Source organism: Megalobrama amblycephala, unplaced genomic scaffold (assembly GCF_018812025.1).
Source record: "Megalobrama amblycephala isolate DHTTF-2021 unplaced genomic scaffold, ASM1881202v1 scaffold489, whole genome shotgun sequence".
Lineage (NCBI taxonomy): Eukaryota > Metazoa > Chordata > Actinopteri > Cypriniformes > Xenocyprididae > Megalobrama > Megalobrama amblycephala.
Genome location: NW_025953407.1, coordinates 1 through 72,089, shown reverse-complemented (window position 1 = coordinate 72,089; position 72,089 = coordinate 1). Strand labels below are relative to the sequence as shown.

At 37.3% G+C, this 72,089-nt stretch overlaps 1 protein-coding gene and 1 pseudogene across 1 annotated transcript; both read right to left on the bottom strand.

Moving 5' to 3' along the window:
* The window catches only part of LOC125261799, a 27,362-nt pseudogene extending 4,170 nt beyond the window's left edge, over positions 1-23,192 (bottom strand).
* Positions 23,193-39,750: 16,558 nt separating this feature from the next.
* Positions 39,751-72,083, bottom strand: LOC125261800 (DNA repair protein RAD50-like; the record flags this gene model as incomplete). Its single annotated transcript, XM_048180348.1, has 22 exons — positions 39,751-40,302; positions 40,453-40,586; positions 40,925-41,067; positions 41,937-42,022; positions 45,992-46,216; positions 46,461-46,588; positions 47,337-47,450; positions 47,544-47,636; positions 48,350-48,460; positions 53,264-53,457; positions 55,257-55,383; positions 56,388-56,577; positions 58,662-58,899; positions 59,353-59,528; positions 60,478-60,635; positions 62,921-63,103; positions 64,929-65,135; positions 65,231-65,424; positions 68,652-68,817; positions 69,553-69,681; positions 70,032-70,236; positions 72,004-72,083. Coding segments are annotated over 22 exons (3,468 nt in total), but the record flags the coding sequence as incomplete, so codon positions are not given.
* Positions 72,084-72,089: the final 6 nt, after the last annotated feature.

Here is a 72,089-nt window from a genome sequence, read left to right as displayed (position 1 = left end):
TCATCAGGCATTATAGAAGAAGACTCAGAGCTGTTATCTTGGGAAAAGGACATTGCAATAATTGGGTGCCAATAATTGTGGCCAACATGAACTAGAGAAAAACATTTATTTCATAATGAGCTTTTCCACCCATTTTCAATTGTTTTACTTAAATGAAAGGTTAGAATTTTGTGAATTTTTTTAATGAAAGATCAAAAAGATAAACAATGCAGATTTATTTTCACAGCCGCCTTTGCTCATATTTACTAAGGGTGCCAATATTTGTGGCGGACACTGTATTTCATATACTGTATTTAAAAGAAACCGCAAACTGCTAAAATATAAATAGTAGTATATTCTCTTTGCTTTTATGCTAAAATATATTTTTTATTGATTTATTTTTAGAAAGTTTCAAAATGTATAAACAAAATAGGACTGAAAATTGTAAACACTCTTTTTAAAAGTAGTATGAACATTTCTGAAGAAGCTATTTTATAGATCGCCTAAAGAAATAATTATTTTAAAGAAATCTATTAAATTTGTTTGTAATGGATTATGTGTTTGATTTTCAAATTCAGATTTCCAATCATTTCTTTCTTTAGGCAGCATGGAGTGTTATAAATTACTTTGATGCCTCAAGCAAACATTTTAAAATAAAACTTGAATTAGTTTTCATTTTAAAAAGCTTTAGTTTTTGTTTAAACTTAACACAAAGCACATATTGTTATAAATAGTAATTTTTTTGTGATGTAAAAATGAAAGTGTTAATAAAAGACTGGAGAATATTAGGTGGACAGGAAATTGTAAAAAAAGACTGTGCTGACATCTAGGTGTAACAGTTATATACTGCAAGCATTGTGCTGGCATACTAATACACATCTATTACTTTTAACAAATTTTGCAGGATATATTATGGTATTTGAGATTATTAACTGAATCCTGGATGTTTCTTGTGCAGTTTACACTGTAGAAAAAAAAGTGTCAAAATATTGTCAAGTTATGTTTACCACAGGCTTTATTTTACTCATAAGTTGAAAAACCCCATTATAAAACCCCATATGGAACCAGCAGCGAAGTTTTCTTGGATCTGATGTCATCCCTGCATTGCTCTCTATTGTCCGAAGGCATTTGTTTTGTTTATGTTTGCTGCATTCGTTTCAGAATTAGGCATAAAACTGTTATCACAATGGATAGGGCGCACATGGACATATAAGTGATGATAAATTAATGAATGAAGCATTTATCCAGAGCTTTTTTTATGTACTACTATACACCCAAAGTGCTTTACAATCATATCAGAGGGTCTCCTCACCCACCATCAGTGTGCATCATCCTAAGAGAGAATGATGGAGCTAATTCAAAAGAATGGGGATCATTAGGAGGCCATGACTGATAATGGCCAATGTGGGAAATGTGGCCAGGAGATTTTTTTTTCTTTACGAGAAGAATTTTAATGAGTCAGCACCTTGGTTTAATGTCCCATCCGAAGGATGGTGCTTTTTCAGTATCGTGTCCCCATCACTATACTGGGACATTAGGACCCACACAGACCACAGGTACCACTTTTCCACCAGCATGAACTGGGTGCTAGTTCAGAGTTAGTGCTTTTGCCGTTTCGGAGTTGGTTCCACTGGCGAGCATTTTAAGAACCGGTTTGCCTTTCCACGGGCCACCACAGAGCCAGGTCTTACATCACTGCATACGTCTCATCTTTCCCAACAACACTAGCATCGCAGCGCCAAACACAAATACACCAGCAACAATGGCAAACGTTGCGTTACTATTGGTGCTCATGGCTTTGCAAACCTACATCAGCATCCAAACAACGGCGAATTCAACGTGTTCGTGCAGCTTCGCCGTAATTTGACGGAGATTACAATCAAGCTGCTATTAGCTCGATTAGCTGCTATTTTAACAATTGGGGTCACAACTTTCTGTTCATCTTGTTGGTCACGGTGACCCTGCCCCCAGCTCCTGACGCAAGTGTTTTACTTCTAGACCAGCAATGTTTTGGTGCTGCTTACGAACCACTTTTCCTGGTACAGAGCTGGTGCTTTGGGTGTTGAAAGATAAAGAACTGATTCGAAACAAAGCTCTGGCTCTGAACCAGCACTCAAACTGCCTTGGTGAAAAAGGGGTAAGGGTGAGCACCCCCTGCTGGCCTCTCTGACACCTCTTCCAGTTCCAGCAGCAACCTAGTTTTCCCAGGAGGTCTCCCATCCAGATAATGACCAGCTCAACCCTGATTAGCTTCAGTGGGTTACCACTCTTGGGCTACAGGGTGATATGGCTGCGGGCGAGAATGATGTGTGAGCTCACCTTGGTCTTCTTGAGCATGTCCATCTCTGCATGTGCCCTGGTGTGTGTGTTGAGCAGTTCCATCTCCTTGTCCAGTTTGCGCTGGGCCTGATCCAGTTCAGTTTTCTCCCTCTGTAGTTCAATTACTTCTGCCTTCAGACTGTCCACAGTACAGGCCTGAACGGCATTATCAAGCTCCCGCTCCTATGAACACAAACATATTAAGATAAACATATACAAAAATAATGCAGGGTTAGTTTTGTTAGTTGGATTTAGAATTGTTTTCCTTCTACAATTTATTTAGTAAACAACAGGGCAATTTAGTGTGATATAGTAATCCCATAAAAGTGCAGATGGGAGTGGGAGCCATGTCAAGGGCAAAATGGACAAGACATGCATTTTTGGGCATTAAAGCCCCTATTATGCTTTTTCAAACATTACCTTTCATGCAATGTGTAATGTAGCTGTCTGTGAATATAACCGATCTGCAAAGTTGTGAAGCCGAAAGTGCACCCTGCAGGATAAATAAAGTTATAGTCTCTCAAAAGAAAGACTCTGAACAGCCTAGCAAGTCATCAGGAATTCGAATCCCACTTCCGTGATGACTATATGTCACTGGGTAACACATTTGCCAAATGCTCGCCTATGGCCTTCATTGGCTGCCCGTGAATGTCTACTTTGACCCACTCTCAAACGCCGTTGCTGGTTTGTGTTGTGTACATGTCGAGAAGACACGGTTTTCTGCTCTGCAAAACCAAATTCTCTTGTAAACACTTCCAAAGGATGAGGATGTGAAGAGTCAGTGATTAAAATGACCACAGAGATACAACAGAAGTATAACCTGGCTTCTCAAATCTCTGTGAGGTCTAAATGGGATTTACAAAATGCCATTAAAGATGGGACAGTACCCACTTTATTTGGACCAACTTGCCTCTCAGAACCACAACCATTCTTACTATTTTGAGTAATGATAAAGGATGGAGCAAGATTTGTTTTACAAACATCAACGTTACATCAGTCATTCATGTTAGTGCTCGGCTAATGTATGCACTGTTATTGATACTGTTAATAATACAGTTCCCACATGTACACCACAATAAATTAGAAATATGAACATCGGTTTGATGGACATACACTTGTTAATGCTGATGGTGAGGAATTACAGTTGCAACATCTCTTATCGTATGTCAAACTGAGTAGGGCATCACTGAGAAGTGTCCTGCTCAAGTCGTTCTTGCGATGGAGGCTCAAGATGAATAACTAGTTCTTCCAATGTTTCATCATCAGACTCTCGATCAGATTGATATGGTCAAATCGATGCCATCATTACTGTATTTACAGTGTGTACAATTGCTGAGCTTTAGGAAGCGTCCGGAGATGAAGTTCTGTTATGGTAACGGCCGTTTTGCTTCCAAAAGCACTATAAGTGGTAGACCAATCACAACAGACCGGGCCATCTGGCCAATCGGAGCTGAGCAGGCTTGTGGAAAGGAGGCATTTAGAGAGACTGAAGCATCTGACGAGTCGTTTGAGAATCACTGAAAAATGTAGTGATGTGCAATGTATATAATGAGAAAATGAAAGTGTTTTTTGACCTTTGATGGATGTAAAACTGTTGTAGGAGACCTCTTAAAATTAGGCACCTTTAAAATAGCATAATAGGGGCACTTTAAATAATAGTGCAAATACCAATTAAACTGACAACCGCAAAAAATGGTAAATTACACTCCAACCATAAATTTTAAATCTGAGAGGGAAACTCCTACAAACACATATGCAATAAGGTCAGTAGCAAAAATTACAGCGTCCACGCCTTTTCATTACTATTTTTTCACTGCATGTCTTCAATAAATCCTTACAGTAGATTTTTAATGCCAAAAGAGGGATTGAGCTGTTAGTAAATCTGGCCCATGGTAATTTTAGTTAAGGATTCAGTTTAGGAAACCAACAGAACATTGACAGATGAAATATATCTAATGCTCAAAGCAAGTCGTCTGTGGTGTAGCGCAGTCTAACCATTTTCTGAAGCTCAGTGTCCAGCTCCTGCAGTCTGCTAGAGGAGCCCTCCAGTCTTTGGAGATCAGACTTGATGCTCTTCAGTTCCTGTTGTTTTTTGGCCTGTATGTCTCTCTTCAGCTCAATGGTTCTCTCTAGACCGGTCTTCTTATCACGGAGATCATCGATGCTTTGCTGCTTCTGTACCTCTTTCTCCTGCATATCATGCTGAAAACAAGAAATTATTATTAAAAAATGGCAACACGTTACAGTACTAAAATTTAAATTTTAAGAATTTATGAAGTTTTTTTATCTACCATAGTTTGGTTGAGGTCTTTAGAGTCCTGCTTCAGTCTCTCTTCGGCTTGTCTGTGGAAGCTATGGAGCTGTCGTTCGTTAAGCGGTGTCCGATCATAGCCCTCCAACTCCAGGGAAGACGCTAAACTTTTCACCTGGTTGTCCCTCTTTTTAATGTTCTCTGTGTGCCTATCTGCCTCCAACTGCAGACGGCCTTCAAATGAACAGAAACAATGATGATGAACAGCTCTGAGAAAGAATAAACTTTTTTTTCCTGCTAAAAATGCATTTTGAACAAAATCACTTGATTTGAAAGTATCAGTTTTTGGTGCATGTCTATAAGTATAGTATACTTTAGGACTGCAATAACTAATCTATGAAACAAAAATTTGCCAACATTAAAGTTTATTCTTTAATTAATGTGGATTTCATTACTGAAGAAACTTTGCAATAGTAATAATTTCTATGAAAAAAAAGCATTGATTACGGCAAAAATCATAATCACGATTATTTAACACAATTATTGTGGGGCGATATGATCAAAGTCTTATTTCATGACATGAGTCATTTTAGATATCAGCAAAACTTTCACAATTGTCAATAGGCTACAAAAACCAATACTAGGTTAACTAATGTAAAGTAAAGCCAAGTAAAAGGTCCTCAAAACAGTTACAGAAGACAAGTAAACAGTCAGCAATACAATAAGAACAAAAAAAAAAACAAATTAATTAATGGACAAATAAATACAACAGAACAAAAATACAAATTAAATAAACACTTCTTTATGTTTTTCAGGAAGATGGTATTCAGGTAAGTAATAGCCTACAACAGAAACTAATCAAATGTAAAATAACACTGTATAGTCTTCACTGTATTAAATAAAGATTAATCCTTTTTTAAGCTACAAAAGCTATTATTTCAAGAGCAGTGAGTGATTTTTATCTTTGTCTTTTGTTGTTTGATTAATTAACCCTTATATTGGGTCTTCCATTTATAAGGTCCAAATGCATAGATCCAATATACTGTTACACATGTGTTTTGTTTATCAACTGTTTACATTCACTTAAGACAAAACTGACTGTGTTTACAAGGATACTTACTAAAATGGCATTTTGACATTTTTGTGTGTAGGTATTTTACCGTTTAGGAGCGAATCCGAAGCCCACAGTATACTTTGTTTATGCGTGTTCCACTCCGTCTCCAGTGTCTCTTTCGTGGCTTAATGAGCTTTTATTTCCACTGTTTAATATCAAACAATGAATGAAAGCGCACCTATGAATGTAGCAGCGGCACAAAAATCATTGGAAACCAAATTCAAAATCGAAAATCAAATACGATTTATTGCACAGCCCTACATCTGATAAATGATGAAGGCCACAAAGTGAGATAAAAGCAAAAATAAATGTGTTCAACACAAGTTGTCCAAAGCACGAGACAAAAGCACTTTATATGAGCACTTCTAAAAAGGTCAGGATGTGAGCATGATTTCATATGGCCTGCAGGTTGCCACATTAAGTGCTTGCGTTATTTAATTGGGTTAAAAGATTTTTTCCCATTAATCAAAGAAGTAATGAACAGATAAATAGTTGCTGGTTGCAACCCTAGTGAATCTCCCCAACATCACCTTTGTGTGACATACAATATCAAGTGAGTAGTAAATCAGACTGTGACGTAAACTACAAAAGGACATTATCATTATTTACTCTTTTAAATACTACAATCCACTAAACAACCATTCAAGCATATATAGAGAACACATGTCCACACCACAGAAAATAAATGAAGAGCAAATGAGCAAAGGACTACCTTGCTCAACTAGCAGGACAGATCTGTCGCGGTTCATCCTCTGGCACTCTCGGCCGGCCCGTTCAAGCTCACGCTGACACTCTGTAAGTCTTCTTTCCTTCTCTTTGACAGTCCGCTGGTGGTTCTGATACATGTCCTGCAGCTGATCATCTGAGCCCTGAAACACCTAAAAACACAGCACAACACAGAGTCAAGGCTCCCCAAGGAATGAACGAACGGTGTGACACAAGGCTTTGTCTTAGGCCCTTCGTTTTTCTATCCGTACATGCTCCCTTTAGGCAATTTTTTAGGAAACATGGTATTACTGTTCATTGTTATGCAGACAACCTTATATTTCTCCAGACCAGAGGAAATTCTTTAGTATTGATGGTTTTGTCTCTATTTCATTACAATTTAAGAAATAATCTTTGGGGAGAGAAAAAGGGAAGGATGAAACAAAGACATGACTCAAGTTGACCAAAGCATCAACAGTAATGTTACTTCAATGAAAATACTGTTGAGAACTAACACATAAAACGTTTATTTTGATCCCCAGTAGTCTAGAAGAAGCCTTAGGTGAATTAAGAAAATTGAATGGGTGAGATGGTGAGATGCACCGCTAGTTTTTAGAAGCAACCCCCTAGTTTCAACATCAGATGAAAAACAGCAGCAGTACATACACCAAAACAATCCATAACTGAACATCCTGTACATGTTTTCTATGCAAAACACTTCCTCTGCCTTCATATGATCATTATCTGGCTTTTATGACTAATTCTGAGAGCAGCGAAAGTTTTATAAGTGATGACTGTTTTTTTTGTGTTTTTGTTTTTTTAATAAACTTTGGTTACCTGCTCCATCTTTTCCTCTAGTTCCCGGTTATCATCCTCCATCTGTTTCTTCCTGCTTTCCAGAGCTTTGATGTCATTATCCAACTTCATTATTTTGCTGAGGCTGCTGTCTAAGTCATAGAGTCGGTTCTGAAAATATGGGGAAAGTGTGTTTGGTGAATATACATAACATGACTGCATAAGTGTATAGGCTAAAACTGAACTGACTATTTGACAACAGCTTTGAGCGTGGCTCATCAATCTTTTGTTTTTAACTCAATTGATTCATAATGTGAAGCTTCTGTTTTTGCACTGATGTCAGACTTATCTATAATTTAAATCTAAAGTTTCTAAAGTTTTTTTTTTTTTTTTTAAAGCCCACAAATTAGCCTACAAATTCTTGTGTCTCACCTCCAGTGGGTCAATCTGATTCTCGATGCGTTGGACATTCTCTTTGGAGGAAGACAGCTGAGCCTCTTTAGTGGTCAGCTGCTCTCTAATCTCTTGGGCCTTATCTTTGTCCTGTTTTAGGTACTTGAGCTCCACCTGGCAGTTTTTAACAGTATCGTCCTGCTTCTGCCTCAACTTCCGCAGAGTCTCCAAAACCTTAATGTACCTTCAAGCAAAAGATTGTGGTTATTTTCAGCTGATGCTAGCTTAATATAAGCAAAAGACACCACAGGACAAGCCAATGTGGAAAAAAAAGTAACTGAATAACTACAAATATAATTTAGTAGGGTTTTACATATATTTAACTTCAGTTAGGCTGGTTATCAGTATATTTGTATAGATAAATTATAAAGTGGTGTTTCTGTGAATAAAACAGTGTTTTTGAATGAATCATATCAGTGAATGAATTGTTTCATTTATGTTCATTGTTTAAGTTGTAAACAATTGTTGTTGTTTTAACAAACCAGCTTAGCCCGAAAATTAATAATTTAATAAAGATAGACAATCATTTATCGACATCTGCTGGTGTAGGCCTACTGAATTAGAGCCATAGAGTCAAAGCTTTGCTGGCATGTTGAGCATTTATAGTATTTACAAAACATATATTGTGTAGATAATAAACAAAATGTATAGGGTAAAAAGATAAAAAATAAATAACTATATACAAATATCAAAGTTTTAATAAAACAAATTATGAATTTAAAAAGACTTTAGAAAGTGATAAGGCCTATATTATTTAATATACTGTATACATATTAACATTAATGATTAAAAACTTAATTTGAATACTGTCAAGGGGATGATATATTTATGCAGCAAGAATCAATTTTCAATTTTAGATATTCTAGATAGTATTTAAAAATGACTAGGCAAAATGAGAAAGCATTCAGTGCTGTTTCCCATTAAACGTAAAAAGGATCGTTTAATTCTAAGGGTCAAAGAGAGGATGTAAAATGAAATCAAAAGTTTCATATGTGGACCTCAGGAAAAAAAGATCAATAATAAAAAGTATGATATGACCCTTTTAATGACTGAAAGCTTCTGTGAGGAATCTGCTGTCCAGATACAAATACCTTGTGGCTGAGAAAATATCATCAAACTTCTGCTTGAGAGCTTTCCCTTCACTGAGAGGCCAGTTGGACTCCTCTTGATGGCAGAAGATGACATGGCTGATAACAGCTTTGGAGACTCCCAGCAATGAGACCATCTCGCGGTCTATTTCAGAACATTTAGAATTCAGCCTTTTCCATTCTCCATTCCTGACATCAAGAGAGGTCAAGACATATTAATATCAAACAAGCAAACAAGTCCTTCAAACAGGGACCATAATGTACAATTTTCAAGGGCCAAGTGGGAGTAAAAATGGGCAGTTTCATTTTTTTTTTTTTTTTTTTTGGAAACCTCATAAATCCAACATAAAACATTTAAAACAACATTCTACAAACTTCTCAAATAAATCAATAAAATGAAAGATTCAAAAGGAAGAAATTCAAAAGGTCTACAAATGAAAAACAGTTATACAATTATGCAGAAAATGTTATGAATATTATGAATAAATGTTATGAATAGCAAAATGACAAAAACATAATTCATTTATATTAAAAATTTAAAGGGTTATTAAATATTAAAGGGTTAGTTCACCCAAAAATGAAATTTCTGTCATTAATTACTCACCCTCATGTCGTTCCACAGCTTTAAGACCTTCGTTCATCTTCAGAACACAAATTAAGAGATTTTGATGAAATCCGAGAGGTTTTTTATCCTCCACTGAAAGCAACGAAATGACCACATTCAATGTCCAGAAAAGTAGTAAAAACATTGTTAAAATAATCAACATGACTACAGTGGTTCAACCTTAACGTTATGAAGCGAAGAGAATACTTTATGTGCACAAAAACAAAACAAAAATAGCAACTTTACTCATTCGTCTCTCCTCCGCTACTGTTTACGTCCAGCGCTTCCATTCGTCTCTCCTCTGAGCAGCTATGCTGTTTACGTCGGCGTTCAGACGTAAACACAGAAATGTAGCACTGCGCCAACTGCTTAAAGGGGACATTGGATGCAAAATTCACTTCTACAAGGTGTTTGAACTTAAATGTGTGTTGGCAATGTCTACACAACCACCCTATAATGATAAAAACCCACCCAGTGCTTTTTTTAATCCCCACAACTCATAAGCACTTTGTCAGATCAAGCCATTCACAGATTCTTGGCAAAGTGACGCAAATTTGCACAGGCCCCTCCCACAACTCTTGACAGACACTGCCGTTTTAGCATAGACCCACCCTGAGTGAGCTGTAAACAGTCCGCCATTTTTTCGACCCCATGCAGGTGTAGACAAGAATGTCTCAAACAACTGAGGCATTTTGTTATTGGATATAAGAATGAACATAGCAGCCAACCTTTACTCTCGACATCTGAGTCGCTGAGGACGCAGTGGATTCATTTTGTTTTTGAACGCGCCCCCAGATCTACCTATATGCGTTTATGTCTGTGCTAAAAAGATTATGTTTTGCTAAGTTGAGTTCCTGAAGGATTAGCCTGGGTGCCAGCCCGATTTTACCAATTCCAATCCACAACATTTTTTGGACGGGAAGTTCGGTCTGGACTCGATCCATTGTGGAGTAATTATGCTCGGCTCCCAGAAGGCCGAGCCAATCAAATTGCCAGGGCGGGCTTTAATCGATGATGGACAGGCTATCTGCGGTTACGTAACCGCCCACGTCATCATTAGAGCACTTGGGTTGAATTGGTTTTCACCAACGATGACTGCAGCTGCAGAAGTAAGATGTTTAGATTCCGCTATCACGTCTGTAATAAAAGAAATCGACAGCGCATTAATTTTAAAAGACGAACAAAGAATCGCAATCAAGGCATTTGTCGATGGGAAAGATGTGTTTGCCGTCCTTCCAACGGGATTCGGCAAAAGTTTAAGTACAAGTTCAACATGACGTCACTTACTGCGTTGCTCTGATTGGTTGAAGGTCTATCCAATTGAGTGCAGAGTTTTTTTTTTTTTTTACTGGTTCGGTTAAGACACGCCCCATAATTCAAGTGCAATGGAGCAGTATCAGACTCACATTCTGCAGACCTGCCAACATGTACGCATTTTGCGTACCAGGTACGCATTTTGACCTCAAAGTACGCTGGTACGATTTGTCACTCTATACTACGGCAAAAACCCTTTACTCCTCTGTGCACGCGTAGCCACTCATTTTCCAGCAAAAACTGCGACCAATCAGCGCTGGAGTTCATTTCCTCAGAAGTAGCAAGGTCTCATGATCTGACAAGATGACGTACGGCCTATCAATAAAAAAACTGCAAATCCTAAACAAATGACCCGCTCGATCCCTCCTTGACTCCCGCCATCACATTGACTGAAGTGTTCTAAAATACGATGAAAGCGCACTCACGGGCACTTTTATAGGCCTTAGGTAAACAGACAGCTATGAGAGTGCACTCCTGAATGTTGACCAGCACCAACATCTAAATAAAATTGAAACCACTGATTATGAAGAATGTTGTGATGTGTGACAGAATCTGACAAGCGTAAGTTTTGGAAGATCAGGCTTTTATTTAGTCCATTCTCAGTGTTCAGAAACGTACAGCCTACATGTGTGGCGTTATTGTGTTAAGAGATGGACTAAAAGTGAACTCAAACATGCTTACATAGCCTACTTATTTCTGGATGAAGATTCTTCAAACAGTGGTACTAATGCATTTAAGGATGTGCCGTGCTGGTCTCAATGCAGCGAGCCCTCTCACTCTAAACACAAACGCTGTCTGTCTATAGAGGCCTATAAATGAACCCAGTCTTCATGTATTTTATAACACTTCAGCTTGTGTTATTCTTATCAAGTGCGGGTCATTTTTTTGTCAGAAAAGATTTTTAAGCTATCCACCCGTAAGTTCTCTAAGATTCCTAAATGACCTTGACACTTCTAGTTAACACAGACCTCCAGGTAGGTTCGGACTAAGTTCTTGGAAAATGGTGGCGCTGAATACTAAATGCGTTTTGCTCTTGATTGGTCCTTTCACACTTCATTCTTCAACCTTAATTCTATAAATTATGTTTGTATTGGTTAACCATGTGTCTTCAGCGAATGTTTCCACTTGTTTATAATGTCAAAGACAGCACGCTGACCCAATAGAAAGCACTATTTGCTGTGGGATTTGGTCATGCTTTGGAACTGGAATAAAATGCAGTATTTCTAAATGAATTGCATGTAGTCAATGTTTGCTGTCCTTCTCATGAGTATTCTAATAATTTTTGACTAGTTTTCAGTACAAAACCTGTATAAATCTCTTTTTGGCTCAGGTTAGTTGTATGTAAATAGCCTTCTTGAAAACCTGCAAACTAATAATTTTCTAGTCACACCTAAATATAAGAATGCGATTCACTTGTGGTTGTCAGCCTGTCATAAGAACACATTATGCATATGCAAGACTTATAAATGAATTTAAAAACAATATTAATGAGCAGGTGTAGTTAAGATTTTTGATTGTGTCAAATTAAAAAAAATTAACAGTCAAAATTAAAAATGGGTGCTGTGTGCTTTGTTTATTGTAAAAAATATGATCAGAAAATACCCCCCCCCCCCCCCAAAAACTTGCCTAAAAAAATAAACCCGTGCCCCTGTCCACGTCACTGGTACTGCGAAAAAATTTTCCAAGGTTGGCAGGTCTGATTCTGCCTAAAAAGATTATGTTTTGACGAAAAAGCTACTGAAGGATGGATCAGTACCAACTGTTCGTGATCCAGCTTCACCTCGAGAAGATGTGAGTATAGTTTTTTTTTATGAATCTTTGCAAATCGCCTTTCCTAATAATGTGCTAGTTACCAAGTTCCACAATGAATGCGGCTAAAGTTAAAGGCCAGTTCACACCGCACAGATAAATGCCAACAAACACGTCTGTTGGAGTTTGTTGGATCAGGACACAGCTAGTGTGATACCCCTGTCGGCGTCTGTTGCCGTTGGTCGGAGTTTGTTTTCACCCGGCTGAACATGTTTAATCTGCGTTTGTTGGGTCGTGGAATGTCTGAGCAGTGTGGTATGATTTTCCAGCAAACGACAACAAACTCTGACGTAATCTGACCTGGCCACAAACCGCTGCCATGACGATACCTTGCAAAGACAGCTGTTTGATTGCGCCGGCGCTTCACGCACACACAACAAAACACTGCAAACGTGATATTGCAGCTTGTTCATTATCAAAATAATACAGTCGAACATACATGTTGTCATTTCGATTTAGAACCTTCTCACTGTAATTCATAACTGCACGTTTATAATGAACAATGCATTAAGGTGATTGTCTTATTACAAACTGTGTACATTTTACGTAAATATAACATGGTAACACTAAAATAAGGTTTATAAAGGTGATAGTTAAAGAGTAACAAGTAATTTTCAAATGTATTTTAATTGTTTTTGAGCATTTATAACTGCATAAATAAGAATGGTGAGTTCAATGCAATACCTGCCAAATAGTGTTTACAGTCCGCTCGTGGAAGATAGGGGTGGAGTGAACATTAGCTCATTATCATTTAAAGGGACATGCACCAAAACGGCTCGCTGTGAACAGAGCTGTTTTTGGACAAGGTAAAACGACTGTTTTTTTTTTTGTTTGTTTTTTTTACAAGAAATTTATGTTAAGAAAAGTATGTTATAGACTTTATGAAGACCCTAAAGAATCATATTAACTTGTGGAAAATTGGCATCCAATGTCCCCTTTAAAGGTGCTAAAGAGGATGTTTTGTTTTATACATTTTTGCAATATTACTTGAAACTGTCTTTACTAACTGATAAAATACTATTTATTAGGTGCACTGAAAGTAATAATATTAATATACATCATCTGTGCACGAGGTAGGGCCTTAAAAACATCAGCCAATCGCGTAAACGATTGGCCCTCTGGCTTGTCAATCACTGCCATTACGTTCCTTGTGAGAGACATGCGCGGATTGGCCCTCTGGCTTGTCAATCACTGCCATGACGATCCATGTGAGAGACGTGCGGCTGCGCGCTCCAGTAACATTCCACACTCCACAGGCGCCGCATGCAATGTTTTTGTCAGGAGACAGGAGTAACAACTGCAGATTATGGGTGCTTCTCAATACTTATTTGTGCATCCTCGTTTCCTTTCCTTGCTTCCTTTCCTCGCGTCTTAGCTCCACCCCTTCAGGATGCGATGGGAGGAAACAAGGAAAAGATGAGAGGACGGAGGAATTGAATCAAGTGAAATGATATATCCTCGCTCCCTTTAGCATCACTTCAAAGCGTCATCAGCTGCACTCGAGGGATCTGCCCATATGTTGTTAAAGTTTGGTTATTTAAAAAATATATAATATATATTAATAAAGCAAGATGCCCCGTTGAAATATGTGAGATGTCAAGTTTATTTAAACTGCATACATTAAAGCATGCATTTAAATTATTGTGACAGATATGAAGGGGAGGAGAATTTATACATGCGTCATGTTTCTCAACGAGAAAGACTTCCGCAAAGGATGCACCTGTGTATCCTCGCTCATAACTCCTCGGGAAGCTTCCTCACTCCTCGATCCTCGCCGTGCAATTAGAGAATTGAGATGTCCTTCAAGATGGCTGAGCTCGATCGTTTTCCGGGTCATAGGATGGAGGACGGAGGAGCGAGGAAACGAGGAGGGATATTGAGAAGCACCCTATGAGTTACCTGCAGTGAGTCCGACATAATGAATCCACTAAGTGTGTGCGCGACGTTAAGTGTAAGGCCGATTATGAATGTAAATTGATACTTATGACTGATCGCGCTCAAATGCGTCCAGTCAGAGCCAGTTGCTTTCAGTCTGCGATTACAGTCGGTGTTCAAATTCCATGTGAAAGTATATAAATCTGCTTCAGGAGCAGGAAACAATCGCTGTATGTTGAGCATAGTCAGAATGTTTTAGCTAGTCGTTAAATGTGTGCCCGGCTTAATAACACAGCGAATGCCGGTGGTAAACACTCGTGTTCCGATACTCGTGCACGAGTTTTGGGAGGCGTTCCCTCTAAATGAGCTGTGAAGGAGGGGGGTTGTTCTTACCCATGCGCTCATTTCAAAAACTCAGTCGACAAAAAGAACCTCTTTAGCACCTTTAACAGACTGACGGGGAAGAGAAAAAAATGTTGAACAAAGTGGTTATTTTTGTTTTGTTTTTGTGCACAAAAAGTATTTTCGTCGCTTGATAACATTAAAGTACACATGAAATCAAAATTGACCTTATTTACTTTGTTACTACATATTACTAGTCTTGTGGTAAACAATTAATACGTGCAAGTTAAAACACAGAAAAAAAATTGTTTGTCGTGGTAATCTTTAATCAAAATCTGAAAAGTTACTTCCGGTTTGGAATGGCGTTCCTTCACTGATAACGTCAGTTTGACGGCTTGGGTTGAAAACGCGTAAACCTCTCCCCTCCAACTGTTAGTCTGCTATGAGTGAGAGATGGAGAGGAGGAGCGTTAAAGTAAAACTCTGATTCAATAAAAATATTCCATTTCACTTGGAAATATGTAACAACACTGGAGAAAAGTCGTTTGCAACTTCCGGTTCACGCTGACTTTAAAGTTGAACCACTGTAGTCACATTAACCATTTTAACAATATTTTTTACTAGTTTTCTTGACATTGAATGTGGTAATTTCGTTGCTTTCTATGGAGGGTAAAAAAAAAACCTCTCGGATTTCATCAAAAATATCTTAATTTGTGTTCCGAAGATCAACGAAGGTCTTATGGGTGTGGAACGACATGAGGGTGATTAATTAATGACAGAAATTTAATTTTTGGGTGAATTAACCCTTTAAACAACATTTTAAATCACATAGAAATACATAGCATTCAAAGGTTTGTGATAGTAAAAAAATTATAGCATTACAAAATATTTCTATTCTAAATGATGCTGTTTTTATTTTTTATTTTTTAAGCAAATAATCCTGAAAAAAAAAAAAAAAAAAAAACATATTCCACAAAAATATTAAGCAGCAACTAATTTTAACACTGATAATAATAAGAAATGTTTCTTGATCATCAAATCAGCATATTAGAATGGTTTCTGAAAGATCATGTGACCCTGAAGACTGAAGTAATGATGCTGAACATTTATCTTTGACAACACATGAATAAATTATATTTTACAATATATCAGCCAGGGCTCTAGATGTACACTTTAGAGCAGTAGGACCAGTGCCACCAAGTTCTACAGATGGATGGCACCACCACCTGATTTGGTAGCACCAAAAAATAATTAATAATATTAATGATGTTTTATTTTTTGGAAATGCACATTTGACAGTAATTCGAGTTAAAAATAGCAGTAGCTTGAGATACAGATTCAAATTTATTTTAATTAACAAAAACATTAACATCTGTAAAAATTGTAATGACCTCATTTTTAGAACTCTATTCTTATTAAAACTGGTCTTCCAGTATTATGTTTAACTATATTCCATTAATTCTTTAATACATTTAAAGGTGCCCCAGATTATGTTTTTAAAAGATGTTATATATGTTGTGATTCGCCTGTTCTTCGGAGGTCTTTTAAACAAATGAGATTTATATAAGAAGGAGGAAACAATGGAGTTTGAGACTCACTGTATGTCATTTCCATGTACTGAACTCTTGTTATTTAACTATGCCAAGATAAATTCAATTTTTCATTCGAGGGCACCTTTAATGTAGAATATTAAATTATTATTATAAACATGAATGAACATCTGAAGGTATGTTGAAAGATACAGTACAACTTACAGAAACCTCTCAATCAGTGTTTCAACCATGACATTGATAAAACAGCTCGTAAACAATATGCCACGCTGAATTTACCTCAGAAAAGCCATTCCGTGTCTACAGTTTGTTAGTTCACTAGAGAAATTAACTCTAGAGAAGAGCATTTTGCTAAAAATATGCACTATATTAGCCTAAATATTAATTATATTTTACTTAACCTTAGATGTCTTAATTATTTAATGTACCGGTATTTTTAAATAAAACAAGTTATGACAGCCACTGTGTAAATGATTATATTTCAAGAACGAATTAGAGTAGAAACATAACTAATGTTAACTCTTGATTTTAATAATGTATTAGTAAATGCTGAAATTAACATTGACAAAGATTTATAAATGCTTTAGAAATGTAGTTCATTATTAGTTCATGTTAATGTAGTTAACTAATGTAAACTAATGAACCTTTCTGTAAAATGTTACTGAAAGTTTTGCGGTAATGTGATCAAAAATATTTAAGAACCGTCGATTCTGAATTTAAGACAATTTAATACTTTTTAAGGCCTTTTATTAGGAAAACTTTAAGATATTTTAAGACTTTTTAAGGACTTGCGGCCACCCTGTATTCGCAACTACAGGAAAAAAGTCCCCGTATATTAAAATAGAAAATAATATTTTACAGTATTACTATATTTACTGTATTTTTGATAAAATAAATGCAGCCTTAGTGAGCATAAGAGACAACTTACTGGAATCTGTAAATAAGACCGTCAATGGTTTTGAACTCAGTTTTCTTGCCCTTTTGTGTACTTTGCATAGACCTGTGGACCATCATAGTTTCACCATTCACATCTTTAAACTTGAGTTTGATCAGTGCCTGTACATCCGTCTCATGAACATCCTACAACAGACCAACATTATCTATTAAACTCTATAGAAACAAAGTGTCATACTGCCCAGCTCTTGCATGGACAATACAAACCAGTGTTTGTAAGTTTGGAAAAGTTGAATAAGCCATGCAAAAATACCTGTAATTCAGAACATTTCTACAACTGCTTATATCTGTTTACTTGAATTACTCTTGTCAAGGACCTACTTTGGGATCGTGGACAAATGTGCTTCCTTTACTTCCTGGTGGAAAGTCTCCTGTAGTGACATATTTAATACACTCAATGATGGTCTGGAAATTCATAAAAAAGAAATAGTTAATATCCACCTTTTCCCTACGCCCCACGACACTTTGCATGAATCATGGGAGCATTTCTAAACCACGAGTGCCACCCATAATATAAAATGCAGTAGGCTCGTCAGGAAAAAAAAAGTGGATATTTATATATTATTTATTTATATATTAGAGTTTAAATATATTGCAATAAGCACAAATAAAACAATATTTAATTAATTGTTTATAATGATAAAAAGAAAATTAAAAGTAATTGTTATATTTTTTCATCAATAAAAACAATATAGGACACTCAAAAGGTTAGTTCGCCAAAAAAAGAAAATTCTGTCATTATTTACTCACCCTCATGTCGTTCCACACCCTTTCGTTCATCTTCGGAACACAAATGAAGAATCTTTCTGATGAAATCTGAGTGATTTCTGTCTCTCCATAGACAGCTACAAAACTACCACTTTGACACATAAAGAGATCGTAAAACTAATCCATAAGAATTAAAGGTGCCCTTCGAATGAAAAATTGAATTTATCTTGGCATAGTTGAATAACAAGAGTTCAGTACATGGAAAAGACATACATTGAGTTTCAAACCCCATTGCTTCCTCTTTCTTATGTAAATCTCATTTGTTTAAAAGACTTCCGGAAAACACGCGGATCACAAACATAACACCGACTGTTACGTAAGAGTCGGGGTGTACGCCCCCAATATTTGCATATATGCCAGCCACATGTTCAAGCATTAGACAAGGAAAGGCAGTATTAACGTCTGGATCTGTGCACAGACAAGGTAAGCAAGCAAGAACAACAGCGAAAAATGGCAGATGGAGCAATAATAACTGACATGATCCATGATATCATGATATTTTTAGTGATATTTGTAAACTGTCTTTCTAAATGTTTCGTTAACATGCTGCTAATGTACTGTTAAATGAGGTTAAAGTTACCATCGTTTATTACTGAATTCACGGAGACAAGAGAGAGCGTCGCTATTTTCATTTTTAAACACTTGCAGTCTGTATAATTCATAAACACAACTTCATTCTTTATAAATCTCTCCAACAGTGTAGCATGTTAGCCGTTAGCCACAGAGCATAGCCTCAAACTCATAGAGAATCAAATGTGAACATCAAAATAAATACTTTACTCGCATGATTCGATGTATGCACACTAAAATATATTGTTAGACCAAAAATATCTTATCAATTAATTAAGTAATAAAGCATGTAATAAAGTAATAAAGAAATTTAATGACGTCTATTGCTTCAGCCTTATTTAAAGGCCGCGGAAACATGGGTTTGTTTGTTACGCACTTCATCTTCCACAACCGACGTTTTTGGTTTTCTTCCTATTTATTAAATATAGGCAATTGGTTGATGAAACATTGATTGAAATTAAGATACATTTCTACAAAACGAAATTCACTTTAAAGGACTTACTATAAAACAAAACTTTAGCGGTCAAATTATGTCTGTCCCGCTGTGTCCCGAATTGCGCTCCGTTGCTATTCACTTTTCATAATCAACAAGGCTATGCATTTAAAAAAATAATAATATTAGGCTGCCCAATATTAAAATATAATATCCCTCTGGCCGACGAAGTCTGATAGATTTTTTCCTCAGAGAAACAACTCGTGATTTTTGGCGGCCTACAGATTAGGCAAGACTACAAATGGTCTACTTTTATTAAATTTTATTTTATATTTACGCTCACAATAACAACAACACTTGTAGGTGCGATTTAAAAAAAAGGGTGCGCTTTCAGCTGTCTCTCTGCGGAATCTTTCTGAAACGTCTCAAAAATTAATTTAAACTCGGCGACTGAAAAAATCAATTTGATAATAAATTTGTAGGTCTGTGTATAGATCTATCCGCTAATGTGTTGTTTCTGAAATCATGGCCTGTGCTCGTTGCGGCTCGTTGCCCCTTTGGTTTTAATGAGTAAATTAAAATATTTATTCCTGCAGTTAAAAAAATTTATTTAAAAAAATCAAATAAATATGCAATGATAATTCACCACATGATTCACTGTTAAATAGTTTTTTAAACTTGGGGCAGAGCTCAGATAAACTTCACAGACACATTCAGAAGACACCTTAGACTTATATTACATCTTGTGAAAAAGCATTCTTGGGCACCTTTAAGCGGTTTAGTCCAGATTTTCTGAAGAGAATAGAGCGCTTGTTATGATAAACAGATTTAATTTAGGCTTTTACTCGCATGTAAACATTGATCAGCGAACATAAGCAGAAGCTCAACATAACTTGAACTTCGCTGATCAGTGTTTACATGCGAGTAAAAGCCTAAATTAAATCTTCTCATCATAACAAGCGATCTATAGACCCCTTAATCGCCTACGTCACTGTGACGTCACCGCTCTAGCTGGAGGCAAAACATAAATAAGAACTAATAGCGGGCGCGCTAAAAGTTTGAGGTTTTGACTTTAAAATGTCGTCTTGTTGTGTTTTTGGCTGCCAGAATAGAAGGAACAGGACTTTTGGTTCAAAACTAAAGTTTTACCAGATCCCGGCAGACATTCCTTCACAGAAATCAAAAAGATAATTGTGGTTGAAAGCAATACGGCGTACAGACTGGACGGAGACGATCATAAATAATACTCGTTTTTGCAGTGCACACTTCATATCAGGTAAAATAATCGATGCATATGTAATGGTGTGTTGGTTTTATCTAGTACAAATCAGCAAGTTTCTGTTTTATAGGTGAAAAGTCGCCAACTTTCAGCGCACTAGCTAGCTTAAATGTTAAACAAACATACAGCGATAGATGTGTGTGCCATCCTTTGAATGGTCTCTTAAAATAATCCACATTGCTAGCCATAATCATAGTTAGCCCAGCGTTAGGTTACATTAGACAATAAGCCTCGACATAATTCCCTGAACCACTCGAAAGTAATTCATGTGTTGTCTAGGAAATATCCAAAACTTAAGTTAATTTACAAAAATAGCTGTCACGGTCCCGCAGAGTCAGTTACTGTACATATTCGGACAGTTCTGAACCTTCTTCTGCATTTATGTTTAATAAATCCCTCCTAAAACATGCTAGCTTAAGCTTGTCAACATTGAGTCCAGCATCTCTTTTTGCCTCCAGCTAAGCCCCGCCCACCAGGAAACGTTGCAATGTTTACAAACTTTTAAGGGGTCTATTCTCTTCAGGAAATTTAGACTTAACTGCTCGATTCATATGGATTAGTTTTCTGATCTCTTTATGAATGTTTTGAAGCATCAAAGTGATAGTTACAAAGGCAGTCAATGGAAGGAAATCTGACAGCATCTTGATGTCATCAAAAAGATCTTTATTTGTCTTCCGAAGATGAACAAAAGTCTAACGGGTGTGGAACGACCTCTATGGGAACGACATGAGGGTGAGTAATTAATGACAGAATTTTCATTTTGGGGTGAACTAACCTTTAAAGCTCTCCACCACTGTCAAATGTTTGTGTGTAGCCCTGTATTAATTTCTTCTATTAACTATCTCACCTGCATTTAAAATTATACACCATAATGACAGCAATATACAAACCGTTTTTCCAGCTCCATTAGGTCCCACAAGCACCGTCAGAGGGCTGAAGAAAGCTTGTCAACATTGAGCATATACATACACTCATTTGTATAGCATTTAGCAAATAAAAAAGCTCCTGTGCAAAACTCTTGTAGTTAGACACTTTTGTATAAAAAAAATCATTTTCCTGCAGGGCCCCACCAGCAATGTAAATTACGACCCGCAAAGGTGCTTCTGCTGCGGACCTGCGGTGAATCAGTTAATGAGACCTAGAGTTACGTGATATGAACAGGAAACAGGGGAAGAGTCATGTCTTTCCTTAAGAAAGGAAAAATCAAAAACGAAAAGAAAAGAAGATTAAAGAGAGAAAGGCAAATAGGGCAGCAGTTGCTCACTTTTGAAAAGAAAGGGCTCCAAATGTCAGAGCTGACATTGTTTTCATAAATATCTTCAGGTAGAATAGCATAAATGTTCGTTTATTTGAATAATATACCAATACTTTATAGTTAACATGGCGAGCAAACAATATTTCGATTCATGAGAAGCAGACGGAGGCGGATGGGAGCTCAACACACAGATCCAGGCAGCTGAGCAGCTTGTTTTCTGAGTTCTCAGAGTCAGAAGTTTATGAACGCATATTTTTTGTCAAAATCTAAAGCATCAAAGTGATAGTTACAAAGATTGTTCTCAGTTTAAGCACATCTTAATGATTGAAAATGACTTATTTTAAAACGTAATTCAAAGACTGAATGTTTAGTTTGGCGGTTATCTGTGATTCTATAGTCTGCATTTATTTTACACAGACAAATTCAGCAATTAACTTGTCTTAGCCTACACTTTAAAAAAGATTGTGACAATAAAGGATATTTTAGCAACCATTTAAAGCCATATATTTCAGTTTCAGACAAAAAATATATTAATCGAGTGTGGCTTATTTTGTTTACATTTTAAAGGTGCCCTGAACAAAATTGAATTTACCTTGGCATAGTTGAATAACAAGAGTTCAGTAGCCTACATGGAAAAGAACATTGAGTTTCAAACCCATTGCTTCCTCTTTCTTATGTAAATCTCATTTGTTTAAAAGACTTCCGGAAAACACAGATCTCAACATAACACCGACTGTTACGTAATCGGGACATTAATATGTAGCCCCCAATATTTCCATAATGCCAGCCCATTTCAGCGTTAGACAAGGAAAGGCAGTATTGACGTCTGGATCTGTGCACAGACAAGGTAAGCAAGCAAGAACAACAGCGAAAAATGGCAGATAGAGCAATAAAACTGACATGATCCATGATAGGATGATATTTTTAGTGATATTTGTAAATTGTCTTTCTAAATGTTTCGTTAGCATGTTGCTAATGTCTGTTAAATGTGGTTAGTTACCATCGTTTCTTACTGAATTCACGGAGACAAGAGAGCCGTGCTATTTTCATTTTTAAACACTTGCAGTCTGTATATGCATAAACACAACTTCATTCTTTATAAATCTCTCCAACAGTGTAGCATTAGCCGTTAGCCACAAAGCATAGCCTCAAACTCAGAGAATCAAATGTAAACATCAAAATAAATACTTTACTCACTGATTCGATGTATGCACACAGCATGCATGATGAACATCTTGTAAAGATCCATTTGAGGGTTATATTAGCTGTGTGAACTTTGTAAATGTGCTGTAATATAGTGGAGAGCTCGTGTGGCAGGGAGCACGCGATTTAAAGGGGCGGCGCGCTGAAAAAATCAGTGTATAGTTAATGATGCCCCAAAATAGGCAGTTAAAAAAATTAATTTAAAAAAATCTATGGGGTATTTTGAGCTGAAACTTAACAGACACATTCAGGAGACACCTTAGACTTATATTACATCTTGTAAAAAAGCATTCTTGGGCACCTTTAAGTGTTATTATGATAAAAATGCAATACCCCTCCCATTGGTATCACTATGGTATTTGGTACGGGGGCCCAGCAAGATGGTTTGTACCCAGGGCCCAAAATTTGGTGCTACGCCCCTGCTGAAGAAGGAGATCACTTGACTGTCTTTATCCTCAACTCCAAAACTCCTCACTCCCAGAATACTCATCTTTTCAATCTTGGACATTTTGGACCAGTGCTTTGACTTGTTGCCTTGAAATGATATAAAAGTAAAAATTCAACGTCAGTGCACACAATTAAAACTTCACATTTAGATAACCAGAACATAAAAATGATACGGTCAATTTCTTCCTATATTAATGAAAGCCTGTAAAGTTAATTTGACAGTACAACAGGCATACATGGTTTTAAAACACAGTCGTTATAAAGTGCAACTGAGCTAGCAAAAATACATTATTTATTGAAATAACTCACACAAGATAAATAACGCGGTAATCTCAACGTAAACAGTAATAGTTTGTTATGACTGCAGGCAGTCAATCAGTCAGTCGTGTGTTTCCCACGTCGGCGCAGTGACGTTCTTCCGTATTCAACTGTAAAAAAAAACTCTATGAAAAAAACCATAGAAAAAAACTCCGCGCGTCACGAGAATCAGCTAGAAACAACATATCCCATAATGCAATTTAATAATAATAAATAAAAAAGAGCGATTATTTTATAAAAAAAAATATTAACAACGTATACATAAAATGCAAGCAATTGTATATATAATTAAATAATATTGAAAAATAAATTATATTCACTTATTTCAATTTAATTTAATGAACTTTTTATTTTTATGGACACTTCCTACAGCTGAATTTTCAAAAAGTGAACTTTGTAGTATTATTATGGCCTATTAAAGCAGGATTTGTTGAAGTAGTGTGCAATTTTGAACACAGACAATGTAAGATTAGTAGTTGTAATTGCTTTCAGAACTAGTATGGGTTTACTAGCAGCACATGAATCAGATTATCAAAACATTTCAAATGCTCATGCATCTCTCCTGAGGAAACCGTCTTGTCAGTTTAATAGATTCAGCGTGAACACGACCAAGTTTGGTTTGTAGATGTGGCTGCAGAGCATTAAGCATGTGTGAAATAGTCGAATCGTGTTCGCGTGTTCAAGGATTTCAAAGGCTCACAGTGAACAGAGACCTGCAAACCTCTACCCACAATCGCTCAGATCTGCACAACCTTCCCTCTCATGCCGTTTCTGGTCTGTAAGTACTCCAAAGTAGGGTCAATATCATTTTACATTCACTGACCATAATAAACTTTTTGAATTCTATATTCTGATGTGTGGAGTCATATTTGATATTACGGAGGGAGGCTTCTCAAAGTATTCTCAATTATATTGTATAACAATATATCATTTCAAAATCGTTTTTTTTCCCCTGGCATATTTTGTCATTACCACATCCGTCCACTTGGTGGTGGTGTTTCGCTGCTGTTTGATAATGATGTTCAGTTTACCAACTACGTTTTGTAAGTAGATTTATAGAAAACGGAGATCATAAAGTCGAACTTGATATGAAAAAGAAGAGGCTCAAATGAGAAGAGAGTGAGTAGAGTCAGGAGGGTGAGGATAAAAATATAAAATAAAATAATGATAATAATAATAAAAAAACAGTATTATAAGTTTTTTTTAAAAAAATGGTTTTGAAAGAAGTTTCTTATCTCACCAATGTTGCATTTATTTGATGGGAGAAAAAACAACAACATTAGAATTTAACATAACTATTTTCTGTTTTAAAATGTAATTTATTCCTGTGAATTTTCAGCATCATTACTCCAACCAGTGTCACATGATCCTTCATAAATATCAATTATTATTGGTGCTCTCTTGTTAATGGTTATTATTATCAATGTTGAAAAAACTACATACTAAATGTTTTGTGGAAACTAAGGTATTTTCAGGATTTTTTTTTTTTGCTGAACAGAAAGCTTAAAACAAAAATAGAATAAATAAAACTCAAAATATGTTGTAACATTAAAATGTCAAACTTTTGAATTGTTAGTGTGTTATAGTTTCCACAAAAAAAGTATTCAGTTTTAAACATTAATAACAAGAAATTTTTCTTGAGCACCAAATCATCATATTAGAATGATTTCTGAAGGATCATGTGACACTGAAGACTGGAGTAATGATGCTGAAAATACAGCTTTAATCACAGGAACATACTAGATTAAAAAAAAAAAAAAGTACTTTAAAAAGGCACGTGACTTTATAGAGACCTCATGGATTATGTACATCTCTTCACATTTGTAAGTAACATGCTCAGTGAACATAAACATGACAATCTTACTTAGGGTTCCTTGTGAATCAATATATTGTGTACATGAATTTAGGCACTGGTCAGGACAGTAAAGATCCTGGCTCACTACACATTGGGACCCTAATGACGCTGGCGACATAGTACAACATCACTACTGGTATTGATGAACAACAGAACTGATATCTTTATTACTTTTTTTAACATTTAAAGGGGTCCTCGATTAAGATTTCACTTTTTCAACTTCAGTTAGTGTGTAATGTTGCTGTTTGAGCATAAACAACATCTGCAAAGTGACGACGCTCAAAGTTCAATGCAAAGGAGATATTTTCTTTTACAGAAATCACTTTTTAAGGACTACAACAAACGGCGGGTAGGGACTATAACGTGCTTCTTCCCAAGTTAGTGACATCGCTAACCATAAAATGTACATATACCCCGCCCCCGAGAACACACAAAAAAAAGGGGGTGAGGCCATGTTGGGCTGCTTTAGAGAAGAGGAAGAGTTGTTGTCGTAGAGTGTTCTTGTCATGCCGTCATTTTACACCGGACTGCTTCACAAACGAGGGTCAATTCAGTGCTGGATTTGCACAAAAGATTAACATGACGAACATGAGTTGAATCAACTCCACAGCAACTACATAAATTTATCCACTAACCATTCAGAAACGTCCAGTTTCATTCCAAAAGTTGTAACTTCTTCCTGAGTCTCTCCATCAGTGTCGACTACGGTTTGAACAATGTAAGGCTGAACACCGTTACTGACAATCCTCATTTTGGCTGCGTGAGATTCTCCAGTTTTGTTGTTGTTGAGCTGTTAAAGCTCCGCCCTCTTCTGGAAAGGGGGCCGGGAGCAGCAGCTCATTTGCATTTAAAGGGACACACACAAAAACTGCGTGTTTTGCTCACACCCAAATAGGGGCAAATTTGACAAGCTATAATAAATGATCTGTGGGGTATTTTGAGCTGAAACTTCACAGACACATTCTGGGGACACCAGAGACTTATAGTACATCTTGTGAAAAGGGGCGTTATTGGTCCCATTTTGATAAATACTTTGCTTGTTACATATACGTGCAACATTTCAGCCGAAAATAAATTATAAATGTTAGCTATACATTATGTACATTACCTGTCTAGTGATGTATGTTTATGCTGACATACGGTTTTCATTTTAAATACACATCTATAGTATGCGTGTCTGTAGTGAACATTTATAGTGAGTTGCTCACGTGATTCATGTTTCACTCTCAGACCTTCTGTTTATGGAAACATAGGCTGCATCTGAAAGCTGAAATATGCCGCCTTCAGAGGACGCATTCCAAGAAAGGAATCATCAAGTCATGTCTGAATTCAATGTTAGATCACTTCCTGTCTCCTGAGATGTCTTTATCTGATCGATGTTTGAAGGCAGCATAGATGTATCCTTTGATATCAATCCTGTACGTTTCATTCTCTGTGTTCCAAAGCTTGCGTTATTTTGCTGTAGATCATTTAACCATTGCGCTGCCTCGAAGGTCTGTCCAAAATCAATTTCGTGAAGTACCTTCATGCGCAAACGCTACCTACAGAGTCACTGTCTGATAAGGCAGTGAGGCAACAAGTCAGCTGCCAAAAGATGTGGATGCAGCCATAGTGAGCAACGACACTCCCTTTTTTTCACGGTGCATTGTGGTACTTTTTAGGGAGCATACATTTCAGCTTAAAATGGTGACTCCCTGATCAGTGCCCTTACTACTGAGCTATAGAGCTGATTAAGATGCACCCTTAAAAAAGATTGTCAATTGTCCTTTGAAATTTCTAAATTTACACTATAAACAAACCTTATTTTAAAAGATCCACACTGTAATTTTCTGCATCTTTTAAAGGACATGAACCCAATATACGGGCCAAATTTCAAGTCGATCGGACCCTAGGTTGCACAGTTACAGCTGTTTTCATGTTTTTTTTCAAGTTGTAGCGCCACCTAGTGTCCAATCGACGCTATTTTTTCATCGTGACCAAAGATTGAGCCCCTAAATACGTGTACCGAGCTTGGTGCAAATATCTCATTTTGTTCTTGAGTTATAGCCATTTTAGTAAAAGTGGCTCCGCCCTCATCGTTCGTTTTGGCACCCCTTAGCGACTGTGAATAAAAATTTCAACTTTTTTATTAGATAATTATTGATATTCAGACTCCAGAGAACATTTCTGGACTGGTTTGGTTCCGGTCGGGTCAAAAACCTAGAACTAGTTCACAAAAGTAGGTTTTTGAAAAAAACCCAAAATACCCAAAGATTTAGAGACATGCATCTTGTTTGCCCTGAGCCAAGGATTCCAACGATATAAGACACTTGAGCCTAGGCCTAACGGTTCAGGAATCATGGGCTATTTCGTACTTTTGACTAGAGACCTGCTCCCGCAGGATTCTGTCTCTCTCCCGCAAAAAACTGTGTTATATTGTTCCGCTCCTGTCCGCAAGATTCATGTTTTGTCCTGCATAAAAGTAGCTTATATAGATTTTTGTCTGTACATCCATGAAATAAGTTATGTGTCACCACAACATCCCAGCATAATCTCTGTATTTAAAAAAAATTATTTAGATACTACTGATAATACATTTGAACCCATAGTGTACTACAAGTGGTAGCTAAATATATTTTTTAAATACAGAGATAGTATATTAAAAGTAAATGGTGTCTCAAAATAGCACAGTTGAGTACACTTAGATGTTCTTAAAATTATCTTAAGAAGTACTAAAGAAGAATTTTTAGTATATTAAGTACAAAATTAGTGCACGAAAAAAGAGCATTTTAAGTACATTATAGAAGTGTACTTTTTTTTTTTTTTTTTTTTTACCTGGGACTCCTCTCACGTACTGTTTTCTTCTATTATACAGTAGGTAAGTTGAACGCACATTAAGTAGCTATACATATTTCTAAATCTCGCGATAATCAGTGCATCACCCAGGTAATTCTTGCCTACTCTTTTATGAATACTATGAATTAGAGATTGACCGATATATCGATTTACTGATATTTTCCCCGATATTTAAGCATTTTACCATAATCGGATATCGGTTTTGTAATATTGGATTTACCCGTAAACGCCGCCATCTTGTGGATGTTTTGAGAATTGCGCACAGGATCGCCACTACAGCACATCTGAGGGGAGACGAGACAACAGTGTGCACATGTAAAGTATAGGCTACTTACCTGCTTTGCTGTAATTAGTAAACTTTATTTAGCCTGAAATGTAGCTAGTTTATGCAACTTGTCTCTAAGAAATAGTGTTTTTAAATCTTAAAACAAAGTCACTGTAATGAATAAAAATTATACCTTTTAGCCACATGGTGGAATTGGCAGACGGTCCCTTCATCATGCGTTTATCGAGCTCAGAGAGCCCCCTAGTGGTCGGGAGTTTTTCCATTGTGTTGTAGTACCTACACCCTAAAGTATGTACACATTTTGTGTATTGTGATTTTGGAAGAAAAAGTTATATTTTATATATAAATATACATATATAATAACTGAAAAATGTCAAATTATCTTTTGTTGAGTGAGAGTGGGACTCTTATTTTGAAACTGGACTCGTGCACACGGTTGCTCCGGTCTCCTCATTTTTTCCTGTTTTTACAGGTAGGCCTACTTTCTAATCTGCCAACACGTATGGGGGTAAATTGATGCCAAAACCATTGAAAATGGACAGACTGTGACGGCCCCAGGTTTGGGCCCTCTCTGGTTCTTTGTATTTTGCTGTGTTTTGTCCCTTTAATCCAGGTAATTGGTAGGTGGAGCTGATGGCTGGTGTGAGATTAACAGAGCAGGCGGGGCTCAGGTGGCTATAAAGGAGCCTGCTTGATGATTTGATTCTCTTCTCCTGGCCTTCCGACTGATTCTGTTCTGTTTGTTTCTTTGTGTTTTACACCCATACACTCCACTCACACATACACTGCATACATTCTTATCAGACAGACACCTACAATTGTATATTTTGCTTAATTTACTTATTAAAATATCTAGTATTATTTTGAGACCTGTGTGGTTTCCCTCTTTTGTCACGTACTGTTGAGCCAGGTTGTGACAAGAGTTAAAAATCTGTGATACGGCAAATAATGATTTTTTTTTGCAGGTGCGTTTATGGATGTATTGCACATGGTCAACTGCGTATAGAGTAGTGTACAATGAAGTAAAATTTTCCTGTCAGTGTTTCATTATTATATCTGATATTTTTGTGTGAATATTACTGATATGTTAAAGTGTACCTTGCATTTTACTGTGATGTACAACTTTGGTCAAATATTTTTTTCTTTCTTTATTTTTTTCTTTCTGGAAAGTCTGTATAACCACAGGCCGGTGCAGACTTGTTCTCCCTTTAACCAATGTGTCCTGGTCGACTATTTCTGTAAGGAATTTTTGTTTCAGAGTGGTGGAAATAGTATTCACTTTCTTTAGACTACCTCAGTAAAAGTAGTACGACCAGACTGTGAAAACACTACATGACAAGCAAAAGTCCTGCACTGAAAACCTTACTTAAGTGAAAGTAGTAGTGACATTCACCTAAAGTATGAACAGTAAAAAGTCAAAATGCAGTATAACGATCCCATCAGTGTTTCATAACCATGATGTTCCTGTATTAATGTTAAGCTGCATTAATGTGCATGTTGGATTTCAATGCTGTAGCCTAGATGTTTAAGGTTTATCTCATTTTATATGCTTCCATCTATAGATAGATGGTTACATATCTATCTATATAGTGATATAGTGTGTAGGTAGTTGCCAGTGTGTGATGAGCATGCGTGGCACAACAATGGGCAGCAACACAGTGACAGCTGAGGGAAAAGACCATTTTGCCTGTAACTACTAACTGTAGTTTCTAGATTTCTGTAGATTTGTAAAATTTATTCTGTTAGTGAAAATACTATAGAGGGGAATATATATCCGATAAACCTGATCAAAAACCACTATGGCAAAAGCCCTCAAATATGGACTAGATTGCACCAGAGGTTTAAGATGCTGAATCAACATAAGACAGCAACGTCACTATCCATGCGATTTGATGGTAATACAATTAAAAACAATATGCTTGACGACTAAAAATAGCTATTTTGTGTGTGGATATAATAAAGACACAAGTGTAAAATTCATAACAAATTTAACAACAAACTGGATAAAGCCATCAAGTTCTTAAAAGAACTCCAGCTCAGAGAAACACACACACACACACACACACACACACACACACACACACACACACACACACACACACACACACACACACACACACACACACACACACACACACACGATGATACACAGGGCAACTTTTTGAGCAATGTTTCTGGGCAATGTTGCCATAAACGGTCAACCAGATGAGACACAGGGCCCACGACCGATCTAAATTATCCAGATAGCAATGTATTGTATTTTTTCAATGGGAAAGTGCACAAGCAACAATCACTCAGCAAGATTGCCCAGCAACAATGCTTAAAAAGTTGCCCCATGTACCATCAGCTTCACATACAGTCAACCAGCTGAATTGTCAGGCACTGATAATAACTTAAATGACAGCATGACTATGAGGGGTTGTTCTAGTTAACGGTAATACTATGTTCAGTGTAGTGTTGTCACGATACCAAAATTTTGACTTCGATACGATACCCAACTTAAATATCACAATACCGATACTTAAACGATACTATGGCAAAATCCTAAAACAGCAGGAAAAGTAAATTACATATGACAGAACTTCTTTCTTCACCAGTGTGCAGGCTGATACTTCTGGATTTGAGCTTCATTGCCATTAAGTTAGAGTTAGATTTAACATAATTTTTAATGTTTATTATTTTCATGCTCAATAAAATTGTAAATGATTTGCTGTTATGCTTTTTATACATTTAGGTGTTTTTGACAGTAAGATTGTAAAAATTATATTACTGTAAATAATTAAAGCAATGTTATTAAAGCACAAATTGGTTTAAAATAGCTGTATATACCCTTCACATATTTATGTATTTTTAAATTAATTTTATTTTTGCAACCAGATATCACTTATTAAACTTAGACTCAATAATACACCTTGTTGCGGAGGTCTGCTTTCACGAGTAAAATAAATAAATAACACTCATTTAATGTTTGAGAGCATAAACATAATGCTGGCATCACATTCACTAACTTGTCGCTCTTTAAATTCTTTGTACAAATCGGGATGTTTGACGGCAAGATGCTTTTGACTCCCTTCGCTTATTTTGTAACATCTTTTGCAGACGGGCTTTGTGGTGTCTGTGGGCTTGCCCTGGTTGTCGGCAATGTAAGCAAAATAATGCCATATTTATTTCGCTTTGTGCATCTGCTTTCTCAACAATTTGTGGACGGTCTGCAAGAGCACCTGTATTTGCAACCATACCTCTCGTTTCGTCACCATAAAAGCCGTTGCGCAGTTGAGAGGAATAAACACGCACTCAATGTGGCTTAGAAGCAGCGCGCTGCACGCACACTGCCCCCTGCTGTCACACATTAGGAAATACAGCTGGCACTCAAAGTACCGGTACTAATAAAATGAAGAACCGGACCGTTTTTAAAAGCAGGGTATCGCAATACCTTTCTAGTACCGGTATATCGTGCAACACTAGTTCAGTGTGTCATTAACTTACATATACTGCCATAAATGCTACGGGGACACAGTGCCGATACGTCCCCAGGGAACGTTTATTTTGTTGCTGTTGGCACAAAATGTGCAAGAACTGCTAACGTTAACTGTATGTGCTGTTGTTCTATGCTGTAAACACATGTTTGGTTATAGCCAGCTAAAGCTAAATGATATTATTAGGCTAACGTTAGTTGGACAAGTTATGCTGCATTCACACTGGGCGCCGGCGTCAACGCTTCTCATTTACTTTGAATGGGCGAAGTCATGCGTTGCCGAACTGAATCGTCGCTTCACTCGCGTTGCAAGCGGCAGAAGTTGAAGATTTCTCAAGCGCCAACGCAGGCATCATCCAATCAGATCGCCCTATGCAAATGCCCTAGAACAGTCGCTAGCCAATAGCGCTCGTGCAACACCGGGAAGTAATGTGACTGGCTGTTATCACTATAACGGTCGCGACAACACAAGCTTCAGACACGTCCTCCGTCAAGCGTTGGCGCTGACGCCCCGTGTGAATGCAGCGTTATAGGGTTAACTGGCCAACGCCAGGCTGTTGGTGAGTCGGTTTCTGGGCAGTTTTAACGACAGTGCATAACGTTAACGTACTGGGGTGCAATAAAGTTATTCTTTAAATGTCACACAGCTACTTAGTCAAGCGACCGCTTACCTGACAACCCATCCTGTGAGCGTCAGTCGGTCCGTCCTTTCCCAGCGCTGCCCAGGCTCTGTTTGCCTTTCAGTGCTGTGACACCGGCAACGGTAAAATGGCAGTGAGCCCAGCCCACCCATCAGAGAAGTGTCAGCTCTTATTTTGAAGATTTTTTACATTGAAGCAATACCTCTGATTGGCTGACTACACGTGTGGATCGTAGTCACACACTCTGTGGAAAGATAGTGCCAAAAAGATCTGTAGACGTGTGCAGAGGGATCTGTGAATGCCCTGTGATCTGCAAACACAGATTCAACACTTGCATGCTGAGCTTTGCACAGAATGTGTAAGAATGTCTTTTTACAGTGGTTTGAAAATACAAGTTAGACCGTGTTTGTTTGCCAATTGTGAGGAGGGCATTTGTAGATTTTTTTAATGGAAAAAACAGCAAAACAGCTGTGCCAAAATTCTGAAAACAAATGCAACACAATCTACAAACAAATAATGACCCTCATGCGCAGACAAATCACTTTGCATTCATTCAAATTCTGGTTGTCAAGTACAAGTCACTGATTTCTATTTGTGAATCATGAAGAGTCTGTGGATTTTTTTTATCTATTTGTAGATCTTGTTTTACATTTGTGGATCATGAGGAGTTTGTTTGCAGATTTGGAATCTATTTACAGTTATTTTATTTTGTCACAACAGCGAAACAATAGTGTCAGAATTCTGAAAACAAATGTGACACAATCTACAAACAGAACATGATCTTCACCTTGTGGATCACAAAGAGTTTGTTTGAGGACTTTGTATCTATTTGTAGATCTTGTTTTACATTTGCGGATCATGAGGACTTTGTTTGCGGATTTGTAGATTGTGTTTTGTGTTTAAAAGTTGTAATATCTATTTGTGACTTTTAGTCTGTCCATTTTCAATGGTTTTGGCATCAATTTACCCCCATAGTATATGGTCTCTCTCAACACACTGACAACAGTTCGCCTACTACAGCGCTGGGAAACCAGAGACAGACAGAAAGAAAGAGTGCGCGTTTGAATTTGCCACAGCATTAATATATGTAGTATATAATTTAACAGCGGGAAAGATGGCTACATTTATAAAGTGTTTGCGTGTGTCTCGACAGTTACAAATAAAGCCACAATAAGCTCATGGAGCGAACTTGTCAATCATTATTTTGATGGATGATGCAGAGAAAACTCTGACCAATAAGAGGACAGTTTTACTCGCATGTGACTTGCCTTAACACATTTTGGTACGCTTTGAAATGTTGCCATGTGAAAGCGAACTGAACCAAGAAGAAAATGCAACATTGTAACAAATTTAGTCCCTATTTCGGAACAAAACAAGCAACCCATAGGTGTGAAAACACCCCTAGACACGTACTTATACGGCCCATATGAAGGCATTGGGACTGAGAAGACATACTGAGGGTGCAGGGTTTACCTCTTAAGAAAAGTAGGCTATGGACTATTTTTTATATTTTGCACAAAGTAATAAACTACTAAAACAATCAATGTAATCTAATAATCAAAACTCTTATCATGAGGACAAACGAGAGTAGTAATTAAACTAGTAAGTTCAAAGTTTTTTTGTCTTCCCTTGCCATCTTTAAATACTTTCCCAAATGATAAAACTGTTTATTATGAAATGTTCTGAATAATAATGCTAAATGTATAGAGAAAAAAAAAAGTCTAAAAAGGCACCACGTCACAAACCTGGTTTAGTTAAAAGGTCAGAGTCATCTGTATGACAGATAAAAATAATTGTATTTGCTGTGTTCTTGTTTTCTGTAGTGTTTTAACAAAAGTATCTATTTTGCTGCTCACCGTGTTTTTGCTACTGTTGTTAAAATAAATGTGTCATCTGCCGAAGCAACGTGGAAGAAGCAGAAAGAGCTTGAATGAAGAACGTTTGGCTTTAGATCAAAATATTAGAGGATGTAGTGTCGACAGATCATTACTGTAAATGACCCTGAGCCCTTGTGGTGTGAACCGTTCCATAGTTTTGACACGGTTGCAGAAACGGTAAAATGGACAATAAAAAAAAAAAAAGAAAAAGAAAAAGAAAAAATGTAAGAACAAATTTTAATTTGTTAAATATAATGGCATCATCCCTATCAGATTTTAATGCTAAACATATCAATGCGAATCAAAGGGAGATTTTAAACCTCAATATTAATATAATTTAATGAAGACCAAAAATAGATAAAACAGCTAATTCTGAAGTAATCTACAAAATGTTTGAAAGGAGTCCTTGTGTAAGCTGAGAAGGTCAAGAAGGGACAAAATGAAAGTCCTTTTTGTTTACAATTTACTGTATGTTCATGTAATGAAAAGAACTTCAACACCTGATTATGTCTCCAACTGAGATTGAAATCTGCTACTTAAAGGGCTTTATACTATATTTAAAGACTGGAACATTAGGACTTCATTTCTGACTTGCTGTGTTTACAAGCATTTGGAAATAACAGAATAATCCATGATTTTGGTATTGGGTAAGCTTGTATGAAAAGAAAATTTAAGAATTTAAACATGTTCATTGACTGCGTTTTGTGTGAAAATGTGAAAGTGACAAATTGTGTTAATGGCATGGTCAAAGAAGATGGATGTTACGCTAACTGTGTTTAAAGTTTTGAAAATGTGACTACAGATTGAACAAAAGTATGATAGCAATTGTAAAAAAAAAAAAAAAAAAAAAAAAAAAAACTAAGACATTTCTCCTTAAGAACAATTCACACTGCACCAACAGATGGCAACAGACACTTCTTTTGTTGGATCAATGTGTTAGCCCTGTCTGTGTCTGTCAGAGCTTGTCTGAGAAGTGACATACTATGGGAATTGGCCTTTATATAAAACCTTTTTGGCATAAACTTCAGTCAAGAACTGTACGGTTATATATGGAACCTTTTAAAAGAAGCATTATAAAAGTGCATTATTTTGTGCAAAAGTTACTTTAATAAAATATAGACACCCAATACATAAATCAAATAGTTGCTTTTAAATTTTAGTATTTATTATATTGTGAGGTTACCTAATCCATCAGTCAAGATTCTGCAAGAACAACAATCTAAACATCAAGATACACAAAAAAAAAGATAGAAAAAAACTTCTGTAATGCTCTATAAATTGATTTTTCAGCGCTAGTAAAAAAAGATCAAATTTGTAAACTAAAATGCTGACAGAACTGAGATATACTGCACAAAATCTGTACTTTACAAAAAAGGAAAAAAAGACCATAATTAATAATAATAATAATAATAATAATAATAATAATAATTAAAGCTGCAAGCAGCATTTACCGGGGTTCAAGCATTTAAGGCCTTTAAGCACATATGCATAAAAAGATATTTAAGTTTTATTTAGCAAGCATGTAACCACCTAAATCATAAAAGGACCTGACCATTTTCAGCCAAAACAGGCAATTTACCATTGAAAATATATAGATTTTAAAGCTTATTGCGCCACCTATGGTCCGATCTCCATAAAAATTGGCATGCTTCTTTAGAGTCATATGCTGCATGTGCTCACTTAATTTCGTGAAGTTTTCCTTTTGAGTACATTTTGCCACGCCCATTTACTAAAGGACCCTGTTATAGCAACCGAAATGGTAAAGTTCAACTTTTTTTGATAATTATTGATCTAGAGAGTCCAGAGAATTGTCCTACACTGGTTTTGTTCCGATCGGCCGAAAAACCTAGGACTAGTTCGCAAAAGTAGGTTTTTCACATATTTGTGAATAATTAATTAACGATTTGATTGACAGCATTGGTTCTTGAGGCAAAGTTGTTCAGTATGAGGAGATCTATCAATTGATTGTGTGGTTTTGTGAAACATCACGTGATTACCGAGGCTTAAAACTCGTTAGCATCAACTTGTGGCCAATTTCTTTCAAAATTCTTAGACCTTTAGGACCATGAGTCGAACATGCCCATCGAGATTCGTTCTGATCAGCCTCCATTAACCTTGTCTAATAAATGCTCAAAGTTCATTGGCAGATGGCGGCCAAGTTTTTTGAGATATGCCAATGTCCTCATAGACTATCATGCCCCCTTGGACCAAGACACTGCATGCCAAATTTCAAGTCAATCGGACTAACGGTTGCGTAGTAACAGCTGTTTTCATGTTTTTTTCAAGTTATAGTGCCACCTAGTGTCCAATCGACATGATTTTTTTTTTATCGTTACCAAAGATTTAGCCCATACACATGTGTACCAAGTTTGGTGAAAATATCTCATTTCGTTCTCGAGTTATAGCCATTTTAGTAAAAGTGGCTCCGCCCACATTGCATGTTTTGGCACCCCTTAGCGACTGTGAATCAAAATTTTAAAATTCTCTCGATAATTATTGATATTTAGACTCCAAAGTAGGTTTGGATATAATAAAGTAGGTTTTTGACAAAATTCAAAATGGCGGAAAAATTTGCATACCGGAAATGAAATCGGAGATATATGTATTGTTCGTCAAGGACGTTTTGTTCGTATTGTTCGTCAAGGACAGCTTTCCAATGATATAAGACACTTGAGTCTGGGACAAACGGTCTAGGAGTTATGAGCCATTTCACGCTTTTGATCGATGTAGCGCCACCTATTGGCCAATTGGGGTCATAACTTCTGAGGTTCTCCCCAAATTGAGGACTATCATTTGACCAAGTTTCAAGTCTCTAGCACTTACGGTTTGGGCTGCACGATGCGTTTTAGCGGAGAAGAAAAATAATAATAAAAATCCTAACAAATACAATAGGGTTTCAGCATTACGTGCTTGAACCCCTAATAATAAAAAAAAAAACATTTCTGCAAATTTTCTTCAGGTACAAAATTATATACTGCTACAGTCAATGTAAACAAGTGTTTTTCTTGTATTCTTTTAGGACACATTTCATGAGATTTTCCAAGAATTGACGCAGGGAGATTTCATCTTGGTCTTCATCAGCAGGTTTGCAGGTGGTCTGAAAGACAGTAAATGTCAGGGTTATTCTACTCTGGTAGGATGAAGGTATTGTACGGAGAAGACATCACATTACAGAGTTCAACTTACTCCTCCATGGTGGCTGTTATACATATGCAAGTTCCTCATTAGTTTCTTGTCAGTACGGAAATCATCGTATTTACTTTGCACAGAAACCTCCGTCTTCAGTTCTTGCTCAGCCTGGCAGAAAAAGTCATGCTGCAAAGATATTGAAATCACAGGTAAGACCAGGCCTCAAATTCATGGAATTCAACTGACAGCATTATACATGAAATTAAAAATTAAAAATCAAAAAAAAATTTGCACAAACCCCAAAAAAGCTTATTAGCCTCTGATCATGAAAGAAATATGCCGGATAGTTGTGTTAATATACTAGTATTGTGAGTCAATGAAAATTCATCTCACCTCACAGCTCTCCTTCTCAGGTACCAGTTCTCTCAGGTATATTTCTTTTCCCTAGAAATAACAGGTAAAATGAATATTGCAATCATGCTTTGCTCAATATCTGAAAATACAGACAATTTTGGCTTATTATAGTTACTATACTAATGTTAAATCTTACCTTGTGCTCCTTTGGGAGTGTTGTCATTGTGGCGTTCAGCTCATCAATAAGCTCTCCCAATATAGTCTTATCATTTTTCAAAGAAGCACTGGAGACGAATACAGCGAAAGCGAGCAGTAGTATAGTCTTCATCATTTTGTCTGTCCGCTTGGATTTCTCAAGACTTCGGTTGCCTGAAGGCCAGAGGTACTTGATTCCCCTCTGCTGTACACCGTGTTTATATACTCTCAAAAAGGCGAGACTTGGCTATGTAGATTTCTTTTTGCATCGTAAGCTAAGCGACGTTTATTGGTTGATTATGCCGCGCTCAATGATTATCTTGATTGAAATGAGATGTGGTTGATGATACTTGTCATATTGTCCTGATTTCCTGGAACTGACACTGACAAACTGCCAAGAAAGATCATAATGATTTTGAGTAGCAGGCCTCTAGATGAGGTGCTGAAGGCCGCATCCTCACTGTGTGCTTGTGCAAATAAGTTTCATTATTGCAAAATGATCAATACTGATAGGTTTTGCTGCAAATCTGCATGTGGTCGTACTTGCTTAGTGCCTACAGTTGTGTTGATAAAGTGGAGATGAATTAGTCATGCAGATGACGCCATGAAAGGTCCGATGATTAATAACTTTTAAAATCTAATTTTAACATGTTGGTTGGCTGCACTAAAATATTAAAGACAATTTTAGAAACATTATATAACTTGGAAAAAAGAAATACTCAAGTTAAAATGTATGATCAAACCAAATACCATCTAAAAACTAAATACCATCTAATAAACTCATTAAATTATATAATGAGACATTTTTCTCATAATTTAACGAATTTGTTCTCGTAATTTAACAACTTTTTTCTCGTAATTTAATGACTTTATTCTCAACATTTTATCTCGACTTTTTTTCTCATAATTTAACGAATTTGTTCTCATAATCTAACGACTTTTTTCTCGTAATTTAATGACTATTCTCAACATTTTATCTCGACTTTTTTCTCGAAATTTAACAAGTTTTTTCTCGTAATTTAATGAGTTTATTCTCAACATTTTATTTCGACTTTTTTCTCGAAATTTAACAACTTTAATCTCGAGATGGTTTTATTTTTTTTATTATTGCTTGGCCCTAATCCTCTTCCGTAGAGATAGAAACACCACCAGAAATACTATATATTTGGCACAGCTAAATATACATTTATTATAACGTATATTTATGTGAATATTGTTTTAAGTTCACTTAAATTAAAAGTTGTTATAATATTGCAATGTTCTGTAATTGCTAATAAATAAAAACATTCCATTAATTTGCTGTCTAGGTCTGGTTTTTAATTATACTGTAATGATGAATGGATATAATTACTTATTTTATGCCCTGAAATTGAAAAGAAAAATAAATCATTTTAAAGCATTAGTATTGGTATCAGTGATACTGACTTCCATTAGTAAATAGATTCTATTAAACAGTCAAATATTTAACATATTTATGTTGTTTCCACATTAATTTATCACATTGATGTAATGTGAAAATATATTGATAATTACAAAATTTAATGTTAGGCGCAATTACCTGTGATTAACTACTTTTTTTTTTTTTTTTTTTAAATCAATCGACAACCCTAGACCAAATATGTTTTGATGCCACCATTACAGATCATGACGTGATCAGAAATAATTAGATGATTCAGAAATCAGAATTTTTTTTTATACATTTCAGAAAAAAACTTCAACAAATGTACAAGCTAATATTAGTCAGGTTGAAACGAACAACAAATTGTGTACATTTTTTGCAAAAACATTTTTATGTAAACTGTTGTATTCAGTTGAACTCAATGTAAGTATAGTTTTGTTACATATGTTTGTTCTGCTCATGTTTTACAAACAAGGTGTGCTGCAAACTGCTTGCTGGGTGCTTATTTTCCCGATTTGGCTCAGGTAGTTACAGGGAGGCTGATAGTCCTTATGTTTAGATGCTTAACAACTGTCCAAGAAACTGAACTTTGATTCTGTGTCACCTCTGACTAACAGTCTTTCTTCTCTCATCTGATCTGACGCATCAGTGTAGGTAGGAGTTGAGTGTGTTGATACTGCACTTTGTGATCTCTGAGCACTGGTCCTGGTTCTTCCTGATCCTGTAGAAATGCTCCACATAGTTGGATCGTCCCAGGAGCTCGACAAAATCCTCGTCGTGGGTGATAACAAGCAGCTGGAAGTTGCGTTGACGAGAACGACTCTTGATTATCCTGCAAAGAAACCAATGCATATCTTTTAGTTGGTAAAAGTGTCAAATAGAAAATAAAAGTTCTTATTTTGTCATGTTGCTCTTGCTGTAAATAAATTGTGTTTAAAGACTTGCTTTATTCATGTTTTTTTTTTTTTTAATAAAGACTTACTCCACCAGTGCGTGTGCCAAGGACTCTATATTTTCTCTGTCTAAATTGGTGGTGGGCTCATCCAGCGCCAGAATCCCACAGTTCAGACAGAACGTCTCAGCCAGAGCCAACCGTATTATGAGGGAGGCGAGAACCTACAGACAAACATGCTGTAAAGCCACAGATCTAAAAACATTCATTGATTTAATAAAACTCCTTTTATTTAACATACATTCTGATCTAGTGACTGACAGACCAATGAAATTATCAGCACCAGTCGATAATCTGGTCTGCCTGACTGTCAGCACCCTCTTCTCAGCTCAAATCTACCGACAGCTTCATCATAATATGCACTTCATAAATATTTTTAAGCGAATGAAAATATTGTGTAAATCACATTTGATTGGGAACCTTGGGTGATTCTAAGAGAGACTGAAAAAACTTTTCATTGGAGAGATAGAGAAACACAAGATGGATGTAGCTGCTTTTTGACCTTTTGTCCAGCACTGCAACGTCCCCGCATGTCCAAAGCCGTGTCTCCTTTGACCATTACCACTCTATAGTTATAAGTCCTCCTTTTCAGTCCAGCAGAGGCGTTCTCATCCACATCAGAGCGAATCTCTACGTACTCAATGTCTGTGGGAGATCAGGAGACATACTCTTGACATTATGGTAAAAGGTCAATAGATATAGTAAGTCTCAAACAGTCAAACAAAGATTTGACAGATTGTCAAGCAGGACTTTGAGCAGGGTTCCTCAAATCTGGTCCTAGAGGGCCACTGTCCTGCAGAGTTTAGGTCCAACCCAAATCAAACACACCTGAACAAGCTCAAAGTCTTTGGAGTAACTAGAAAATTGCAGAGAGGTGAGTTTGATCAGGGTCTAACTAAACTCTGGACTGTGGCCCTCCAGGGCTGGATTTGAGGAACCCTGACTTAAAGGGTTAGTTCACCCAAAAATGAAAATTATCATTTTTTATCAAATCATTAGTCGTTCTTATGTCGTTCCAAACCCGTAAGACTTTCGGAACACAAATTAAGATATTTTTGATGAAGTCCCTCCATAGACAAATATACATAACCACACGAGAATGAACCTCATTGGTTCTCGCACACGTCTAGCAAACATGCTTGGGTTTCCGTTTACCATAACTGATGAGTGCATTGATGAATGTTTATGTGAATAAAAGACAAAATTAAATATGTTCATCATATGATGCGATCGTGTCTCTTCAGAAAATTTGGACTAAATCACTCAATTCATATGGATTAGTTTTACGATCTCTTTATGAACTTTCTGAAGCGTCAAAATGTTAATCACATAGCTATGGAGGGACAGAAATCTCTCAGATTTCATTAAAAAGGTCTTCATTTGCATTCCGAAGATGAAAGAAAGTCTTACGGGTTTAATGACAGAATTTTAATGTTTGGGTGAACTAACCCTTTAAAAAGATTAATGCAAACAAAGCCATAATAGCAGACAAACATTTGTGTTTAAAGGCAGACCTTGTCCTCTGTATGTGCTCCGCCATAAATCTCTGATGATTTTATTAATCTCCTCCATCTTAATGCTGTGAAACTTCATTATTGTTCTGCAATAATAAAAAAAAAAGCTGTATGAGTATTCATAAATACTGGGGATGCATGATATATCTGTACCATATCAAATCACTAACTGCTAATATAAGACTTATTAACTCTTTTATCACTTACCCCTATTATATAGCTTTTTTTTTATTTATTTTTTTTATGTTTGGTATTGGTCGATATTGATTATTTAGTTGTGCATGCTAGGCTTGTTGCGGTAGTCGGTGTTACTGGTTTTTGGCCGTACAAAGATTACATTACTTCACCGAAGAAATAAAATCCATTTAGTTCAGTTGGACAACAGATGCTATAATTATAAACTGAAAGTGTCTGCTCTGCTTCATACAGCATGAGTGGCAGAGTCGTTGCACAGTGCAGCAAGAGTTAGATCATTTTACTGATCATGTGATGAGGGTAAGGGGCGATGACTGACAAGATGATGGCGGTTGATTTGGAGCGTGACAGATCCTGAGAGTCACTAACAAATATCTTGCAAAATGTGCGGTCAGTACTGCTGCTCCCTATACACAGTACACATGATCGCAAGTGAAAAGCGATTTCAATACCAATACCCTGCATATAGAAAGCATCTCCCTGACGCGCATTCAAAGCAATTTCACCCATGCCCACCTGGTGTTGTTTCAAGTTTATATACCGCTTATTTTCATATATTTTCTGCATTCAGATTACTTTTGCTATTATTTAATTCTCAATTAAAGTAAATCTTTAAAAACATTACTCTTCAGCTTCTTGATTTGAGATTACTTTTTCAAACTGTAAATTATGATGTTGTGATGCTCAAGTTTACTTAAAAATATTCTGTCATTTAATAAAACATGTCCATGAGTCTGATGGACTTTTCTTCAAGCCACTTCCTGGATGTCTTTGCAATTTGGGCAGGAGCATTGCATCTGACCATTCCTCTTTAGATAACTTTTCATTTTAGGAAAGCAGGCAGGAGTGTGTGTATATGTATTGTGCATTCTGCAATAATCGCCTGTATTTTAAGGCATTAAATTATTTTTTACAGTGAAGTAGCTCACCAATACCAGCAGCTAAAAAGGCTCCCCACACAATGACACTTTTCCTGCTTTACTGTGGCAGAGATGCACTTATTATATTTCCCAACAGATTTTTGAAAACACCGCTCTGGAGCATCACCATGCAACTTGTGTTTCATTGAGATTCATCACTCCAACTGGGTAATGTGCTAGGAACGAAAGGATGACGTTTGATGGAAATGAAAATGATCACTCTGAATCAAACTTCCTATATTCTGCCGAAAACTTCATTCTGTCTTTGATGTTTTTTCTGAGACAGCAATACATTTTTAAGTAGTGCATTGCATACTCTCGCCACATGGATGCACCAGGAGGAGCCCAGGACCCAAATTTGACAAATTTGCTGACCAATAAGTTGTGCTTAAGACAATTAAAAGCTTAGCTTGTTTAGCATTTTTTATGCTAAACAAGCTCCCTGTCAAGCTCCACGGTGCCGGGCAGTGAGCACGGGGCCCACTAGAGGACATCGGGCCCTCAGGCCACCCTCATGAAGTCTGTTAATGGTTGTTTGGTCAGAGACATTCACACCAGTGGCCTGCTGGAGGTCATTTTGTAGGGCTCTTGCAGTGCTCATCCTGTTCCTCCTTGCACAAAGGAGCAGATACCGGTCCTGCTGATGAGTTAAGGACCTTCTATGGCCCTGTCCAGCTCTCCTTGAGTAACTGCCTGTCTCCTGGAATCTCTTCCATGCTCTTCAGACTGTGCTGAGAGACACAGCAAACCTTCTGGCAATGGTACGTATTCCATGTGCCATCCTGGAGGAGTTGGACTGCCTGTGTAACCTCTGTAGGGTCCAGGTATTGCCTCATGCTACCAATAGTGACAACCAACATGGTGGTGTCAGTGTCCTTTTGTGGGGCTGCATGAGTGCTGCTGGTGTCGGGAAGCTGCATTTCATTGATGGCATCATGAATTCACAGATGTACTGCTCTATACTGAAAGAGAAGATGCTACCATCACCCCGTGCCCTTGGTCGTCATGCACTTTTCCAACATGACAATGATCCTAAACACACATCTAAGGCCACTGTTGGATTTCTGAAGAACAACAGGGTGAAAGTGATTCAGTAGCTCCTGATCTGAACCCGATCAAACAGCTATGGGGAATTCTGAAGAGACGAGTTGAGCATCACTCTCCATCCAGCATCCAGTCTCTAAAAGAGGTCATTCTTGAAGAATGGAAAAGACAGATGTTGCAGAATGTCGCCAACTTGTGCATTCCATGCCTAGGAGACTTGGTGCTGTCATTAAAAATCATGGAGGCCATACAAAGTACTAGATGTAGTAGTTTTTGTTGTACTCATTTTTGCATCACCCTAATTTGATTAAAACTGAAAAATGTGTACTCTAAGTTATATTATTAACCTTACTTTCTGCATCTACAGCACCTTCAGAAATGTGTCAACTCATCTTATTTGGTTGTGCTCATAAAACATAAAAGTAGTTGACAGTTAACTAAAATGGGGATAAAATTATTATTTTAAGCAATATTTACTGAAATATCCATAAAAAGAATCTGAAAACAGATATTTTTTATCCAATGATAGGACACATCTGGTGTTTTCTAGAAGCTGTGACAAACCCTGAAACCTTGAAAGAATACGTTGTGGTTTTAAGAGTTGCGCAATTTGGCCTAAAATACTATTTCTGGTGCAAACTGAATACAGTCCAACATACATATTATTCAAAAAATGCTGTTGATTTATGAATTTATTCACAATTGAGCAGTAATAAGTAACTAATAGACCACTATAGCTACTTTGCCTCCAGGACGTATTATTCAATATTTGGAGTTAAATAACTATACTGACAATTATTATCAATTGTTTAGTATAGAAAAGTTACTGACATTGAAAACGAATGCCTGAAAAAGTCAGGATAACAAATCTTCACTGAAGATAGGTAGATGACGGCAAAACGATTTAGACACCCACAGGTCTGCTGATGTAACTTCTGTGAAGACACAGGACGATACTAATCTAAACCAGTGATGATGATGATTTATGACTTCCTCTGTATATTCCTCAACGGAAACCAGCAACATAATTTCGACCACCATTTTTAATATTAATGCTTAATGCTTTAATAATGTTGATGAAATTGTGTATTTATGCAGGCAGAGACCAATGAAAACTAGCAAAAATTTGGACAGGCAAATTAATGTATATTGTACAAAGATCTCGATCTGGTCAGTGCTCATGCCTCGACACGCTTGAAAATCAGCTTTAAAATGTTATCTGATTCAGTATATTTCACAAAGGAACTGAATTTAGTGTTAGTACTAGTTTCACAATTGTGTGGAAAAATGTCATATTCCAGTGTATTTGCCCATGTGACCTCACATCACAGATCCTGCAATACCCAAACAAACTGCTTTTGGAGCTTGGTTAAATGCTTTGTTTTTAATGCTATGGAACTTCCAGGATCTTTTAATGGTACGAAGACCTTTTATGTGTCAAAAGATTAAGGAAATTTTGATTTATCATATCATGAACCCTTTAAACTACAATAACAATCAAAGGCATTTCCTACAAATAATCCTTCTACAATTCCTTCTTTTTTTTATGACTTTTCTGCATTTTTACCTGTTCTTTGTAGCTTTTTCTAATTTTATTGGGTATCGCAGTACTGTGATTATTGTTTGCTCTTGTATGACAAATTGCTTTTTATGTTTCTCATATGCAAGTCACTTTGTATAATCTCATCTGCTAAACAATTTCTCAGGACTTTCCGAATCACTTTTATACAAAAATGTGTATATTGTGTAATATATTGTTTTGGACTGAGTTTTGTATATATTACAATATAATTCTACTTATACTATCAACACCTATCCATTGCTATGGTTACAATCATGGTAAGTATTTTAGCGTCTTTTAATTACCCTTCAGAAAACTCCAGATAACCTACTTACTGGTCTAGAGCTTTATAGTAGATGTCTAGGTCTTTATTGGCCAACTCTGTTGTTCTCATGACAATCATTTTGTCTCTGTAGAGATCCTCGGCCCGGCAATACTGATCCTCACTGAGCTCTTTACGAAAACGGAGGATCTCGTCCTCGTAGCCTTTCTGTCGACCGAGAGCCACACTGCGGTTCTTTTTCAGGTCCTCCAACTTTCGCTCCACTTCTCGCCGCTCACTTGACAACAGAAGAAACACTCTTTAAGATACACACTAATTTGAACTCTCACACTTTGTAAAAAATTATACAAACTACTAGGCATTTAAGTAATTTAAGAGTTAGTGAGATTAATTAATTTAGAGTTATGGAAACCAAAGTACATACTCGGCATATAAAGTCTATTAAGTCTCTGAAAGTGTGTCAAACATTGTCAGGACTTCCTAACTGGTACTTGGTAGTTTGTGTTTGTGTGATCTCATACTTCCGCAGCTGCACGACTTGCATGTTGCCCATCTCCTTAAGCAAGGCTTCACGTTTTCTAGACACCTCTTTCAGCTCCTCCACACGCTTCCGTAAGGTCAAGTTATCCTGTAGCCAGCGCTCTTGAACCTGTTAAAAAAATCCCACAATCATATATCCACAAACAAAATGGAAAACAGAAAAACATATGTTTCATTTTAGGAAAAACAGAAATGTAAGCACATTACGACAACATGAGCGTTCAGATGTGGATTGCTGAACAAGTGGGCTCAGCTGGTTAATCAGCTAAAAATGTTGCAATTTCAAATTACCACCCGACAACTGCATCCAAAAGGCTGATTAAGAAAAATAAGATGACTTTTTCAGAATAACAATGACAGGAATTTCAGATTTGATGAGTGACCTTAAAATAATGCAGATTATTAAATATTTCTTAATTTTACATTTAACATTTCTGTTTCTTTTCTGAATCTTTAAACTTTTATTTCCAGGATTAAATCCTGGATTTAAATTGTCTAAGACTTTTGGCTTCCTTTATATATGCCATCAGCCACTTAATTAATTAGATATTAGTTAACAAAATCAACAATGTTTGAACAAAGCTGGAGGTTCATGCTGACATTTCATTCATTAGCCTCTTTCACACCATTAAGCACCTTTTTTCTGTACATTTTTGGTCAACAAGTCCCTGCTTGCACAACATCAGCTCTACGCATGTGTGCAAATTATTAGAAATTTGTCGTAATCTGCTGACATTTGCATCTCTTGCTAGATTATTTATTTATTTATTCATTGCTGTTTGTGTGTCTGCATTTTAATTTTGTGAATAGTAGGCCTATGCAACAACAAAACAAAAACACATGAAGCTTTGCTTGACCTTCTGAGTGTCAATATCTTGTCGGATGTTGCCCATGTCTTTATTGGTCTTCTCTCTATGTTTTTCAGCCTCGTGTAGTTGTTTGTCCACCTCTTGTAGCTCAGTTTCTTTTTGCTAAATAAGAAAAAGTCAAAGAAAATAAAGGGGAAAAAAACTTGCATATATTAGGAAATGAGAGGTAAGAGATTGCACAAAATATTTGCATACCTCTTTGTAGGAGTCTTTGCCCTCTTCAATGTACTTGGTGATCTCTTTTTCAAGTTGGGTCAAGTTTTTTACTTTTTCCTTGATTGCATTTATCTAAAAGAAAGTGTAAAGTTTTAGTCAACTCTAATAAGCAATGACTTTGTCTTGCATTAAAGGTGCTAAAGAGGATGTTTTGTTTTATACATTTTTGCAATATTACATGAAACTGTCTTTACTAACTGATAAAAGACTATTTATTAGGTGCACTGAAAGTAGTAATATTAATATACATCATCTGTGCACGAGGTAGGGCCTTAAAAACATCAGCCAATCGTTTACACGATCATCGTGTAAATGATTGGGCCTCTGGCTTGTCAATCACTGCCATGACGTTCCTTGTGAGAGACGAGCGCGGCTGCGTGCTCCAGTAACTTTCCACACTCCACAGGCGCCCCATGCAATGTTTTTATCCGGAGACAGGAGTAACAACTGCAGATTATGAGTTACCTGCGGTGAGTCCGACATAATGAATCCACTAACACAACACAGCGAATGCCGGTGGTAAACACTCGTGTTCCAATACGAGTGTTTACGAGTTTTGGGAGGCGTTCCTTCGAAGGAGGGGGGTTGTTCTTACGCATGCGCTCATTTCAAAAACTCAGTAACAGTCTTTGGACTGTCAGTCGACGAAAAAATCCTCTTTATCACCTTTAAAGTAAAAATCCACAACCTTTCATGCAAGACATTGTGGATAATAATTTTACAGAAAACAAACTATGAGTCACATAAAACCTAAAACAAAAATGCAAAAACAAGTAAACCCACACCTTTTCTTGCCCTTCTGCCTGTTTCTGCATCCTGCGCTTGGCAAGGTCCTGTTTCTCTAGCTGGAGCTTCTCCAGAGTTGCAGCTAGAGGAGACATCTGCTCCTTTGCATCCTAATAAACAAATCACGAAACAACAGTAAAAATATGATTACACCACCGTTCTAAAGTCTGGGCTCTGTAAGATTTTATGTTTTTGAAAGAATTATCTTATGCTGGCCACAGCTGCATTTATTTGATCAAAAATACAGTAAAAACTGTTGGAATTATTATTACAATTTCAAATAACTCTTTTCTATTTTAATATACACTGCCCGGCCAAAAAAAAAAAAAAAATGAAATGGAAATAAATGTTGTGAGGTTATTTCCATCAAGAGGTGATTCAATTTTTGATCTTGTATTGACAATGCAAGAGGTGAGCACTCTGTAAAGTCTGCTCCAGCACATCCCAAAGACTTTCAATGAATTTAAGGTCTGGACTCAGAGGTGCCAATTCACATGTGAAAATGATTCTTCATGCTCCCTCCTAACCATCCTTTCACAATTTGAGCCACAATTTGAGTGACATTGTCATCCTGGAGTATCATGGCTCCTACATGTGTGTTTAAGAAATGAAAAGCTACACACTCCATCAATTACGTGTAGAAGAACTGTTGCTAATCATATAACATGCTACAAACATAATAATCACTGCAATAATGATCCAATCATAAACTCTTAAGCATTTGCCAATTCAAATCCAAACAGTGACTTTTTTTTGGCCGGGCAGTGTATTTTAAATCTAATTCATGCCTGTAATTTTCAGCAGCCATTATACTACTATACGAATAAGCTGATTTAATGCTCAAACATTTCTTTTTCTTATAAATGTTGAAAACAATTGTGCTGCTTAACCTTCTTAACCCTCGTGGAAACTGTGGTTTCAGATTATTTGATGAAAAAACAAACAAAAAAACAGATTTTATTTTAAATATTCATTTTTTTAATGTGTATTACTGTCATTTTTGATCAGTTTAATGCATTATTTGCAGAATAATTGCAAAAAATAACCCACATGTATGCTTTCATATGTTCACTCAACGCGTTAGTCAGCGCGAGTCAGGAGCTGATGCTATGGTAACAGTACACCACAGCACCACACAACTAGGTAACTGCTGGTTTATCAGTGTGTGACTGCACAAACATGAACCACCGCTCAAGAAAAGAAAAAAAAAAAAAAACCCTGAGAACCTGGGGCCAAAACAGTATCAAAATTATAAAATCTTGTCAAATGTGTTCAGAGAAGCCCAGCCTGCCACTACATAAATATCCTCCAGAGACGCTCCTTTAAACAAAGTCTGGGAAAAAGTGACACCCTAGTAAAGTGTGTATGAATGACCAGAGGCAAAGATAACCCACACGCCTCATAAGCTTTACAAAGAGCACCCAATGCGACATCCTTTGCTTAGTAGCAGCAGCTCCTCTGCTATGGCCACAGTGGTCTCGTGTAGCCAGACGGCAGAAGGTCTGGACTCCATAGCAGCTTTCATTGGCCACAGACCACCCAAGAGGACGTCTGACTGACATGTAAAGCCCGGGACACACCAAGCTGATGATTGATGGTAGGACAACGTTGGGCTGTTTTTAAGCTTCGGCCGACTTAGGGGGTTTGCATACCTGAACGTTTGTTTCAGAACGTAGTGCGTTTTCTCCCTTGGCTTGGTTCGTTTAGGCATGTGTGAACACAGCAATCACTCTCGGACCCGCACCAAAACAATCGCTCTGAGATCGCCTGAAAGAGGTGGTCTCGGCCCGATTGCAAATGAACTCTGGAGCGGTCCGCTTGTGGTGTGAAGGCAATCTGACCCAGCGGACCAACAAACCAAACAATATCATATTTCATAACGGGAAATGTGTTATATAAAATGCAGCAGTGTTTGATTCTGTGAGTGAGCACATTAGTTAGGCTACTGCAGAGCGCCTCTTCATCTTAAAACGTTGTGTAAACGTACTTCTCCATTCAAGAACGCTGTCCCAACAAAGCCTTGAGCCTCAAAGCCACGACAGCGCTGGGAGAGATTGTGCTTGAATTGATTCAGCATGTAGAATTGGCGTTGGGCCGTCGGTGAGAGAGAAGAGTCTGATTGGCTGTTCAGTTTAGTGAACGATTAAGTGCAAGAGAATAATAGCAAAATAGGGAGCAAAGAAGTTAAGACGGTAGAGACAGAAGCTGTTCTAATTTTACGTCATTTTACCTGTGTGTTCCTGGGCTATTATTTTTATGTTAACACGAGCGGAGTGGAATAAAGAAAGTGATTAGCATGATTGATATTCAAAACGGTAAGCACACACTGCTTTTTGAATGACGAATATTGATGAATAAATCTGCAGAAATAGGCTGTTGTAAGAACACGACACAAATTCAACCAATCAAATGACAACTTTAAAATTCCTGAAGTGTTTCCCATTTTGTGTGACATATGCATCAGATGATCAGCCAACGGTCCATGGACCTGAGGCAGAGACTATGGCCACAGAAGCAAACAAACAGCTGCTCAGACTTACACTTACGGCTTGTATGGTCAAAGTAAACCTTTAACCTATGAGATCGACAAACGCACTGACAGGTTCTGTTGGATTTTTTTCACATAGCAGTGAAATTGACTTAAAATGCACCGAACCAGGCAAAGCCTATGCAACCTTTTACATTATCCCAAGACTCAAAGGGTGGAGAAGAAAAGGGCAGCAACATAACAACCTGGGAGCAAAATGAAGTTGATGCAACCTTAGGTATGTATCCTAACCTAGGTCACAACAAGACCTTCACCTGACCAGAAGCAAAACCCATACAAGGGCTGCAGCTGATTCCAATGGATCAAATGGAGAATCCGTTAAACCTTCCAAAACCACAGATAAATCCAATGAGGGAACATGTACAGAGCGGCAAGGTCTTAGCTGCCTCACCCCATGTATAAACCAGAAAACCAGAGTCAAGCCACAGGCAGTGAATCGAATCAAACTGTCAATTTCTGCACCAAGATGCAATAAGCCAACACTTGAAGGCACATAGGTGCCTCATAGAGGGTTTCCTAGAATTTAAGATGGTCTTACTTATCTCAGAGGAAAGACCAGATCCAATCAAATGCCAAATACAAAGATTCCACATCCGTGATGAGGATGCCGCCACTGCTGCACCAGAGCATCTTTTCCCAGAAGTAATGTAGAGGACAGACATAACCGAAAAGGGGACTGGACTGTTTTTCTGGAAGCAAAGAGATCCAACTTCACCCTATACTCTCTGGGCCTCAACCCGTGCCTCAAAAGTAAATTTGCTTCCAAGTTTAACTGACCTGGGGCATGGATCGCCCTTAATGACAGAAACTTGTTCTGTGCTCAGAGTAGAATGCAACTCGCTAACCTACACTTTGGTAGAGAACATATTTCCTCTTGACAGTTCAGATACGAGATCAGAGATCACAGATGTGTCCATCCAACACATGGCAACTTCAAAAGTCTGGAAGAAAATGGACTAAGTCCAGAAACAGCCACCATCACCAGGCAACTTATGTGCCAGTTGAAGGATTAGCTCACTTTCAAATTAAAATATCCTGATAAGTTACTGACCCCCATGTCATCCAAGATGTTTATGTCTTTCTTTCTTCAGTCAAAAAGAAATTAAGGTTTTCGATGAAAACATTCCAGGATTATTCTCCTTATAGTGGACTTCAACGGACCCCAAACGGTTGAAGGTCAAAATTACAGTTTCAGTGCAGCTTCAAATGGCTTTAAACGATACCAGATGAGGAATAAGGGTCTTATCTAGCGAAACGATCGGTATTTTCTAAAAAAAAATAAAAATGTATATGCTTTATAAGCACAAATGTTCACCTTGCAAGTGCTTCCACCAGACCGCCTTCCGTATTCTTCAAAAAGCTTCCGCTGTATGTCCTACACTTTCCCTATTTAACTTACGGAACTAACATGGCGCCAGTTCCGTTTTTGCGTAATTTGAATACAGAAGGCAGTCTGGTGAAAGCTAGATATTTGACTTCATAACTTGTTTAAAATTTTTTTATACAAACACATCGCTTCACTTCAGAAGGCCTTTATTAACCCCCCCTGGAGCTGTGTGGAGTACATTTATGATGGATGTGGATGGAAGCACGTGGATGGAAGCACTTTCTTTAGCTCATACTTGTGGGTCCTGTTCACTGCCATTATAAAGCTCAGATGCGTCAAGAAATGCATTCATATTTCTTCGATTATGTTCATCAGAAAGAAGAAAGTCATATACACCTAGGATGGCTTGAGGGTGAGTAAAGCTTGGGCTAATTTTCATTTGAAAGTGAACTAATCCTTTAAGATGATTGGCCTTCCACAGAGGCAACGGTCTCGATCATCTTGCAACAACAGATTGAACCTGGAGGAAAGCCCTGGGTCTAAACTGGGTTTTCATTGAAAACAAGTCTGACAGCACCAGTGTTTAACTCTGTCTGCGGTGAGAATGCCAGCAGGGACATACTCTCCATGACTTTTGAATCACAACTGAAGTGGCCTCATAGGGTGCAGGCCCAGCAGAATCACTGGGGACAGTACTGCTATAAGACCTAATAGTCAGGAGACACAAACCCACATTGACCATAGGCCCTGCTTTGAAATGACTCAGAGGCAGAATGCCTGAATGCAAGCAGGTGACAAACATGCCCACATTGCGCATTTGTTGCAATCCAGGACCACTCCAAGAAAAAAATGTTTAATGCGTTGGCAACAAGATGCCTTTCAGGGGGTTTAGTTTCAATCCAAGGCCCCGCAAATCAGAACCACATCTGAGGGTGTTTCTATAAAGTCAGCTAATAATGTAGCGTCGAGTGAACCTATGTAAGGCAACTTTTCTCATTATGAATCAAAGGGAAATTTAAGTGCAGCAATGTTTCTCACTCGAATGTCTCGGTGGAGCGTTTGGATTTCAGTGGAGAACTCCACACACTGCTCCTCCAATTGTTGACGTTTCTGCATGTTGCTAGAAATCTGGAGCTTTTCTCCACGAATCTCGTTTACACTGCTCCTCAAGGCCTGGATCTGCTCCTGCTGGTCCTGGATCAGTTTCCTTTTCAGCTCGATCTTACTGCAGGCTACACACAAAGAGCATTACATGGAGACACAGTGATGAACAGGGACAAATCAGGTGTTACAACTGATTTTACCAGTATTTGGGTATTTGACATTAAATACTTTATGTTGACATGTCCTGTGGTGTGACATGCTACATCTAAAATTAATTTTACTAGCACTTTGCTAACACTTTATAGCTAAATACTAATAAATATAGTTAAATACTTTACAGCTATATTAAAGGGTTAGTTCACTCAAAAAGGAAAATTCTGTACTACATCAGAATGCCGACTCATTATTGGCCGGCTCCTGCGTCAGCATCACACGCATGCTTTGTGCTGCTCACGTGTACAGCTTTGGCCAATACGGAGTTGGCATTTGAACGTAAACACGGAAGCACTGCACTGTGTTTACTACATCAATAGTGTAGGAGACTGAAAAGGAAGAGAAAAAATTGTTGAAAAAAGTCATTATTTTTTTGTTTTTGCGCACAAAAAGTATTTTCGTCGCTTCATAAAATTAAGGTTGAACCACTGTAGTGATGTGGACTATTTTAAGATTTTCTTTAGTACCTTTCTGGACCTTGACGGTTATAATTAAATTGCTGTCTATTGAGGAGTCAGAGAGCTCTCGGATTTCATCAAAATGTCTTAATTTGTGTTCCGAAGAGGAACGAAGGTCTTACGGGTGTGGAACAACATGAGGGTGAGTAATTAATGACAGAATTTTTATTTTGGGGTGAACTAACCCTTTAACAATGCATGCAGTTTTTATGAAAATAAAAAATTTTAGTTCAAAATAAATTGAGGGCCTATCATATGATTATTTATCATGACATTACAACAGCAAATAAACATTTAAAACATTAAGGACTGGTTTCACAGACAGGGCTTAGATTAAGCCAGGAGTAGGCCTTAGTTAAAATAAGACATTTAAGTAGTTTTTATAAACTTGCCTTAGAAAAAAAACATTTACTGGTGCATCTTGAGACAAAATAAATGGCACTGACATATTTTAATGTTTGAGCAGGTTGCTTTCAGTTAACATAGCTCAAACATGCATTTTAGTCTAGGACTAGATTTAAGCCTTGTCTGTATCTCTGTCTGTCTGTCTGTCTGTCTATCTATCTATCTAGGTTGGTCATTCTGTCTATCTGTTAATACAGTACATACAATTTATACAAGATATACAATTTTCCTTATATATTTATATAAATAGAATATAAACATCAAAGAACAAATGACAAATGATGTACATGACCATTCAAAAGTTTGGGCTCAGTAAGTTTTTTTTTTTTTTTTTTTTTAAAGAAATTAATACTTTTATTCAGCAAAAGACTAAATTCAACACAGTAAAGGCATTTATGATGTTACAAAAGATTTCAAATGCAGTTTGAATTGTTCTTTTGTTCAAATGTTCTTTTGAACTTTCTATCCACAAAGAATCCTGAAAAAGTACCACGGTTTCCACAAAAATATTATGCAGAACAACTGTTTTAAGCAATACCAAATCAGCATATTAGAATGATTTCTGAAGGATCATATGCCATTGAAGACTGGAGTAATGATGCTGAAAATTCAGCATTGTCATCACAGGAACTAATTAGACTATTATATATATATATATATATATTAAAATTAGAAAATATTTTAAATTGTAATAATATTTCAATTTTTGATTTTGAAATAAATGCAGTCTAGGTGAGCATAAGAGACTTCTTTTTTTTAAAACTGAAATCTTACTGACCCCAAACTTTTAAACAGGAATGTACATTCACATGATATATACATTCACATTCTACATTAACTGCTGAACGTACTGGTGTCCAGGCGGAGTTGGGTCTCTTGTTTCTCCTGGCTGACCTGCTGCATGGTGCGGCTGAGGTCAACTCCCTGCAGCCTGGCTGCATGTTGAGCGATCTTTCTCTCTACATCCTTCAGGTCAAGCTACATATAACAAGAAACATTCTGATTACGCACAGTTGAATAAAAATACTGCTTGTTAAGTTGTGACACATTGATTACTGTTTACAAACACAAACACAAATTAACAAATCCTTTAAGAAATGCTTTGTTTGTAATTAGATAAGCACACATTTTTTCCCAGCACTTCAAATGTTATTTTTAATGTGATGACAATATTTGTTCATCCTTCTGAGATTGTCCCCATTTGTAAAACCAAATGATTCAATATGTAGGAAATCCAATATTTGATAGAAAACACTAATTTAAAAATAAAAAGACATAATTACCACTATAACCAGCAGATGACATTTATTTATGTTTGAATACTAAATATACTATGCATGACTATTTAAGTGACTATATTCTGATTATAAACTAAGTATTACACTATTGATGTTCAACACACCAGCAAGTGACATTTCACCGGAAGCATGAATTTTCATATTTTCTTCTTGAATTCCTGTGTTCAGGACGTTTCTGGGCTGCACCCTTTGGCCAGTGGGTGTGTATCCTCTGCAAATAATGATGCGTGGTGCAGGTGAGGGTGGGACTTTATCGTATGATTCTAAACAGCTGGCTAATGTTTTGCTAATTGTTAACTGCTGTCTGTAACTCGACAGATTACTAGGCATTGTAATTATGTTTTTATTGACGAGACATAATTGTTTATTAGTGTGCTAGACCGAAGATGACTAAACTCACTTGCAAATTACAACCAGTCATATAACTATTAATGTAACAGTTCTTTTGTATACACAAAAAAATGCTATTTATGCACAAAAAACAATATTTGAAAAAATATTTGCAAAACAGCTCATCTTCCTACTGGTATTCTCTCGAGTCGTTGGGAATCACAGTACTGCAGTATGTGACTGTTCTAGGTGATTAATAAATAAGTCTTTAAATATTTGTTGTATTGTTCTGATGTGCTGCATTTTACTGGATTTTATTTTCTGCATTTAGGCTGACTGGAGATGAGCTTAAACCTGAAAGCGATCCATGAGGGAGACGTCCTGCAGACAGGCCTTGGCTGTGTCTTCCTCAGACATCAGTGTGCACAGCAGTGTCTCCTGCTCCTCAGTGTCTCCTTTCAGCTTCTCAATGTCTCGATTCACACGCTGGAGTTTATTTCTGAGCTCTGGCAGCTCTTTCTCCTGGAGATCTACTATGGACTGCCTGTCAGTACAAAATGATTAATTAATATCAGTATAAAGGGTGGATGGATGCATGGAGGAGTAAACAAGTGAATGGATAGATGGAAGGATAAGGGAATGAATGGGTAATGAAGGGGTGGATTCTGGAATCCACTGCCGCTTCAATATATATCTTTTAAGTTATTAATCAACATTTATATTTCTGTTAAATTATTTGAATGAACATGATAACAGAAAAGAACATGTTATCAGTATGTTTTGGGGAAAGTTTCCTGCTGAGAGCAGAGCTCAGATCAACTTCAGCCTTGAAGAAGCTGTGAATCATGTGTATCTGTGTATGTGTACTAAGAGTTTTGTGCAGGTCCCTTTGTACTGGACAACTGGCATTCTGCTTGAGACCAGCAGACGCCACATCATGACCCCAAAAGGACATCCGGTACCTAAATCCAGGGTCCCCCTCGTCATCACCGTGACGAAGGGAGATATGCTTCTCACTATCTGTCCATGTGTGGAAAATTTCTAATCTTGTCTATTTTCTTAGCCAATCAGAATCATCCAACCTGAAGTAATGACGTAGTTAGTTGACTCTGTTAGAGTATAATTGTTGTGGAAATGTGAATGTATGCAGAGCGGCCTACGAACTCCATGGGAGACTTGAAGCTGGCTTCTGCTGATGAAACTGCAAACTATTCTTCATTAAATTTTTCTTCAATTTATTTTTTTTAAAACTTTGACTCCGGGTCTTTATTCAACATATCTGGTTTCAAGGGTCCTAAACTGTTTATCCCCAACAGTAAACAGGTGGGTGGATGGACGGATGAAAGGATGGGAGAATGAAGGGGTGAACAGGTGAACGGATGAAAGGATGGGGTATGAAGAGGTAAACAGGTGGATGGATGGAAGGATGGGGGAATGAAGGGGTAAACTAGTGAACAGATGAATGTGGGAATGAAGAGGTAAACAGGTGGATGGATGGAAGGATGGGAGAATAAAGGGATGAACAGGTGAACGGAAGGATGGATGAGGGAATGCAGGGGTAAACAGGTGAACAGATGGATGGATGGATGAAGGATGGGGGAATGAAGGGGTGAACAGATAGATGGATGGTAAACAGGTGAACGGATGGAAGGGAAAGGGTTACAGGGTAAACGGATGGATGATGGAAGGAAGGAAGGGAATAAAGGGGTAAACAGGTAAATGGATGGAAGAATGGGGAATGAAGGGGTAAACAGGTGGACCTATGGATGGATGGAAGGATGGGGAATGAAGGGGTAAACAGGTGGGTGGATGGATGGATGGGTGGATGGGGGAATGAAGGGGTGAACAGATAGATGGATGGGTAAACAGGTGAACGGATGGAAGGAAGAAAGGGTTGCAGGGGTAAACGGATGGATGATGGAAGGAAGGATAGGGAATAAAGGGGTAAACAGGTAAATGGATGGAAGAATGGGTGAATGAAGGGGTAAAAGGTGGACCTATGGATGGATGGAAGGATGGGGAACGAAGGGGTAAACAGGTGGGTGGATGGATGGATGGGTGGATGGGGGAATGAAGGGGTGAACAGGTGAATGGATAAATGAAGGATGGAGGAATGAAGGGGTGAACAGATGGATGGATGGATGGATGGGTAATCAGGTGAACGGATGGAAGGAAGGAAGGGTTGCAGGGGTAAACAGATACATGGATGATGGATTGGGGAATGAAGGGGTAAACGGATGGATGATGGAAGGAAGGATAGGGAATAAAGGGGTAAACAGGTAAATGGATGGAAGAATGGGTAAATGAAGGGGTAAACAGGTGGACCTATGGATGGATGGAAGGATGAGGGAATGAAGTGGTAAACAGGTGAATGGATGGATGATGGAAGGATGGGGAATGAAGGGATAAACAGATGAACAGATGGATGGATGGAAGAATGGGAGAAGGGGTAAATAATTGGATGGATGGATGGATGGATGGATGGATGATAGGTGAAGTAAAAGATGGATGGATGGATAAACATCAAGTAAAGGATGGATGGTTAAAGTGATAAACAGACTGAGTAATAGACAGATAGATAAATAGAGTGATGAATGGACAGACAGATAGACAGTAAACTGTTATTGCCTGATGGGTTTCAGAGCCATCATTTCATCACGTCTGCGCTCTTTTCTCTTCAAGTCCTGCTCAGTGTTCTTCAGTTTGTCTGGGACGAGCCGCAGCTTGGACTGCATGTCATTGATGACATCCTGGAGCTCTGCCTCTGACGGGAACACGCGCTGACATACGGGACAGCAGGGCTCGCCCTCCTCCGTCAGCTGACTGATGAACTGACTGTACACGGCTGTGGCACCCGCCAGCATGGCTGCTCAAAGAAAGATCCAGGCCAGAGAAGAGAAAAAGACACTGAGAAAACTAGGGATGTTCTGATTTAGCACAAATACTCTGTGGGTAACAATCACCTACCACAACAGTTTCCAGCTTGCTACTTCATATCAACAGTCATTGCTATACTTGTCATAAAGCACTCTATATCCTGTTTGCCAATAAACAGTAATTTACCATCAAACAGACCCCCACACAGAATCTGCATCGGAAAAGCTTCACAGACTTCATCAGAATTCAAAGGCCATCATACACAAAACACATCCTTCGGCCCTAATTTGTCCTCATTATATTTGCATTTTCTACCAAATGTATATCAATTCTGCATTTTTCTTAAGATTTCCTCCAGTATTAGCACAGAATGTATATTTTGTGGGGATCTAAAAGGTTTTGTAAGAGCATCAGTATGACCATGCCAAACACACTTCCGTACCTCTCTGTTTAGAACATTTCTCCAGCTCATCATCCAGTTTGCTCAGGTCCGACTGGAAGTCCTGACTGCCGCACACGTTAAAAAGTCTCTCTTTATAACTGGCCAGCAGCTCTTCCTTACGTTTGATTTCTGCCGTGAAGTGAGTCTTATTCTGTTCTCCAGACGCAAGCTCCTTGCTATGAAAAACAAAAATGAACATTTCCTCAAAGTCTCAAGAGTCCCGCCTAGCAATGCTAGTTAGGTAGTTTACTTATCAAGGCTGAACCGGAGCAAATTACAATCCCAAGGCTGCAGGTTCAAATCCTAACGTGACGTGACGGGTCTTTTTTTTTTTTATCCAAAGCCCTTAATAATAATAAAAAACAAAGATATGACATCCAATGTATGTAAGATAGTACAACTAGATCTCTTTTATCAAATCCAAAAGGTTTTAAATATATTTTGCTACATATAAAGGTATTTTGAAGATTTTGAAGTGGCAAAAGGTCATTTGGTTTAACCGTCCAAAGGCAAATACAGCCATTTCATTTGTGATTAAAAATACTTAAAATGTAATAAATGTATTTTTTTTTTTTATTCTGGTATGATTTTATATCATCATACCTGTATATCAGCATAGTGCAAAATGGTATTAAAATTATGTGTAGAAGTCGTTGCTTTGTTATGAGAAAGAATGTCTGGAAAAATGAATTTCATTGATGTCATTCGGAGTAACCAATATAAAGGTAACTAAATCTCTTTTAACTATTTGACCATTTTGGATCAAGTCATGTGGTCAATATCATAACATCATATCAATATCCATGACAGGATGTGACATCATTCAGACACCTGCAAAGGACCACATGGTCATGAAGCAAAGTAACTAAATCTCTCTTAACTATTTGAAACATTTTATGTTTTATGTATTTATGTTAAGATTTATGTATGTGGGTGGTTGTACAAATGCATGTGTGTGTCGCTTATCACGTAGACATTTAGATTCTGATGCATGAAACTGCATGAAACATTTTATACCCTCACACTGAATATCATAATTTATGGCATTCTCTAACTTATTATATTAAACACCTACTATTATACAAATGTTTGTGGAAAAACAAATCACTAAACAGTGTCACATACTTCATTTTGCTGAGCCGTTCTCTGGTGGAGTTGATCTCTCTGGATTTGGAGTGGATCCAGTCTTCCAGCTCTCTCTTGCTTGGGAAGTGTCCCAGCAGAGACACCAGCTCTTCATTATGTCTGGACTTGATCTTCCTCACTTGCTCCTCTTTATCCATCTAGAATCCGAAGCAGAGATTAACTTTTTATTTTCTTGTTAGATAAAATTGTCACTTTGCAAACCCCCGTCTGGCATAAGCACTGATCATAAAAATACTATGTTTGAGAATATAGATTGCTCTATCCAGACATTACTGTGCTTCATATTCTGTATACTGTCATATAATGCCTAGAAAGAGTTAATATCTCTCAGTGTGCTCTGATTCAGCACATTTCGATAAATGTGATAATGGGAATAATTTGGGTATTTCATATACTGTATTTAAAAGAAACCACAAACTGCTAAAATATAAATAGTAGTATATTCTCTCTGCTTTTATGCTACAATATATTTTTTTATTGATTTATTTTTAAAGTTTCAAAATGTATAAACAAAATAGGACTGAAAATTGTAAACACTCTTGCTTTTTAAAAATAGTATGAACATTTCTGAAGAAGCTATTTTATAGATCGCCTAAAGAAATAATTATTTTAAAGAAATCTATTAAATTTGTTTGTAAGGGATTATGTGTTTGATTCACTATTTCATTTTCAAATTCAGATTTCCAATCATTTCTTTCTTTAGGCAGCATGGAGTGGTATAAATTACTTTGATGCCTCAAGCAAACATTTTAAAATAAAACTTGAATTAGTTTTCATTTTAAAAAGCTTTAGTTTTTTTTTTTTTTTAAACTGAACACAAAGCACATATTGTTATAAATAGTAAATTTTTTGTGATGTAAAAATGAAAGTGTTAATGAAAGACTGGAGAATATTAGGTGGTCAGGAAATCACAAAAAAAGACTGTGCTGACATCTAGGTGTTACAGTTATATACTGCAAGCATTGTGCTGGCATACTAATACACATCTATTACTTTTAACAAATTTTGTAGGATATATTATGGTATTTGAGATTATTAGCTGAATCCTGGATGTTTCTTGTTCTGATGTGCAGTTTACACTGTAGGAAAAAAATGTCAAAATATTGTCAAGTTATGTTTACCACAGGCTTTATTTTACTCATAAGTTGAAAAACCCCATTATAAAACCCCATATGGAACCAGCAGCAAAGTTTTCTTGGATCTGATGTCATCCCTGCATTGCTCTCTATTGTCCGAAGGCATTTGTTTTGTTTATGTTTGCTGCATTTGTTTCAGAATTAGGCATAAAACTGTTATCACAATGGATAGGGCGCACATGGGCATATAAGTGATGATAAATTAATGAATGAAGGATTTATCCAGAGCTTTTTTTTATGTACTACTATACACCCAAAGTGCTTTACAATCATATCAGAGGGTCTCCTCACCCACCATCAGTGTGCATCATCCACAAGAGAGTGATGGAGCCAATTCAAAAGAATGGGGATCATTAGGAGGCCATGACTGATAATGGCCAATGTGGGAAATGTGGCCAGGAGATTTCTTTTTCTTTACGAGAAGATTTTTAATGAGTCAGCACCTTGGTTTAATGTCCCATACGAAGGATGGTGCTTTTTCAGTATCGTGTCCCCACTATACTGGGACATTAGGACCCACACAGACCACAGGTACCACTTTTCCACCAGCATGAACTGGGTGCTAGTTCAGAGTTAGTGCTATTGCCGGTTCGGAGTTGGTTCCACTGGCGAGCATTTTAAGAACCGGTTTGCCTTTCCACGGGCCACCACAGAGCCAGGTCTTACATCACTGCATACGTCTCATCTTTCCCAACAACACTAGCGTCGCAGAGCCAAATACACCAGCAACAATGGCGAACGTTGCGTTACTATTGGTGCTCATGGCTTTGCAAACCTACATCAGCATCCAAACACGGTGAATTCAACGTGTTCATGCAGCTCGCCGTAATTTGACGGAGATTACAATGGAGCTGCTATTAGCTCGATTAGCTGCTATTTTAACAATTGCGGTCACAACTTTCTGTTCATCTTGTTGGTCACGGTGACCCTGCCCCCAGCTCCTGACGCAAGTGTTTTACTTCTAGACCAGCAATGTTTTGGTGCTGCTTACGAACCACTTTTCCTGGTACAGAGCTGGTGCTTTGGGTGTCGAAAGATAAAGAACTGATTCGAAACAAAGCTCTGGCTCTGAACCAGCACTCAAACTGCCTTGGTGAAAAAGGGGTAAGGGTGAGCACCCCCTGCTGGCCTCTCTGACACCTCTTCCAGTTCCAGCAACAACCTAGTTTTCCCAGGAGGTCTCCCATCCAGATAATGACCAGCTCAACCCTGATTAGCTTCAGTGGGTTACCACTCTTGGGTTACAGGGTGATATGGCTGCGGGCGAGAATGATGTGTGAGCTCACCTTGGTCTTCTTGAGCATGTCCATCTCTGCATGTGCCCTGGTGTGTGTGTTGAGCAGTTCCATCTCCTTGTCCAGTTTGCGCTGGGCCTGATCCAGTTCAGTTTTCTCCTTCTGTAGTTCAATTACTTCTGCCTTCAGACTGTCCACAGTACAGGCCTGAACGGCATTATCAAGCTCCCGCTCCTATGAACACAAACATATTAAGACAAACATATACAAAAATAACGCAGGGTGTCAATGATGTTAGTTTTGTTAGTTGCATTTAGAATTGATTTCTTTCTACAATTTATTTAGTAAACAACAGGGCAATTTAGTGTGAGACAGTAATCCCATAAAAGCGCAGATGGGAGTGGGAGCCATGTCAAGGGCAAAATGGACAAGACATGCATTTCTGGGCATTAAAGCCCCTATTATGCTTTTTCAAACATTACCTTTCATGCAATGTGTAATGTAGCTGTCTGTGAATATAAACGATCTGCAAAGTTGTGAAGCCGAAAGTGCACACTGCACGATAAATAAAGTTATAGTCTCTCAAAAGAAAGACTCTGAACAGCCTAGCAAGTCATCAGGAATTCGAATCCCACTTCCGTGATGACTATATGTCACTGGGTAACACATTTGCCAAATGCTCGCCTATGGCCTTCATTGGCTGCCCGTGAACGTCTACTTTGACCCACTCTCAAACGCTGTTGCTGGTTTGTGTTGTGTACATGTCGAGAAGACGTGGTTTTCTGCTCTGCAAAACCAAATTGTCTTTGTAAACACTTCCAAAGGATGAGGATGTGAAGAGTCAGTGATTAAAATGACCACAGAGATACAACAGCAGTATAACCTGGCTTCTCAAATCTGTGTGAGGTCTAAATGGGATTTACAAAATGCCATTAAAGATGGGACAGTACCCACTTTATTTGGACCAACTTGCCTCTCAGAACCACAACCATTCTTACTATTTTGAGTAATGATAAAGGATGGAGCAAGATTTGTTTTACAAACATTAATGTTACATCAGTCATTCATGTTAGTGCTCGGCTAATGTATGCACTGTTATTGATACTGTTAATAATACAGTTCCCACATGTACACCACAATAAATTAGAAATATGAACATCGGTTTGATGGACATACACTTGTTAATGCTGATGGTGAGGAATTACAGTTGCAACATCTCTTATCATATGTCAAACTGAGTAGGGCATCACTGAGAAATGTCCTGCTCAAGTCGTTCTTGCGATGGAGGCTCGAGATGAATAACTAGTTCTTCCAATGTTTCATCATCAGACTCTCGATCAGATTGATATGGTCAAATCGATGCCATCATTACTGTATTTACAGTGTGTACAATTGCTGAGCTTTAGGAAGCGTCCGGAGATGAAGTTCTGTTATGGTAACGGCCGTTTTGCTTCCAAAAGCACTATAAGTGGTAGACCAATCACAACAGACTGGGCCATCTGGCCAATCAGAGCTGAGCAGGCTTGTGGAAAGGAGGGATTTAGAGAGACTGAAGCATCTGACGAGTCGTTTGAGAATCACTGAAAAATGTAGTGATGTGCAATGTATATAATGAGAAAATGAAAGTGTTTTTTGACCTTTGATGGATGTAAAACTGTTGTAGGAGACCTCTTAAACAAAATTAGGCACCTTTAAAATAGCATAATAGGGGCACTTTAAATAATAGAGCAAATACCAATTAAACTGACTACCGCAAAAAATAGATTACACTCCAACCATAAATTTTAAATCTGAGAGGGAAACTCCTACAAACACATATGCAATAAGGTCAGCCGCAAAAATTACAGCGCACACGCCTTTTCATTACTATTTTTTCACTGCGTGTCTTCAATAAATCCTTACAGTAGTTTTTTAATGCCAAAAGAGGGATTGAGCTGTTAGTAAATCTGGCCCATGGTAATTTTAGTTAAGGATTCAGTTTAGGAAACCAACAGAACATTGACAGATGAAATATATCTAATGCTCAAAGCAAGTCGTCAGTGGTGTAGCGCAGTCTAACCATTTTCTGAAGCTCAGTGTCCAGCTCCTGCAGTCTGCTAGAGGAGCCCTCCAGTCTTTGGAGATCAGACTTGATGCTCTTCAGTTCCTGTTGTTTTTTGGCCTGTATGTCTCTCTTCAGCTCAATGGTTCTCTCTAGACCGGTCTTCTTATCACGGAGATCATCGATGCTTTGCTGTTTCTGTGCCTCTTTCTCCTGCATATCATGCTGAAAACAAGAAATTATTATTAAAAAATGGCAACACGTTACAGTACTAAAATTTAAATTTTAAGAATATATGAAGTTTCAGGATATTTATCTACCATAGTTTGGTTGAGGTCTTTAGAGTCCTGCTTCAATCTCTCTTCGACTTGTGTGTGGAAGCTCTGGAGCTGTCGTTCGTTAAGAGGTGTCCGATCATAGCCCTCCAACTCCAGGGAAGACGCTAAACTTTTCACCTGGTTGTCCCTCTTTTTAATGTTCTCTGTGTGCCTATCTGCCTCCAACTGCAGACGGCCTTCAAATGAACAGAGACAATGATGATGAACAGCTCTGAGAAAGAATAAACTTTTTTTTCCTGCTAAAAATGAATTTTTAACAAAATCACTTGATTTGAAAGTATTAGTTCATAATCTATGAAACAAAAATTTGCCAACATTAAAGTTTATTCTTTAATTAATGTGGATTTCATTAGTGAAGACACTTTGCAGTAGTTATTTCTATGAAGGAAAAAAAAAAAAAAAAAAACATTGATTATGGCAAATATCATAATCACAATTATTTTGGTCAATATTGAAATCACAATTATTGATGGGAGATATGATCAAAGTCTTATTTCATGATCTGAGTCATTTTAGATCATCAGTAAAATTTCACAATTATCGATAGGCTACAAAAACTAATACTAGGTTAACTAATGTAGATTAGTAAAAATTCCTCAAAACAGTTACAGAAGACAAGTAAACAGGCAGCAATACATTAGGAACAAAGAAACTAATTCATCAATGGACAAATAAATACAACAGAACAAAAATACAAATTAAATTAACAGTTCTTTATGTTTTTCAGGAAGATGTATTGTGGTATTCAGGTAAGTAATAGCCTACAACAGAAAAGTAGGCCTAATCAAATGTAAAATAATCTTCACTGTATACATTAAATATAGATTAATCCTTATTTAAGCTACAAAAGTTAATAATTCAAGAGCAGTTAGAGATTTTTATCTTTGTCTTTTGATTAACCTTAAATGACACAGGCCAAAGCAGTAATATTGGGCTGATGTCATTTTAAGTCTAAATGCACGGATCAAATATACTGTTACACATGCGTTTTGTATCTCAACTGTTTACATTCACTTAAGAGATAACCGACTGTGTTTACGAGGATACTTATCAAAACAGTAATTTGATGTTTTTGTGCGTAGGCTATTTTACCATTTAGGAGCGAATCCTGAAGCCCACAGTATACTTTGCTTATGTGCGTTCCGCTCCGTCTCGGAGCACGTGCACAGAACTCCGCCTGGGGAACAGTGTCTCTTTCGCAGCTTAATCAAACACGTTCTGCAGTTTAGCAACAGTAGACTGCATTTTACAACACTCACTTATTTGGCTGATTTGGATGGCTTAGGAAGGACCGAAAGCGGATTGCTGAATGTAGCAGTGGCACAATAGTCGTTGAAATCGAAATCAAAAATCTATTACGAATAATCGCACAGCCCTACATTTGATGAATGAAAGCCACAAAGTGAGATAAAAGTAAAAAGAAATGTGTTCAACGCAAGTTGTCCAAAGCACGAGATGAAAGCATGCTTTCATGTGCCCTGCAGGTTGCCACGTCAAGTGCTTGTGTTATTTAATTGGGTTAAAATGACACTTGACATTTGACTTGACATTTGATAATCAACAGTTGCTTTGATCTGCCTGCATTGACACTATTCTTTAAGAGCTGCTGTGCAGCCAAAATTATGTACCAGTTATCAATGTAAAGCTGCTTTGACACAATCTACATTGTAAAAGCGCTATATAAATAAAGGTGACTTGACTTGAATTTTTTTTTTATACAAACCCGATTCCAAAAAAGTTGGGACACTGTACAAATTGTGAATAAAAACAGAATGCAATGATTTGGAAGTTTCAGATTTCAATATTTTATTCAGAATACAACATAGATGACATATCAAATGTTTAAAACTGAGAAAATGTATCATTTTAAGGGAAAAATAAGTTGATTTTAAATTTCATGGCATCAACACATCTCAAAAAAGTTGGGACAAGGCCATGTTTACCACTGTGTGGCATCCCCTCTTCTTTTTATAACAGTCTGCAAACGTCTGGGGACTGAGGAGACAAGTTGCTCAAGTTTAGGAATAAGAATGTTGTCCCATTCTTGTCTAATACAGGCTTCTAGTTGCTCAACTGTCTTAGGTCTTCTTTATCGTCTTCTTGATGCGCCAAAAGTTTTCTATGGGTGAAAGATCTGGATCAGGTTGGCCATTTCAGTACCCGGATCCTTCTTCTACACAGCCATGATGTTGTAATTGATGCAGTATGTGGTCTGTCATTGTCATGTTGGAAAATGCAAGGTCTTCCCTGAAAGAGACGACATCTGGATGGGAGCATATGTTGTTCTAGAACTTGGATATACCTTTCAGCATTGATGGTGCCTTTCCAGATGTGTAAGCTGCCCATGCCACAACGCACTCATGCAACCCCATACCATCAGAGATGCAGGCTTCTGAACTGAGCGCTGATAACATCTTGGGTTGTCCTTGTCCTCTTTAGTCCGGATGACATGGTGTCCCAGTTTTCCAAAAAGAACTTCAAATTTTGATTCGTCTGACCACAGAACAGTTTTCCACTTTGCCACAGTCCATTTTAAATGAGCCTTGGCCCAGAGAAAACGCCTGCGCTTCTGGATCATGTTTAGATATGGCTTCTTTTTTGACTTATAGAGTTTTAGCCGGCAACGGCAAATGGCATAGTGGATTGTGTTTACCGACAATGTTTTCTGGAAGTATTCCTGAGCCCATGTTGTGATTTCCATTACAGTAGCATTCCTGTATGTGATGCAGTGCCGTCTAAGATCACGGGCATCCAGTATGGTTTTCCGGCTTTGACCCTTACGCACAAAGATTGTTCCAGATTATTCCTTTGGATGATATTATGCACTGTAGATGATGATAACTTCAAAATCTTTGCATTTTTTCTCTGTGAAACTCCTTTCTGATATTGCTCCACTATTGGTGATCCTCTGCCCATCTTGACTTCTGAGAGACACTGCCACTCCAAGAGGTTCGTTTTATACCCAATCATGTTGCCAATTGACCTAATAAGTCGCAAATTGGTCCTCCAGCTGTTCCTTATATGTACACTTAACTTTTACGGCCTCTTATTGCTACCTGTTCCAACTTTTTTGGAATGTGTAGCTCTCATGAAATCCAAAATGAGCCAATATTTGGCATGCCATTTCAAAATGTCTCACTTTCAAGATTTGATATGTTATCTATATTCTATTGTGAATAAAATATACGTTTATGAGATTTGTAAATTATTGCATTTTTTTTTTATTCACAATTTGTACAGTGTCCCAACTTTTTTGGAATCGGGTTTGTGTATATATATATGTGTGTGTGTGTGTGTATATATATATATATATATATATATATATATATATATATATATATATATATATATATATATATATATATATATATATAAATGAATGAGCAAATGAGCAAAGGACTACCTTGCTCAACTAGCAGGTCAGATTTGATGCGGTTCATCCTCTGGCACTCTCGGCCAGCCCGTTCAAGCTCGCGCTGACACTCCGTAAGTCTTCTTTCCTTCTCTTTGACAGTCCGCTGGTGGTTCTGATACATGTCCTGCAGCTGATCATCTGAGCCCTGAAACACCTAAAAACACAGCACAACACAGAGTCAAGGCTCCCCAAGGAATGAACAAACGGTGTGACACAAGGCTTTGTCTTAGGCCCTTCGTTTTTCTATCCGTACATGCTCCCTTTAGGCAATTTTTTAAGAAACATGGTATTACTTTTCATTGTTATGCAGACAACCTTATATTTCTCCAGACCAGAGGAAATTCTTTAGTATTGATGGTTTTGTCTCCATTTCATTACAATTTAAGAAATAATCTTTGGGGAGAGAAAGAGGGGAGGATGAAATAGAGACATGACTCAAGTTGAACCCAAATCTTTCACTACCACTTGACCAAAGCATCAACAGTAATGTTACTTCAATGAAAATACTGTTGAGAACTAACACATAAAACGTTTATTTCGATCCCCAGTAGTCCAGAGGAAGCCATAGGTAAATTAAGAAAATTGAATGGCTTTTAGTAAGAAAAGCTAGCGGATGGACCCCTCTTTTATTTTTAAACAATATAACACGAATGACAAAGATGAGCAAGCAAATGCAAACCCCTAGTTTCAACATCAGATGAAAACAGCAGCAGTACATACACCAAAACAATCCATAACTGAACATCCTGTACATGTTTTCTATGCAAAACACTTCCTCTGCCTTCATATGATCATTATCTGGCTTTTATGACTAATTCTGAGAGCAGCGAAAGTTTTATAACTGATGACTGTTTTTTTTTTTTTTTTTTTTTTTTTTAACTTTGGTTACCTGCTCCATCTTTTCCTCTAGTTCCTGGTTGTCATCCTCCATCTGTTTCTTCCTGCTTTCCAGAGCTTTGATGTCATTATCCAACTTCATTATTTTGCTGAGGCTGCTGTCTATGTCATAGAGTCGGTTCTGAAAATATGGGGAAAGTGTGTTTGGTGAATATACATAACATGACTGCATAAGTGTATAGGCTAAAACTGAACTGACTATTTGACAACAGCTTTGAGCGTGGCTCATCAATCTTTTGTTTTTAACTCAATTGATTCATAATGTGAAGCTTCTGTTTTTGCACTGATGTCAGACTTATCAATAATTTAGGATCAGATTAATCTTTTAATGTGTATCTAAAGTTACAAATAAAAAGAAAAAAAAATAGTCTTGATGACTTTTTTTTTTTTTTTAAATCAGTAAAAAATTTAAATGCATATTTTTTTTTTTTTAAAGCCTACAAATTGCCATCACAAATTCTTGTGTCTCACCTCCAGTGGGTCAATCTGATTCTCGATGCGTTGGACATTCTCTTTGGAGGAAGACAGCTGAGCCTCTTTAGTGGTCAGCTGCTCTCTAATCTCTTGGGCCTTATCTTTGTTCTGTTTTAGGTACTTGAGCTCCATCTGGCAGGTTTTAACAGTATTTGCCTGCTTCAGCCTCAACGTCCGCAGAGTCTCCAAAACCTTAATGTACCTTCAAGCAAAAGGTTGTGGTTATTTTCAGCTGATGCTAGCTTAATATGAGCAAAAGACACCACAGGACAAGTCAATGTGAGGGAAAAAAAAAAAAAAAAAACTAACCAAAAAAACTACGAATATAGTTTAGTATAACAATTCTTATAACAATTGTTGTTGTTGTTGTTTTTTTTAACAAATCAGCTTAGCCAGCAAATGAGTTACTTGCCAATAAGATACACACTCATTTATCGCCATCTGCTGATGTAGGCCTAGCGAATTAGAGCCATAGAATCACAGCTTTGCTGGCATGTTGAGCATTTATAGAATTTACAAAACATACATTGTGTAAATAATAAAGGGTAAAAAATAATTAAAGGTGCCCTAGATTCAAAAATTGAATTTACTTTGGCATAGTTAAATAACAAGTGTTCAGTACATGGAAATGACATACAGTGAGTCTAAAACTCCATTGTTTCCTCCTTCTTATTTAAATCTCATTTGTTTAAAAGACCTCCGAAGAACAGGCGAATCTCAACATAACACCGACTGTAACAGTCAGGATCATTAATATGTACGCCCCCAATATTTGCATATGCCAGCTCATGTTCCCAACATTATGAAAGGCATTAGACAAGGGCAGGACGTCTGGATCTGCACAGCTGAATCATCAGACTAGGTAATCAAGCAAGGACAATAGCAAAAAATGGCAGATGGAGCAATAATAACTGAAATGATCCATGATATCATGATATTTTTAGTGATATTTGTAAATTGTCTTTCTAAATGTTTTGTTAGCATGTTGCTAATGTACTGTTAAATGTGGTTAAAGTTACCATCGTTTCTTACTGTATTCACAGAGACAAGAGCCGTCGCTATTTTCATTTTTAAACACTTGCAGTCTGTATAATGCATAAACACAACTTCATTCTTTATAAATCTCTCCAACAGTGTAGTATTAGCCGTTAGCCACGGAGCACTATCAAACTCATTCAGAATCAATCAAAATAAACATCAAAATAAACACTGTAAACATTAAAATAAACACTGTACTTACGCGATTAGACATGCTGCATGACGAACACTTTGTAAAGATCCATTTTAAGGGTTATATTAGCTGTGTGGACTTTTTTTTATGTTGTTTAAGGCAAGCACGAGCTCTTGGGGCGTGGAGCACGAGATTTAAAGGGCCACACACCCTGAATCGGCTCATTTCTAATTATGCCCCAAAATAGGCAGTTAAAAAAATGAATTAAAAAAAAAATCTATGGGGTATTTTGAGCTGAAACTTCACAGACACATTCAGGGGACACCTTAGACTTATATTACATCTTTTAAAAAAAAGTTCTAGGGCACCTTTAAAGGGTAAAAAGATTCTTGAAATGAAGGGGGAAAATAAATAACTATGTACAAATATCAAAGTTTAATAGAAAATAATGAGAAAGGGGAGTACTTTAGAAATTTTCCTAGATATTTTGAGATAAAATGGCTTGATGAACACATACTGTAACGTTCCAAATTGAAAACATCCTTCACACTGTAAAAGCATTAAAAAATGACTAGACAAAAATGAGAAAGCATTCAGTGCTGTTTCCCATTAAACATGTGAAAGGGACCATTAAACATGGGAAAGGATGTAAAAATGAAACACTAAAATATGATGCAAATTGTACCAAAATTTTCATATGTGGACCTAAGGAAAAAAAAAAGATCCATAATAAAAAGTATATGACCCTTTTAATGACTGAAAGCTTCTGTGAGGAATCCGCTGTCCAGATACAAATACCTTGTGGCTGAGAAAATATCATCAAACTTCTGCTTGAGAGCTTTCCCTTCACTGAGAGGCCAGTTGGACTCCTCTTGATGGCAGAA